Genomic DNA, 72089 nt, shown 5'->3' on the forward strand with positions numbered 1-72089 from the left:
TTCCGTTTGGTTGAAAATTCAAGTATAGTGGTTAGCTATATCCGTTTGTATAAAATTTCACTTATTATAACCGACTATTAAAATCAAGAAGTGTCAATAAAACTCTCAATAGAAACTAACTATATGCCTAAAATTATATATTTTTATAACTATTTATAATATAAGACTATTTGTTTGTCGAGTTTTAAAATAATATATAAGGTACAACATGTTTTTTTTTTTGGGTGAAATGAATCGAAAAATCAAATGTGACCAATTATCTGTCTGTTAACGTTTACCATCTGTTTGCTTGCAGGGTTTTTATTCAAAAAATAATATTTTATTTTAAAATCAACCAACTTTTACTAAATGTGTTGGTATAGTACACTTCGTACGGTTATGTATCCTAAGTACGAAATTTCACGATATTACCTTATACGAAGTTTTATTTATAATTTGCTCCATTGTGTCATGATACAACAGATGAGGTGAAGTATGTCTCAGCGTTCTGATTCAATATCCAATTCTACATATTGGAACAATAAAGTAGTCATCTCGCTTAACTAATGTCAAATTTGTATAAAATTTACAGGAACTTTCAGACAGGTACAGCATTTTCAAAGTGTTGAGCTTTTAAAAGTATACCTTTGACTTGAAAAAATAAAATGATACATCAAACTAGAAGAATGTATTTTCAGACAAACTTTTAAGTTGATAATACTGTGTAATAGATAACAGGAGAAGAAAAGCGACGATAAGCTACGATTAGTTTAATACAATAAAATTCAAAGATGTATCATAAAAAGTTGTTGAGAAACTTTCAGTTAGGGACAAACTCGGGACTTGCAGAGGGTTGAAAGGAAACTAAAACTCTTAAAGTAATTGATGCGACGAGACGTGAAGGGAAAATGAAGTTACTCTCAGCCCCAATCAGAGTTGTCGATAGTGAGACAGTTGTTGTGGTGCTTCTGTTAGAGACAAAACTCGGGACTTGCAGAGGGTTGAAAGGAAACTAAAACTCTTAAAGTAATTGATGCGACGAGACGTGAAGGGAAAATGAAGTTACTCGCAGCCCCAATCAGAGTTGTCGATAGTGAGACAGTTGTTGTGGTGCTTCTGTTAGGGACAAAACTCGGGACTTGCAGAGGGTTGAAAGGAAACTAAAACTCTTAAAGTAATTGATGCGACGAGACGTGAAGGGAAAATGAAGTTACTCTCAGCCCCAATCAGAGTTGTCGATAGTGAGACAGTTGTTGTGGTGCTTCTGTTAGGGACAAAACTCGGGACTTGCAGAGGGTTGAAAGGAAACTAAAACTCTTAAAGTAATTGATGCGACGAGACGTGAAGGGAAAATGAAGTTACTCGCAGCCCCAATCAGAGTTGTCGATAGTGAGACAGTTGTTGTGGTGCTTCTGTTAGGGACAAAACTCGGGACTTGCAGAGGGTTGAAAGGAAACTAAAACTCTTAAAGTAATTGATGCGACGAGACGTGAAGGGAAAATGAAGTTACTCTCAGCCCCAATCAGAGTTGTCGATAGTGAGACAGTTGTTGTGGTGCTTCTGTTAGGGACAAAACTCGGGACTTGCAGAGGGTTGAAAGGAAACTAAAACTCTTAAAGTAATTGATGCGACGAGACGTGAAGGGAAAATGAAGTTACTCTCAGCCCCAATCAGAGTTGTCGATAGTGAGACAGTTGTTGTGGTGCTTCTGTTAGGGACAAAACTCGGGACTTGCAGAGGGTTGAAAGGAAACTAAAACTCTTAAAGTAATTGATGCGACGAGACGTGAAGGGAAAATGAAGTTACTCTCAGCCCCAATCAGAGTTGTCGATAGTGAGACAGTTGTTGTGGTGCTTCTGTTAGGGACAAAACTCGGGACTTGCAGAGGGTTGAAAGGAAACTAAAACTCTTAAAGTAATTGATGCGACGAGACGTGAAGGGAAAATGAAGTTACTCTCAGCCCCAATCAGAGTTGTCGATAGTGAGACAGTTGTTGTGGTGCTTCTGTTAGGGACAAAACTCGGGACTTGCAGAGGGTTGAAAGGAAACTAAAACTCTTAAAGTAATTGATGCGACGAGACGTGAAGGGAAAATGAAGTTACTCTCAGCCCCAATCAGAGTTGTCGATAGTGAGACAGTTGTTGTGGTGCTTCTGTTAGGGACAAAACTCGGGACTTGCAGAGGGTTGAAAGGAAACTAAAACTCTTAAAGTAATTGATGCGACGAGACGTGAAGGGAAAATGAAGTTACTCTCAGCCCCAATCAGAGTTGTCGATAGTGAGACAGTTGTTGTGGTGCTTCTGTTAGGGACAAAACTCGGGACTTGCAGAGGGTTAAAAGGAAACTAAAACTCTTAAAGTAATTGATGCGACGAGACGTGAAGGGAAAATGAAGTTACTCTCAGCCCCAATCAGAGTTGTCGATAGTGAGACAGTTGTTGTGGTGCTTCTGTTAGGGACAAAACTCGGGACTTGCAGAGGGTTGAAAGGAAACTAAAACTCTTAAAGTAATTGATGCGACGAGACGTGAAGGGAAAATGAAGTTACTCTCAGCCCCAATCAGAGTTGTCGATAGTGAGACAGTTGTTGTGGTGCTTCTGTTAGGGACAAAACTCGGGACTTGCAGAGGGTTGAAAGGAAACTAAAACTCTTAAAGTAATTGATGCGACGAGACGTGAAGGGAAAATGAAGTTACTCTCAGCCCCAATCAGAGTTGTCGATAGTGAGACAGTTGTTGTGGTGCTTCTGTTAGGGACAAAACTCGGGACTTGCAGAGGGTTGAAAGGAAACTAAAACTCTTAAAGTAATTGATGCGACGAGACGTGAAGGGAAAATGAAGTTACTCTCAGCCCCAATCAGAGTTGTCGATAGTGAGACAGTTGTTGTGGTGCTTCTGTTAGGGACAAAACTCGGGACTTGCAGAGGGTTGAAAGGAAACTAAAACTCTTAAAGTAATTGATGCGACGAGACGTGAAGGGAAAATGAAGTTACTCTCAGCCCCAATCAGAGTTGTCGATAGTGAGACAGTTGTTGTGGTGCTTCTGTTAGGGACAAAACTCGGGACTTGCAGAGGGTTGAAAGGAAACTAAAACTCTTAAAGTAATTGATGCGACGAGACGTGAAGGGAAAATGAAGTTACTCTCAGCCCCAATCAGAGTTGTCGATAGTGAGACAGTTGTTGTGGTGCTTCTGTTAGGGACAAAACTCGGGACTTGCAGAGGGTTGAAAGGAAACTAAAACTCTTAAAGTAATTGATGCGACGAGACGTGAAGGGAAAATGAAGTTACTCTCAGCCCCAATCAGAGTTGTCGATAGTGAGACAGTTGTTGTGGTGCTTCTGTTAGGGACAAAACTCGGGACTTGCAGAGGGTTAAAAGGAAACTAAAACTCTTAAAGTAATTGATGCGACGAGACGTGAAGGGAAAATGAAGTTACTCGCAGCCCCAATCAGAGTTGTCGATAGTGAGACAGTTGTTGTGGTGCTTCTGTTAGGGACAAAACTCGGGACTTGCAGAGGGTTAAAAGGAAACTAAAACTCTTAAAGTAATTGATGCGACGAGACGTGAAGGGAAAATGAAGTTACTCTCAGCCCCAATCAGAGTTGTCGATAGTGAGACAGTTGTTGTGGTGCTTCTGTTAGGGACAAAACTCGGGACTTGCAGAGGGTTAAAAGGAAACTAAAACTCTTAAAGTAATTGATGCGACGAGACGTGAAGGGAAAATGAAGTTACTCGCAGCCCCAATCAGAGTTGTCGATAGTGAGACAGTTGTTGTGGTGCTTCTGTTAGGGACAAAACTCGGGACTTGCAGAGGGTTGAAAGGAAACTAAAACTCTTAAAGTAATTGATGCGACGAGACGTGAAGGGAAAATGAAGTTACTCTCAGCCCCAATCAGAGTTTTCGATAGTGAGACAGTTGTTGTGGTGCTTCTGTTAGGGACAAAACTCGGGACTTGCAGAGGGTTGAAAGGAAACTAAAACTCTTAAAGTAATTGATGCGACGAGACGTGAAGGGAAAATGAAGTTACTCTCAGCCCCAATCAGAGTTGTCGATAGTGAGACAGTTGTTGTGGTGCTTCTGTTAGGTACAAAACTCGGGACTTGCAGAGGGTTGAAAGGAAACTAAAACTCTTAAAGTAATTGATGCGACGAGACGTGAAGGGAAAATGAAGTTACTCTCAGCCCCAATCAGAGTTGTCGATAGTGAGACAGTTGTTGTGGTGCTTCTGTTAGGGACAAAACTCGGGACTTGCAGAGGGCTGAAAGGAAACTAAAACTCTTAAAGTAATTGATGCGACGAGACGTGAAGGGAAAATGAAGTTACTCGCAGCCCCAATCAGAGTTGTCGATAGTGAGACAGTTGTTGTGGTGCTTCTGTTAGGGACAAAACTCGGGACTTGCAGAGGGCTGAAAGGAAACTAAAACTCTTAAAGTAATTGATGCGACGAGACGTGAAGGGAAAATGAAGTTACTCTCAGCCCCAATCAGAGTTGTCGATAGTGAGACAGTTGTTGTGGTGCTTCTGTTAGGGACAAAACTCGGGACTTGCAGAGGGCTGAAAGGAAACTAAAACTCTTAAAGTAATTGATGCGACGAGACGTGAAGGGAAAATGAAGTTACTCTCAGCCCCAATCAGAGTTGTCGATAGTGAGACAGTTGTTGTGGTGCTTCTGTTAGGGACAAAACTCGGGACTTGCAGAGGGCTGAAAGGAAACTAAAACTCTTAAAGTAATTGATGCGACGAGACGTGAAGGGAAAATGAAGTTACTCTCAGCCCCAATCAGAGTTGTCGATAGTGAGACAGTTGTTGTGGTGCTTCTGTTAGGGACAAAACTCGGGACTTTCAGAGGGCTGAAAGGAAACTAAAACTCTTAAAGTAATTGATGCGACGAGACGTGAAGGGAAAATGAAGTTACTCTCAGCCCCAATCAGAGTTGTCGATAGTGAGACAGTTGGCCAACTCTAGACGTCTCCATTACAGTTGCTAACTTCCCTAATGTTTTATGTCGCTCGACACGGTCACTTGTTTTGGTTTAGGTAAAACAATATAAGTGCAATTGATGTAGTTTAATAATATAAAATATAATTAGTTCATAAAGTGGGTGAATTCAATTTCTTACCTTACACCAACCTTATTTTATTGTAATTATTACAATATTGAATTGTAAAAGACGTAAATACTAAATTGTAAATGGATTAGCATGAACCATATAACATATAATTTGATATACCAAAATGTTATTTAACATTAACTACATTATAACATATTATACTATTTAGCCCGCGGGAATTTTATATATTCTTGGTAGTGCATTTTTAGGTATTATAATTCGACAACGTTAAAAATTTATCGTATATGTAGAGTAGGCGATTTGAAAATATGTATCATATTTAAAAAGACGTAATACAACTTTTTACATATTTATGTGAAAGCCATTAGCTTGACTATGGTATATGAGTACCAAACATTATGTCCTATATCTTATGTTTTTTTTTTTTTTTTACTTTTTGAAGGAAAAAGATCTGAAGAAAATTTTTTAAAGTTGCATTTTTGGTAGAATGTTATTTCGTTTACATGTTACGAAGCCTTAATGCACTCTTTTACAGCGATTACTCATATTTTGTGTGTAATTTTACTCCTTAAATAAAAATTTACTATTACATCGTTAATTTTTTTCTAGCCACATATATTTATTTGTACTAAATACAAGCAGTTTATGTTTAATTGTTGCATATAAAACACAAGGTCATTGAAATATCTACCGCCATTATACACATGGTAAGTTTTTTAATATACTTTGGTTTATTTTGTTTTCTTACATAAGTAACTTTTTAAGTACGTATATCCCTATGGAATTAGATCTCTCAACAAACGGGTAAGAAGGTAAGACGGTGCGGGGTTTTTAACGCAAAATTTAATTTTTTGTCGGACAAAAGCAATTAAAAACTCTTTAACAGCGAAACGTTTTATTTATGCAATTCTTACATCTCATGCACACAAGCCCAAATGAGATGTTAAAATTTAAGTTTGGTGAAAAATTAATTCAAGAACAAATTGGTTTAATTAGTTGCACACTACCTCGTTCAGCTTCACCCGTGCTGAATTGCCAAAAGTCACATACAAGAACAATTTCATCTTTTTCACTGTCCACACCTTCACAAGAATTATAAACCCAATCTATAAGTGTGCACAGGTCACTCAACCTTCGTGAAGATTTAGATTTAAATTAAAACTCGTTACAAACACTACGCATCGTCTTCACATCTTTTTCATTTATTTCCATGTATCTATACAGTTTTTCCTTTCTTCTTTTCTTTTTTTCTTTTTCTTCCTGGAGTACACCTTTATAGAGAGATTCTGTAATTATTGCAGTTTTACTTTCTTGCTGGCTTGTTCATTTTGTGCATTGGAAATCGTTGGAACTAGTAACAACAGTTCAGGTTATGCTGTTCGAAATGCACTGTTTGTTGAACTTAAGACAACTGGTTGATCTGGCACCCAGGAGCATCCTGGCTGTGGCACAACTTTAGGTACATGAGTATGTTTAACTCTTTGGTTTTAGCTGACAGAAAATGTATGTCGTTTTCTGTTGTTTTGATTGTGGATCTGATGTACTTTTGCGTTTACGTTCACTGTGGCAGTTACTGTTTTAACTTGCTGATCTGAATCTTTTGTAACATAATATGTTGTTTCGGTAGGCAAAAAGTCACCATAACTGAATATATTTCTATTTGGAGGCCAAATATCAGTCGTCTCAAACCCATGCATTGCAGTCCTCATTGTGGTGCTGATGCAGATCCGAAAATAGAGGATCTGATAAAGCCTTACAACTTTACCCGGGTTACAGGGCAGCCACTTTTTCAATTCTTCTCCGTAGTGCAAACTAAATGATCTGAAAAAGTAACATCAAGTGGTTGCAACCTGTTGGAAGTATGAGATGGTTGACATAGGGTAAAGATCGGAAGGGATATGTATAGGGATAGATGCAAAACTAATTATATCCAGGCTTTTGGTGTGTGTTCAGTGGCCATCTAGTATGAACAATACAGCTGAATCCTTTCTTGGTTTTGAATAATGAGCGAATTTCTTAAGCCACACCAAAAACAGTGCAGTAATAATCCATCAAGTCTCAGATACCTCTGTCCATCGACCTAGTTAGATAAGCCTTAATTCAAACTCTCGTTGTTGGGGAAAATCAACATTACTGGGGTAAAAGTGCCCGCTGTTGACGTACACATAACGTCTGGCATGTCTCTCCTCTATCAGCCGAAGTTAAAGAGTTAACTTGAGGTTTACCCTTCAAAGCAATAATATTTTATTGTGATTTCAGAGTTGACTTTGACTCCTGTCTCATCACAACCAAAGATTTTTACTCTTTCAAGTGATATTTTTCGATGAATTTTTCCAAGAAATAAAAAAACTTGTCTGATACTGATACCTTATTAACCCTATGACTTCTGAACTGAGTTGTCTCGCTCTCGAATCGTTAAATTAGGATCTATAGCCAGAAAGGTCTTCACCGAGTCTATTCCAGCCATATTCAGATCACTATTAATTCTATGACGCAGATTATTGCGTTCCGCTAACTGAAAAGTATGGCTACGAAGCTCTTTCATCGTAAGTCAAAATACCTACTCCCATAGTTAATAAAAATTTCAATACTTCGTGCTCTTGCTTTTTTTCAAAACCGCATTAAAATTTAATTTCTTTCTTATCTTTTTATTTCATGGCTTAGGTGTTCTTGCACTTTTGTGTGCCTTTCCAGCTTATTGAAATTTTCTACCAAACGGTATAACCCTAAGTACATTCTAGTTGTAACTACAATAGTACGATTAGAAATATTAATGATCATATCTATAAAAAACCAAATTAAAATTATTTTATTAACTTTAAATCATTTTATGTCCAACATTCTGGTTGAATTTAACTGTCAATTTAGTGTATTTGTAATTGGTACAGTTTACGCTAAGAATACGTAAATAAATACGTATTACATACACAAAGAAAATTAGTATCCTTAATATAATGTACTAGAAACGGAAAATAAAATATGTCAAGTAATAGTTATATATTTTATTTAAATACGTACATTATAATTATGTTACATAGTAATTAGCACTAGATCTTAATACTAATGATTTGTATGCTCCTAGCATTTAGTTAACACAAACTAGATACTAGATAGTGTACGTAGGTAGTATGTAGCGGTAAAGAAGTACACAACACAAACTTGATTTCCGAAATCAATCTCTATTGATGGTTTGAGTGTCGGAGTTTGGACTAAGTTTCCGGTCAGCTGATTCAATCCATTGTAATGTATTCGTGGAGTGATTGATTATGTGCTGAGTTAATTATAACTTGCCTTGAATAATCTATCTAGTTAACCAAAGTAACACAAACTAGATACTGTGTTTGTAGGTACTGTGTAGTTTATACATGCGGTAGTATAGTAGTCCTACACAACACAACTTAGTGGAGAGTAGAGTCCCGTAATAACCCCCCATTGATGGTTTGTGTGTCGGAGTTTTGGCTGAGTTTCCGGTCAGCTGATTCAATTTATTGCATTGTATACGTGGAGTGATTGATTCTGTTTTGAGTTAATTATAACTTGCCTTGAATAATCTATCTAGTTAACCTAAGTAACACAAACTAGATACTGTAGTATGTAGGTACTGTGTAGTTTATGCATGCTGTAGTCTAGTACACAACACAACTTAAAAGCTCAATAACCTCAAAGCTTGGTGAATATTGGTTTTAAAGTAGCTTTCATTTATAACACATTTTCTTAGCTAAAACTAAAAGTAAAGAAAAGAAAAGGTTTCCAAATTTTTTTACTGTAAAATGAGACGCCAATAAATGTTGATGAATTTAATTGCACAGGCGTTATTGTGGAAAAGATTATGTACAGTTTTTGTACATCATATTGTTCACTATTGACATGTTTTTATACATCAAGTCGGGAAATTATTACTAGAGCAGCCCGGACCAAAATAATCCGATGTTGGTTGTTGTGTTTTAATCCCCCTTCTACATCCCTCGCCTGGCACTGTTGCCAGTTTTACGTGTATGAAAAATTACTGATCCGTCTCAACTCATGTAATCTGGTGGTCAGCTGCAATATGGCAATACTGCCTCAAACGTCTTTTGACTATTTTGGTGCGAGCTGCTCTAAGTATTTGTTCTTAGAGAAGTGTATAAGTTGAGGAAACTATGATATTCTATTTAAATTAGGGAATTCTACGAGTTGTTTCATAACGAACATGTTTCAGTAAAAGTTTTTTGGGCCAAGAACTAATTTATTTTTAAGGGTAGTTTATTTTTCTGTTTGTCTATATGTCTACGCTTTTTTCTCATAAATTTCATATTCGTTTAAAAAGACGTGATTTGCTTGTATATTTATTATTTTATTACATTTAGTGATCTCAATAACAAGGAATACTGACAAAATATTTAGAATAATTAGAGCATATTTATAAATACTACTAGATTCATTGCATTGTTTTCTTAAATTATTTGGTGTTTATCTTTTAGTTTCTGGTGCATTGCACATAATCATGTTTCCTCTTTGAGACTTGACATATTCCTGGTAAATACTTCACTTTCCATGTATCTTTTTTAAACATTTAAATGCAATTCTTAAGGACACTTTTTTAATTCTCGACAGCGGTTTTATAACACGTTATATTATAACACATCTAATTAAATAAAGAAATATATATTGAATGCTTGAAGAGTTGTCGAGTAAAAGCACCAAGAAGAAAACAATATAATACAAAACTCAGAAATAAGCTATGTGTCGTTACATTTTTCATTTAATTTAAAAACGATAATGTAATAGAATTTGCAAGACAATATTAGTGTGTAATCACAAATTAAAATCGCATAACTATCATTAAAATAACATTTAATAATTGTTTATATCTCTCTTGATGTTGGTTTGTTGTTAAATAAATTATTGTAGAAGAAATAACACTCGTATATACAGCTCGACGGTAAGAAAGGGTATAGCACCACTCATAGTGTATAACAATAACATGGAGTTATTTGTGTAGTATCTCGGGCTGACAGGAAGCTTCTACTGTGTTCTTCCTCCTCCATTTACTCCATTCTGGGATAACTCTGTGGCTTGTGGTTTGGCCTCACCTCCAGCTGAAACGTAATACAATGCACATTAAGCGGGAATTGTACAGGTGAGGTGTTCGGACATTTGGTTCCATTAACACAGTATGTCAAGCTAAATGTTACCGAGATCTTGGCACCTGACGTGGAATGTTAATGGGGTATTTGGGCTCAAAGTTAAGGTTGACTGCAGTACGACATATTTGTAATTTGTGTGTCCAAACATAAGGTATTCACTTTAGACTCAGTATATTATTAAAATATGAATATTTATAGAAACAGTATAATTTTAATACCAAAATATAATAATTTGCCGAGTTGGCAAACTGCATCACTAAAGGGGATAGGAAATTCCGTTTCCGACTGTTCCTTTGTCCTCGCGATATCTCGAGATTTACCTATAGACTAAGGAACATCGACTTCAATGATGGTACAAGTCACGCCTAGGGTTTGGCTGAGCGTTAGCGAACATTTTTACATTGGTCTTATGAGTGACCATGATGGTAACAAGAAAATCGTAGAATAAATTAATTAAAATATTTACAAACTCATTTTATACTTAAAATGTAACATGATATCATACGTGAAGACGTTACTTTATTTGAATGGTTGTTAAGACTTGTGACGTTTTGTCTACCTCTTTTACACCCTGTTGCATGGGTTTATTTTTATATAGAGATAATAATTGTCTCTTCGATCTGTCTATCTATTGGGCAGAGTGTCTCTTCCACTGGACAATTGAGTTGTGGACTTGAAATTGTGCATGAAATTTTTGAAGCCCAGATCTCTCAGTCTGCCCGGTGGATGTATTGAGAATGAAATGAGCTATATTGTGTATTTGAAATTTGGCTTGGAACCTAAGGGAAGCCAGTTGACGTGACATGTGGTCCAACATTATTATTTCTATATATAAAACAACAAACTTTACACTTTCTACGCTCCCAGGCATGTATATTAAGTAAAATTTGGGGGATTATCGTAACTTTTATACTTTTTTAACACTAATCGCATACTAATTAACATTCATACAGATGCAATTAATATTATTCTGAACTAACATAAAGAGCAAACGTGATATACATTTAATCTCCTGAGACTTTACAATACGATTTTGTTAATAACAAATATGTTTTCTGATAAAAGACACGAATAATTGTATGCAATTATTATACTGACAGTTAAAAGGTAATAATAAATACGTAAAACCGCTTCTTGTACATAATTATGAGGAGCCTTTCAAGACAAAGTTCATAAAAATTACAGTATTAAATGCAATTGCACGTCACTATTGCATTTCCACTAATGTACTATTGTATTTTCCTCGCATTCATTCATAACTTTAATGAAAGGTTGTATTCAGAGATTTGCAGTTTCTGTTCGCTATGCAAACGTAACGGATCTGGCAACAGTAAGCCCTTTCGTTGCCGCGGGTGATGCCATAACGCTCCCTTAACGGATAAGAATAACAGGATTTCGGACATTTGTCGTTGTTATAATACACAAATGCAAACACCGGTGTTATATTTGTAACCTGTAACTGTGGCAATGTCTGAAATCCTTTTAACATTTCAATTCATCCATAATCAGTTGTAAATTTGAAACACAATTGATTCACTCATTAAAATTTTATTACATGGTGTCCATAAAGTATTTGAAGCGAATATATGTCGTTAACTGAACAGACTGACCTCCCCATCCACCAATCGTACTAGCGAATTCATTTTATTAAATTGTAATGTTTTGGAGTACGTTAAAATTATCTCTGTCTGTTTAAATAAAAATAAGTTTGTGTTAAATGGCCGATCAACAAATGAAAAGAATCATCTTACGTCGGTATTACAATAGGAACCAATTTCGTACCAGATACTTTACATAAGTAAAGTAATTAAACATATATAGTAAGTAAGTAAATATATTTAGTGAAATGCTGGCATTACAGTGTGAAGCGTCCGGTCGAATCCTGAAGTATTAATAGGAAACTGACTCTGATGTGTGTTCCTACTGTGTCGCTTCTAACACTATAGATAAACTGATATAACTGTAGGAAAGCACTGTTGCACAATATTATTTATGTACTCTCCTGATATACTTGTATGACCTATGTATACCTAATTTACTCTCTCGTAACGTTGTTCAATTCTGATTTCGAACTAGCCTCATTATTACTTCCTCACAAACAATTTTTTTACATATGAATTAATACTTTATTTTTAGCATAAATCGAACACACACAATTGATTAGATCATAATAAATCTCCGAAAAACGTAATTTAAGTGTTTTTGTCCTACAATCAGCTCCATGAATTGCATAATTGACCAGACGATAGTCAATGTAAATTCTTAGAATTAGTCAACCTCTTTTATGTTCGTGTTAATTCGCTACATATTTTATGTAAAATTTTATATATGTGACGACGTCCATATAAATTGCTTATATTACTGTATGCGGCGGAGAGATATTAAAACAGCTGTTTAGCTGAACGATTGTCCTGCGCTCGGCTTTGTGAACCCCGTTGGTGGGGATATACCAGCACAGGAGCTGCAGCAATGGCTAGTGAGTCGTCGTATCGAGGCAAGGAATCGTTCAGAGGAGGATCGGCTTACCAGTTTGGTCTAAGTAACCCTTATCACCTAAGTTTAGAGAGATACAGCTCAAGCCGATACCCAGATGAGCCATGCTAGAAGGACCTTTCACTTTAATAGTACTTTGGCTGATTATTCTTTACAGTAAAAATGTTATCTGTTCCAAGAGTAAGAGTCTGCTTTAGTATTAATTCAAATCCAAAATTCCGGATGTACCTTCAAGTCAATCGCAGTTTAAGACTTCTTATTAAAGTAAAAAGTAAAGTAAAGATGCCTTATTTTACCAGGCGAATTTAGCGATAAGAAGCCCTCTCTAACACAACCTGGGGACCACCGGGTTAAAGGTGTCTTACGAACCACCACCAACGTCCGGGCAGGCGGGCTGCTTACAAGGACAGGATCGCTCAGAGGTCACCCATCCAAGCAGCAGCCACGCTAGACGTTGCTTGATCCAGTTATCTTGCGATAACCGTTGTACCCGCTACACTGCGCCATTAGCTCATATTCGTTACCCTTTTAGGATCGTTCTTCATGTTAAAAGGGTCTTTAATGTTTGTTCATAGAATAACCAGATGACATGTTCCCACCAATTGGCCCACCACCATCACAATTATTGGATATTAAATATATATTATTAATATCTACCTATTCGTGGCAATAATGAAATCACTCATAACCAACTACATATATATAATACATAGATACATAACAATTATTCTTTATGCATTCTTAATTACAAAAACAAGGTATTTTTCCAATCTCAACAACAACAAAATTTAACCGTTTATAATTATATAAAACGTATATTTGCCGTTGAATTGTAATGAAGAAATGAATAAATGCTCAAAAAACAATATGTAACAAAAGCATTTCATTCTCTTGTTGTAAATGTACTCAATCATTGTCTGACATTGAATGTTAATAAAAAGTAAATATAACTTATTGTATGTTACGTTTTAATAGTCGCTTTATAGTTTTCTTCTGCAGCCTGTCCAGAGGAGCCTCGAAGAATAGGTTCAGGTAGAGAGCCAAGATGTAGGCAGACGCAGCGTCTCCCGTCACTACCCAGAACTGAACAAGTTTTATTAAATTAGGCCGGAATGGTTTGAATGCATGCTAGTGACTAAGCTTTACAAGCATAATTGATCCATTAATGTTGTAACAAACATAGATCTAATACATTGTATATTTTAATGAATGTATAGTATTATACATCTTACAAAATATGTGGCTAAGTTTTAAAGTACCGGTGTAATGTATCAATTACTTTCAGTGTGCTGTTTATACGAGTCATGTATATCATTATTATTATCATTTTTAAATATACAGCCATTAACCTTCCAACTGATTAAGTGTTATAATATTATATTACAGTCGAAAATATACTGTTGAAACAAACATAGTACACGTTTCTTAGTAGCACACTCATAATATATAGGGCCAAAGCAAGATATGTTGAGGCTATGTGGGGTACGTATATTCAATAATAAATATTGGTTATGATGGATACAGTAAAATATTATCGGATTCTGGCTCTTCCTTCTAGGTATATTTACGAGATCTATTAATCGATTTTAGAAGAGTAAAATGGTTGGTAAGAGATTGCTAACGACACTAGATTAAGTATATACTCATCAGTTTTAACTCAAAGTTGCAATAATGGGGGACCAGCGAACTCTAGGAAGTTTAGATAAAGTGATCTAGTCTCGTACTCTAGACCGTTATATATGTATCTGCAGATTCACTTACCAGTTTGGGTACAGTGAGATATTCTGGCACCCTGGTTGACGACGTGAGATATATCTGCGGGATCGTGTGCACAAGGAACACGCAATACGTCAGACGCCCAAACGGTGTGAAAAACCTATGCTTTACCACTTTGTAGAAGGTTCCTGCACACAAAAATGTCAAAAATAGCTTGATATTTTTACCTTTTTTAAAATAATATCCAGAACCCTAATTATTTATCATAACTCTTCTACTATGTTCACAAAGTCATGACATTCAAACTAGGTGACCCCCCCACCCGCAAGGAAAACCCTCCAACCCTCCAAGGACAAGCCCCTCTCAAGTCCCAACCAAGGAAACCCCCCTGGTGGTTGGGGGGTGGGTTAGCCTTTTTGAACCAAGGAAATATCAGTGACTGTATACCGAGAGAGAGAGAGAGAGAGAGAGAGAGAGAGAGAGAGAGAGAGAGAGAGAGAGAGAGAGAGAGAGAGAGAGAGAGAGAGAGAGAGAGAGAGAGAGAGAGAGAGAGAGAGAGAGAGAGGAGAGAGAGAGAGAGAGAGAGAGAGAGAGAGAGAGAGAGAGAGAGAGAGACAGAGAGAGAGAGAGAAGATCACTTACCGAAGCCAGTGGTGCCCTCTGCGACGATGAACCACGACATTCCCAGAGCCCAGACGGATCGGTGAATGCCCGCATACAGCGTGTTCTCCCAGAGACTGTAGGGTCGGGCCCTGTCATAGCAGATCCAGCCTGTGAGGCAGCTGCCGAGTAGCAGAGTGCCAGCAACCACCGACCCCACTGCCAAGGTCACCTTGCACAGACATCGAGAGGAATAAGAAAGAGACAGAATGAACTGTATGGAGCAATATATAGGGTCTTTCAAAAGTCAGTGGTCACCCCTGATATTTGAAGACCGTTTTATAGTAAAAATGTGTGGATCTTTTTGTATTTTAATGACTTACTTTTTGGCGTATTAATATATGTTAATATATTAATACGCGGCCCTCCTGGGGAGCATGGCAAAAATAAACGTATTCAAATAGTAACTCCATCGATTACAAATTAATGTAAACTTCTCGATCCAAAAAAACTCCCGATTTCGATTTTCATTCAAATACACCTAAAAATGACCGGGGGACTAAGGATAAGCCCCCTTTTCCCGTATTTCATGATGCTATCATGTACATGAGTGGTTAATTTGTAAAACTGATATCAGGTATGCGTTTTTTGAGCTGAGAACCTACCCAAAAACCAAGCGTCGTGCCAATCCGTATGTAAATATCTGAAAACTTCATTTCGCACAATTTAGCTACCGTCATCTTGAAAGAGTTATTAATTTTTTATTTACACAAAAACATTTCTTAGTTTTTCCCTTCCCACGATATCTTAAATTTAAGGGGTTACCTTTTGAAAATATTTTGTGCTAGGGTTTGGGCCCCCAAATTTTTTTGTTTCACCAAAAAGTAGATATCATTAACCTACAAAGATCTTAAAATTTGCATTTCAATTGTTGAAACCGTATAGAAAGCACAGGGGTGGCCACTGACTATTGGATTTTTAGATTTAAGTTTCAGGTATATGGAAATGAATGGAACAATGCATTAGGACAAGCAGGGAAATTTAAACGGAGCACTGAGGAGAATACAATAGTTTAAGATCCTTGTAATAATGAATCAAAACATACTGATGAAGATAATGTGAAACGTCATTTCTATATTTCTCTAGAAAACTAGAAAATATAGAAAACTATATGATTATATAACTATATGTAGTTATGAAGAGAAAACTGGAAATTAGGGAAAACTGTAACGGCTGTTAAATAAAGCGAAAGAGAGTATCTTAATAGAAAAGTAATTGAAATAAACCTAAGACTGCGGAAACGAAAGTTGATGACAAAGAGGAAAATGGTTGATAATATTTGACATGTTGTAAAGGAATATAAGAACTAAGAGGGTAAAGTTAGTAGGAAACAAATTTAATAAGGAAACTTGGCTGCCACATGTAGTAAGTAGTTTAAGAGCTGAAACGATACTACCTTGAGATTTTCGTCATGAGAACAGTGTTAGACGTCATGTACTCTTACACTCTTTCTTTTGCTGTATCATTTAAGATATAACAAATGTGCATCTAAATGCGTATTATTTTTAATTCAGTGTATTATTTTTAATGATGGATGAGCAATTTTAGGATGTGTTTCTGAATAATCTTTAAAAATATACAGGGTGTCACGTAACTCTCTGGACAAAGGTATACCACGTTATTGGTCAGGTCAAGATAAACATATTACACCATAATATGAACACGATGCTTAGTTTCCCATGTGTCTGTCTGTATGTGTTTTTATAAAAGAATTAATATCTAAAAACTAATAAATCAAATTATACAAAATTTGACACAAATGTTTATGATAACAAGACCAGTTACTGAAAATAATATAATACAATTATCTTTAGTATTTTAAAAATGGCGGTCATTAAAACTTTAAAAAAATAATAGCTTAAAACTAGCATTTTTCTCAAGCATTACAGGAAATACAGTATTGAGAGGGTTTTATCACAATCTAATGACATCAAAATCATTTAAATCGAACAATAAATAACTTATTTAGAGCAGATTTACTGTGACAAGACATGGATCACATTGAGAACTGCCGTTTATTTAGTTTTTGTTGGCTACTCGCTGAGAACCTTAATGTGGGCCATGTCTTGTCACAGTAAATCTGCTCTCAATAGGTTATTTATTATTAGATTTAAATAATTTTGGTGTCATTAGATATTTGATGAAATTCTCTAAAAAAGCTGTTATCCTTGCAATGCAAGATATTCAAAGTATAAACGTTTTAAAGGCCGATATTTTGAAAGTATGAAAGATGATTTAATTATATTTTTCACACATACAGACAGATAGATGGGAAACTAAGCATCGGAGACCCATGTTCTTATGGTGAAATATGTTTTTCTTAACTTAAGCAATAACGTGGTATACCTTTGTCCAGAGAGTTACGGGACACCCTGTATTACCCTGTTATACCTTTGCGTGGAAAGCGCACTATATTTAAAGTTCTGTATTACATACCGGAGTGAACTTGAAGTTGTGCAGTTTCAGCTGCAAGTAGAAGGATGCAGTGATGATGCCCACAAGGTAAGGTCCGATCCTGTTGTGACCCGGGATGTACATATCCCGATAGTGTTGTACAGACATTGGGTCTTTCATTAGGCTGCAAAGTGCAAATTATTGCAAATTTTAAAAAGACTACTTAATCATCAGCATAACTTAAATATTAGACACTTCCTTAATAAAATTCAGCTTTTAATTTCTCTAATTAGGTACTTTGTAATGTTTTTAGGACTAAAACCACATTTTAAGACTTGTTTAATTCTTGCTGTAATTAATATTTACCGTCTTAAAGTTACAACCTATCAAAAGCTATGTCTTTCGCATATTTAAAACACATAATTTTTTATTTCAATAACTGTAAATTATTATTACCTGTACTCAAATTCGTCAAATTGTAGGGAAATGATATAACTTGTGTGAGGATAAACGTATATTGTCCTTAATTAGTGTATACAAAAAGTATAGCTGAGATTCTTGCTGATGCTATTGTTCCTTTGATCTTGTATTGTTAAGATGTATTTTCATAAACACACTACAGTATATTTAATTTAACTTTTGAATTCTTTGAGAGTTAAAAGTGAAATCCTTTTGTGATTGGTATTTTTTTCTTATGGCTTAAAGTAATAACTAGAAGATATTCCTCTTTGTCTGCATCTACGTGTGAAATATGATATCCACATCAGTAAGTTTTTAACAGCATTATTCAAGGCCATTATGTAACCAACTGTGGATTCAGAAAACGGCAGCGTCCAAAAGTACTACAAAATGTAAATGTGATCTTAATCGCTGTTTTTTTCTTCCTTGGACTAGTCTAGAGTCCTGTTCTTTCAAAGAAACAGAATTATTAGTATTTCAAATATTTTTTTGAATTGTTCAATATTTTTCCTGGATTTGGATCAAATAGGTTAGACTTCTGTAGTTTGATTGTAAAACTAGCTGAATAACACTCCTGCCCATTGTCCATAACAGGAAATCCCATTTGTCCATGAAAGTTCAGTTCTCGGTATTTCATTCAATTCTGGATGAGTGATAGTGATAATAGGGTATTATCACTAAACCTTCATGGTGCTTCCTTGATAATATAATATTACTTTCACACCTCCATAATGGATTCTTACAACAGAATATTATCTCCGTCCTTCCATGATACATCCTTGATACGTTGACTTATTATTCCAATCCTGAATAATATATTGCTTACAGCAGTTGATAACGATCCGATGAACCCAAGGATAAACAAAGTCGATATACCACCTCATATCAATAACAAATTGAGTAACTATTTATTTAGATGTTCATTTAAATTACAAATGGTTCTCTATTTTCGGACCTGTTGAATGATCCAGACCTGAACCTTTGGCAATACTTTATTTGAGATGATCTAAAAAATAAACATGAGAAACTCATTACTGGCTGAGCGTAAGAGAAGCCTATCTCTAGATTTTCATTTATGTCTGTCGGTCTGACTGTCCGCACGATGTCTTGAACACGGAATAACGTGTACACTTGAAAGTTTGCACGAAGCTTCATTTCTATATGACACTGAGTCCGATGTCGGTGCATAGTAATCTGAAGTTTCTGGTTGAGATCTAGCAACTGTAAATGTACAGTTGTTACAGAAAAGTCGATTAATCTTGATCAGTTTCTCTTCATATTTTACTGTACTCAAATCATATCCAATAACTAGGTGATTTTGTACGTGATAAATTAATTCAAGTCACGATAACAACATATTTCACTTTATGTGTTTCTAAGTTATTAATGGTCAATACGTGGACAAACAGACCCAGCGCTATTTTAAACTGTATGGAAAGATTAAGAGAAATTCAATTGTCATTACTGGTGGTAATGGTTACTAAAATATACGATATTACAATAGTGGCATAATACATTATATATATTACAATAGTGGCAAGAATTTTTTTCATGTATAAGTAAAACTATGATTACGCTGAACGATAGCTCTAAATCTAAACTGCTCAATATCTTCCGTTTTTATTGTTATTGTTAATTATGGTTACCAGGGCAACACTGACCTCATGTAGTGGAGGACGGTGCCGTAGTATCTGTTCTGGTAAGTTATGATGGCTGGGGTAGCGATGGAGGCTACAAGGGTGGTCCACAGCAGAGTCTGACCCAGGCGTGGCCACCTCCACAACACGTACACCAGCACGGAGCCCACCATGAAGAACTGCATATCACACGCTAGGTACCACGACTGTACCATACACTGCAACATGAAAACATTGTATAACAGTTATTATTACTAGGGCAACATTGAACTCATATAGTGGAGGACGGTGCCGTAGTATCTGTTCTGGTAAGTTAATGATGGCTGGGGTAGCGATGGAGGCTACAAGGTGGTCCACAGGAGAGTCTGACCCAGGCGTGGCCACCTCCACAACACGTACACCAAGCACGGACCCCACCATGAAGAACTGCATATCACACGCTAGGTACCACGACTGTACGATACACTGAAACATGGATACACCGTATAACAATAACTGTTATCAGGGCAACATTGACCTCATATAGTGGAGGACGGTGCCGTAGTATCTGTTGTGGTAAGTTATGATGGCTGGGGTAGCGATGGAGGCTACAAGGGTGGTCCACAGGAGAGTCTGACCCAGGCGTGGCCACCTCCACAACACGTACACCAGCACGGCCCACCATGAAGAACTGCATATCACACGCTAGGTACCACGACTGTACCATACACTGCAACATGGATACATCGTACAATAACTGTTGTACCAGGGCAACATTGACCTCATATAGTGGAGGACGGTGCCGTAAGTATCTGTTCTGGTAAGTTATGATGGCTGGGGTAGCGATGGAGGCTACAAGGGTGGTCCACAGGAGAGTCTGACCCAGGCGTGGCCACCTACACGTACACCAACACGGACCCCACCATGAAGAACTGCACATCACACGCTAGGTACCACGACTGTACCATACACTGAAACATGGATACACCGTATAACAATAACTGTTATCAGGGCAACATTGACCTCATATATGGAGGACGGTGCCGTAGTATCTGTTCTGGTAAGTTATGATGGCTGGGGTAGCGATGGAGGCTACAATGAGTCTGATGGATATGAAGAACTGCATATCACACGCTAGGTACGACTGTACCATACACTGCAACATGGATACCGTATAACAATAATACCAGGGCAACATTGACCTCATATAGTGGAGGATGTAGTATCTGGTAATATGATGGCTGGGGTAGCGATATATATATACCTCCACAACACGTACACATGAAGAACTGCATATCACACGCTAGGTACCACGACTGTACCATACACTGCAACATGGATGTATAACAATAACTGTTACCAGGCCAACATTGACCTCATAGTGGAGGACGGTGCCGTAGTATCTGGTAAGTTATGATAACGATGGATACAATCCACAATAGTTATTATACTAGGTACCACGACTGTACCATACACTGCAACATGGATACACCGTATAACAATAACTGTTACCAGGCCAACATTGACCTCATGTAGTTATGACTGGGTAGCGATGGAGGCTACAATCCACAGGAGAGTCTAGGCGTGTACACCAACACGGACCCCACCATGAAGAACGAGTACTGTACCATACACTGCAACATGGATACATCGTAAATATTTGTAAAAAAATATATTTAGATAATAACGCGTACTGGTAGCTGTGAGTGGTTTTAGGTTATGAGTATGTTTTTAACACATTACCGTTTCTATGTGAAAGTTGAGTTTCGCTCCAGTTCACTTTCCTCTTATTGAACCGTTTTCTAAGCGACGTTATTATATGTATAAACTTGGTTGCTCCACCATGGTTTGGGATCGTGTCTAAAACATAGTAATGCACTCAATTGTCAAGGAATCAAAGTGAATAAATATATGAAACGAGAATTTTTTCGCAGATTATATATTTTCTAGCTTGATACACTTGAAACTTAAATAATCATTTATTTCCATTTAAAAATCGTACAATTTTTTACAATTTGCAATTATGGAAAATATATTAGCCTTCCTTAACCAGCTATGAAGGCTATGAATACAGAACAAATATTTAAAATATCAGAATCCACCTTATAAAAATTTCACACAAATATCGTGACTTTTGTGGTCTTACATTTTTTTATATAAACAGTACTATAATTAGAATAAATTATGACGAAAGCTATACTAACAACATAAATCATTAATGAAATTACATAAATACACATAGAAGACCACAAACAATTTAAAAATTGTAATTGGATCCGAAATAACAATAATAAATACAAACATATGACAATAATAAATAGCAAGACGAATTCTTAATGGATCTAAAATTAAATAATTAAAAACAAATATTACTATTTTTGGGGTCAAAATTCATTTCACGCTATTTTATATTACTGAAATAAATTATAAGCAAAAACACTTAAAACCTAAATAGTGCTTTCAAAAATTTGCAAGTATTTTTCGTTTATTGCAAGATAACTCGTATTTGATAATTACATTATGTATTCGTGTTCAAGTCACAAACTTTTTGTAAAAATTTTAAATATTTCAAATGATTTGCTTTGTTAATGCGTTTTGGTAACACATTTCAAAAGTTTTTCTAAAGAAAAAAACCATTGATCTTTTTCAAATACTTTTTAACACTTTTGGTTTTCTAACCATATTTTCTGATCTAACTCTCGCACAATAGTGGTGACGTAATAATTCTGTATCATTGTTACCACTTCTAATGTAAAAAATTTTAAAACAAACTTTGAACACAAAAATATGCTGAACCGTTAAGGTGTTTACTTCCAGATACAATGGAAAATATGGCTCCCGCTTATTTTTGTTGAACTAACTACATCGTCACACAACTAGATAAAAGTCTAAAAGCCGCCCTATAAGGATTTGTATACATTTAACTGATGCTGATTTAATTTGCCTTTTGGTTTTGTATGTTTAAAGAAAAAATACTCCATTTCATTTTTTTAATCCTTTTGATACCCTACCAATCTGACCTCCACCAAAGCTGGCTCGGCTGATGATCAATGTCTTTTTTTAGGAGAAGTATCTCCATCGATTACAAGAAACATCATTTTGTGTGCTTATACAGTGTAAATTCCCTCTATAAGAATTGTATTTCACATTTAATATTCTCAGTAACATAGAAATCCAAATATCTGTTTAAATTTTCCTGTTATAAGATGAAGCCTGAAATTAAGATCATGCATAATTTCAACGGGTACAAATGAGTGGGTACAACGGTTATCGCAAGATAACCGGATCAAGCAACGTCTCCCGTGGCTGCTGCTAGAATGGGTGACTGCTGAGCGATCCTGTCCTTGCAAGCAGCCCGCCTGCCCGGCATTGGTGGTGGTTCGTAAGTCACCTTTAAGCCATTGGTCTCCAGGTTAAGTATTAGAGAGGGCTTCTTAACCCTAACTTTGCGTGGTGAAATAAGATATTTTTACTTTAATTTAATTTACTTTAATACGAACACATTTTTTATGATAATTTTACTTTTGAACTTCTGTAAAAAAATGCATACCTATGATAGACACAACATAGCTTGTTTAATTGTACAAGTAACAATTTTAAATAACAGTTAAATGAGATTAAGTTTTAGCTCATATATGGACGAACTCTGTCTCCATAGAGATAATCTCATAATGTGCGAAATGTGCGGGAAGAAGCATATATTAAGGTTATCGGCCGAAAATCGGACATTACATGGCGCGATAACAAAAACGGTCGGCTGAATTGAGCCTCTCAGTACCCCATTACTTTTATCTATATGTCTTCACATATAGATAATGATCCTTAGCCCAGCGTTTTGGAGCTGATAAACTTTATTGTGACATCAGTATATAACAGACTGACTGACTCCTTGGATCTGCCATCTCGGAACTTTTTCTAATATGATTGTGATGTTACATATATTACCATATAATAATTACATGTAATTAAAGTGATACCATGTTTGAAATATACACTCAGAATATTTCTTATACTATTAATTACGGTATAAATTCAAAATTCGGTGAATGTTTAGATGTTTGACGTACAGTCACACAAAACCTAGGGAACAGATGTAGACAGAATTGGGAATGCACATTGCTTATATACAACAATAAAACATACTCATATTTTAAATCCAAAGTTCCACCCACAAATGTTCTAAAAACAGTAGTTTTAAGAGATTTTATTTATTATAAATAATGGCAAAATAGTGATAGGCAACTGTTCAATGTTATTTTATTGAATATTAAAACACAGCCGGAAGATGGAAAATTGTCGTGCAAAGCTAAGGGTTACTGCTAGTAAATTCATAGGCAGTTAGTTATTCATTGTCGAGTTTTTTCGTAGTTTTTTAAATTTCCAATATTTCTGTAACGTTTTGCAGCTCGGTGTTCAGCATATAACTGGTTCAAATCATATATCTTAAATGGATGAAAACATTGCGGTTAAATACCATTATACTGTTATATGTTACAAAAATACATGACCCTACGTTTTGAGAGTTTAGATTTGTCTTCTTCCTCAAGTATCAAGTATACAAGGACGTAAAGTTGAGCATAAACCTTTTTTATTAATTTTATGTGTATACTCAACTTTATGAGAATTTTGACAACTGAGAAAGAGAATGGATTTGAACCCTCGAAACGTACTATATATATTTTTAACATATAACGATGGAAAGTTTCCACAACCCTAATATCTTACATCTTTATCAACAAACATTATATCAAGAAACTATTTTAGCTATATAATTCCATATGATGACGTCAATTCCAGTTTTATAGATCGAAGATAGTGGTCGAAAATGTAAACTATGCCATTGTAAAATATTTACTTACTTAACAATGATTTTGCCGTGTTTCGGTAAAGATATAATTAAGAAAGGTGTAAAATAGTAATTAAGGGCGTCTCAAATCATCCTCCACTATTTATTCCGTTTAAAACTATAGACAGTGATAAATTGTTTTATTTGGGACTTAAAATATATTATTTTCAATTATTCACGAACTACTATACGTTATGAAAAGAAGCAAAGTTGTATAGATTACTCGAAGATAACTAAAGCTTTGTGTAGCAATCCTATTCAAGAGCATTACGGTACAGACAACTTTATTATTTGTGGAAGGTTTTTTTACTGGAAGGTATGAAAATTCTTTGATCTGTGGTCTTTGTATAGACTCTGATAGTTGATAGATAGATGCTGTAGATCACAGTTGTACAGTATACATAAATTTTATCAAAGGTTTTTTTAATTTCTGTCAATGACAGTTATGTTTATGTGGTGCAGAACAACACGTTTTACCAGTGTAAATTGCAGCGCGAATGATCGTACATTTTAAACCAATATAGGACGACAGCAGCAGACTGACAATGAATGAACAGCAGCGGCGTGTTTGAATGAATAACATTCAAATATAATATAAAATAAATAAATCCTACTACTTTTAAACCCTTTATTTTTACTACCACCTGAAATCTGGCAGTATATATTCCATAGTTTAAAACTCTTTCTCAATAAAAGATTAAAATTATGATACTATTTATTACTGTATAAAATGTTATCATCATAATGAATAGATGACGTTTCTTAAATAAATAGCACTATAAGTAGTATTTAGACGTAAACTATGATAAATTTAGTGATATGTGAGTTTTTATTAAATAAGGATTAGGAGAGATGAAACTTCATACTAAAAATCTATAAAATCATGTTTAGAGCAGAAATAATGTTTTTATTTTCAACAACTGCTTATTTTTATTTTATGTTTAGGATTTTATAATCTGAAATGCTCTTGCACATAAATACTGGAGGCAGAACTGATATATTTTCTCTCAAAATTCACGGTCACGTTTCTATAATCTATAAAATATGGTACGATCGTGGACGGAATGGTCACGACACAATTCATCCACTAACTCAAACAATATTGAACGTGCTTCGACTAAAACTCACACGAATTGTGAACCGAATTGAATAAACTTTGTTGTCATAGTTTTAAGTAGAACATAAACACTTGAGGCAGAAACGATATATTTTCTCTCACAGTTCACGGTCACGTTTCTATAATCTATTAAACATGGAAAGATCGTGGATGGAATAGTCACGACACAATTCCTCCACTAACTCAAACAATATTGAACGTGCTTCGACTAAACTCACAAGAATTGTGAACCGAATTGAATAAACTTTGTTGTCATAGTTTTAAGTAGAACATAAACACTTGATGCAGAAACGATATATTTTCTCTCACAATTCACGGTCACGTTTCTATAATCTATTAAACATGGAAAGATCGTGGATGGAATAATCACGACACAATTCCTCCACTAACTCAAACAATATTGAACGCGCTTTGGCTAAAATTCACACGAATTGTGAACCGAATTAAATAGACTTTATTGCCACAGCGTGAAGTAGATGTAGAGAAAGAGTGTGAGGTAAAAGTAATTATGGCTAATAATTAAGAATTAAAATAAATAATTAACTGAGGGTAAGTCATCCTTATTTGATGAGGAATAGTTTATTAGTAACATGAGTAAGAAAAGTAAACAATGGCGAAGAAACAAAAAAAAGGTGTCACTCATAATCCGAACCCTTCTAAATCTTTTTCCCAGATGTGTGTAAGGAGTTTTGGCTATCGTCAAAAGAGTGCAAAAGTGACAGAAACGGTTCCTCAAAAGAGATTTTTCTATTATAACTTACACACGGCATGTTTTAAAGGCATGTGAGTCCTACGGTCTTCGATACTTGCAAAACAAATAGACAGCTCTAACCATAAAAATGTGTCAAAGAAGAAGTGGCCTATTCGTTTTTTGATAGAGCAAAGCTTATGCTCGGTCAAAGATGGATTACAAGAGAAATTTAAGAACTCAATAGAATTTCAGGGTATAACGACTTGGATTGTTGATCTTAATATTCCAGAGTATTAATATATAAATTAATATTAGTAAATTTTTTTGATTAGTAAAGATCCTAATGAATATTAAGTACAATGTATTACTAAAATTGTTAACTATTAAATATTATCTGGTTTATCTAAAATAAAAATCACAGTTCTAAATGAAAACAATGGATTTATTTTTAACTGGCAAATTAATAAGTTCAACGTTTCAGAATTTTTATCACTCCATTTTCCACAAAGAATTGACAAACCTTTTAGTAAATTTAAAAATTCCTTTGGCAAGAAATAAAAATATTAATCAAATTATCAAACTAAAAATCACAGCTCTCTTCTAAAATAAAATAATAAAAGTTTTAAAATAAAATGAAATACCACTTGGAAATAATTAAAATAAAAATGTTCACTTCTAAGTTCACTCAAAATACAAAATAAAATTTCAACTTCTCTTTACACTATTTGAACCTTAACTTTCAAGTCTCTGCAATTCAGATTACAACTCTCTCTCTAACAATTATAAAGTTCAATTAATTTTCAATTAATAATTCACAATAAACAGTTCCAGTTAAATATTAATAAATTACTACGTTTTCAAATCTCAATTAAAGTTATTAACAAAGTTCAATTTTAATTCACTTCTCTTGCAAGCATGAACCAAATGTAACTTGTATGATTCTATTATGCTCTATTGTTTCTTCGAGAATAAGTTATTCAGATTGCTCTGTAGTTTCTATGAATTTAATTTTTTCCTATAAAAAAAGACAACGAAATTAATTTTAATATCAGATCAAGATGACTTTTTCAATAAAACGTACAATAAATTTGGTGCTTACCTCAAAATCACTCGCGGAAAAAAATTTAAGAAATACGGCGCACTGCAATTAACTTTACTCACGAAAATAACCAAAAGAAGGGCGAAAATTATGAGCGGGCGCTTAAATACTTCCCTTTCCAAGACATCCGTGGAGCTCTCTCATTGGTCCAGCTGTATCAAACCAGGAGAACAATACTCACAATAAGACAAGTTCTAATCAATTCAAGGCAGTCAACCTGCCTTCCTAACAATTTAAAACTACCAGTGCTAACTTGCCAAAGGATTACATGTTCGATTTTACCCTGACATTTCACAATCTAATCTAAAATTAAGTCCCAATATTTCGATCCCAAAATTTTTATTTAATTTAAGTTTTAATTAAAAAAAATAAATCAATGTAGCTTTAACAACGCTACACAGGGGCAATAGGTACTCTTAATCAGTGTGGATGTTCTGGTACTCACAGCTCCGATATAAATATTCAGATGTTTTAAAAGACTTCTATGAGAATTAACAGTTACACTTGTAATATTATGCCAAAGACTGTATCTGCTGATAATAGCCAAGCTGCACTAATACAACTATCGGTACAAAAAAGGAAATTATTAATAAAAGAATAGGAAAAATAAGATAAGGCACGTACTATATAAGCTGGATCATTGGCAACTTGTGCCAAATCCATTCTTTCCATATGTTCAAGCCTCGTACATTATATGAACGTGACTGCGATCTGAGAGAGAGAGAGAGAGAGAGATTCATATTAGATGCACGTTCAATATTGGTTGAGTAAAAGCAGAAACTTGCGCCGAGTCTATTTTACAAAGATTTTTCAGCTTCATACTTAATAGAAAACTGACAGCGATCTGTGAAAGCGATTCGTATTAGATGCATGTTCCATATTGGTTGATTTTCTGCAGAACTTGTGCCGAGTCTAATGTACCCAGATTCTAGAGCTTTATTCGTAATAGAAAACTGACAGCGATCTGTGGAAGCGATTCGTATTAGATGCATGTTCAATATTGGTTGATTTTCTGCAGAACTTGTTGCGAGTCTATTGTACCTATATTTTAATAATTAATACGTAATAGAAAACTGACAGCGATTCGTATTAGATGCATGTTCCATATTGGTTGATTCTCTGCAGAACTTGTTGCGAGTCTATTGTACCTATATTTTAATAATTAATACTAATAGAAAACTGACTGCGATCTGTGAAAGCGATTCGTATTAGATGCATGTTCCATATTGGTTGATTTACTGCAGAACTTGTGCCGAGTCTAATGTACCCAGATTCTAGAACATTTTTCGTAATAGAAAACTGACAGCGATCTGTGAAAGCTATTCGTATTAGATGCATGTTCCATATTGGTTGATTTTCTGCAGAACTTGTGCCGAGTATAATGTACCCAGATTCTAGAGCTTTATTCGTAATAGAAAACTGACAGCGATCTGTGAAAGCGATTCGTATTAGATGCATGTTCCATATTGGTTGATTCTCTGCAGAACTTGTTCCTAGTCTAATGTACCCAGATTCTAGAGATTTATACGTAATAGAAAACTGACAGCGATCTGTGAAAGCGATTCGTATTAGATGCATGTTCCATATTGGTTGATTCTCTGCAGAACTTGTGCCGAGTCTAATGTACCCAGATTCTAGAGATTTATACGCAATAGAAAATTGACAGCGATCTGTGAAAGCGATTCGTATTAGATGCATTTTCCACATTGGTTGATTTTCTGCAGAACTTGTGCCGAGTCTATATTGGAGAGGTAATGTCCGCTGCTGCCGACCTGACATTATGTCTCTGGAGCTTCTGTATCGTGCAAAGTTTTGTAATGGGTCACTCCGATCTCTTTATCGAAGTTAGTGTTTTATTTCCTCTCGCCAACACCGCAATTCTTTAGCTTTATATGTAACGGAACGTGACTGGAATCCATTACAGCGATTCATTGCTGTGTATTAGAAGTCTTTTTCACTTCTTCAGAAACTTGACGTACTGTCTTCTTGAAGTAAGTTACCACCCTTTTCTTCACCCGAACAAAACGTATAATTATGGTCTAATGTGCACACAATGCCATATATGTGGCACGAATTGCTTCATAGTATAACAGAACTAATTTGTGTAGTAATTCAGAAATGATTTCATAATGTGAAAGAAGTCAAAAAAATTGTTTAAATTAAATAAAATTACTACAAAATCATTGATAGAAGAAGCTGAATTTATATTGTATATCACATTGCAAAATATCTTACTTATTGTGAAAATAATTAATTACTAATTATTTTCCATAAAACTAAACTAATTAAATAATAAATAAGCTTATTATAATATATTATAGAAATTAATTAGATACTTTATCAATCAAAAACAAACGAAAATTAACTAAGAAAACTTGATTTATTAATCACCTGGTTGTCACTATTGACATAATTGTTGATAAACAGAAGGTTTGTCCACCAGTTGTGCTTGCACCGGTCCACCTCCTGCGTCAGTCGCTCTGTCCACAGAGGCCCGTCCCCCAGGTGAGGGAACACGTAGCTGTAGAATCCCACTACGGCCATGTACACTGGAGCTATCCTGTCACATTACTGACATTAACACCTGTATATCATTTGTGATAAAGAGAATGTTTGTCCACCAATTGTTCCTGCACAGGTTTCTGCACTTGACCGAGACTTACTCTTCTACACTGTACATTAACATTAAATTTCTATTTTAACAAAATGACAAGCTATGAACGATAACTCCCTCTAAGCAGGTATGAAGATTGATTTATATACTAGCAAATATCATATTTAGATGCCACAAGATTTAATAAATACGTGTAACTTAAAAATGTATTCTTCAGTATATTACTTAACCCTATTTACATAGTGTATCATAATTCTAAAAATATGGCTATTTTAGAAAATATGTCTCTGGTTAAATGTCATTTTTTCATAAAATCTGTGATTTACAACCCAATAACAATTTCAGCAATAAGAAATATCTTGACTTACAATCTATCTTTATAGGTCTGGTGTAGGTGTAATGTTACCCAACCTGCCTCTGGCGCACAGCCAAACCGTTTACGTCTCTCTGGAAATTGTCATGATATTGCATGTTCTCATATTACAAATAATTGAACTCTTTAAAATTTTGGACTGAAACTATGCAATAATATCGGATGGCATTATTAATTATAGTAACTGGGCATAGCTTTTTATTTGATTTGCAATGACCACGAAGAAAATACGATTTTTTGTTTCCTTAAATGGCAATCACAATGGAAATGGTTAGTTGAATCATATCAGTGCCTATTTTCCACGTTTATGTTCCACTATAATTATGCCGCCCCACAACGGCAATGAATACTAATTTCCAATATCCAGACGGTTTGAATTCGTTACTGCTCCCAGTGAAAGTAAAATTCATCTACTGTAATACTACTATTACAAATATTTGCAGCACTATATATGTTAATTACGCGTGCCTATAATTATCATATCTAAAAAATGAAAATGCTAACATTTTGTCTAAATCTGCCAGATAAATTATGTGTAAATGAGTTTAAAGAATACAAATATCTGATCAAAAAATAACATTCTCCATATTTTCGCATTTATTATATTATTAACATTGTCTTAATTTATTTAGAGGCCGTCTAAAATTAAGGTGGCTGAAATATGTGAAATTTGTTTAATTAATTTTTGATAAGACACAATAAAAAAGAACCATTTTAATCTAAGAGTCAACAAAATACTAATAATTAAACTACAATCTATTATTATATTGATGAATGTTTTGTAATGAATGAGAAGATTGCTGAGGTAGATCAATATTTACGATGTTGTCGCTACTGTAATTCAATACTAAAACGTAGCTTGTAGATTGTCAAAGCAGCACAATATATGTCCTCCTCCCCATGTCACTTTACTTCACTCTTAGACTTCAATAACATTTTACAAGCAGTTTTACGTAATAAGATTTTATATTGAAAGAGAATGTGAGAAGTGTTGAGGATCAACATTCACTATGTTTTCGCTACTCTAAGACATCACCAAAACGTGGCTTGTTGATGGCTGTAAAAGCGGGACAATATATGTCCTCCTCCCCTTTCTCTTTCTTCACTCTTAGAGTTTATTGTATACAATTTTACGACCTATTTATGTAATCAGATTTTATGTTGAAAGAGAAGGTGAAAAGTGTTGATGTAACGTTGTCGCTACTCTAAGACGCTAACAAAACGTGGCATGTTGGAGGCTGTCAAAGCAGCACAATAAGTGTCCTCCTCCCCTTTTCTTTGCTTCAATCTTACAGTTTGATGTATAACATTTTACGAGTAGTTTTACGTAATCAGATTTTATGTTGGAAGAGAAGATGAAAAGTGTAGAGGTGGATCAATATTCACGATGTTGTCGCTACTTTAAGACGCTATCAAAACGTGACTAGTTCACCCCCTCTCCCCAGGCTTTCCAAGCAGTACAATATTGTCTTCCTCCCCTTTGTCTTTGCTTCAATCTTAGAGTTTGATGTATAACATTTTACGAGAAGTTTTACGTAATCAGACTTTATGTAGAAATAGCATGTGAGAAGTGTTGAGGTGGATTAATATACACGATGTTGTCGCTACTCTAAGACGCTAACAAAACGTGGCGTGATGTAGGCTTTCAAAGCTGCAAAATATTTGTCCTCCTTCTCTTTCTCTTTGCTTCAATCTTAGAGTTTGATGTATAACATTTTACGAGAAGTTTTACGTAATCAGACTTTATGTAGAAATAGCATGTGAGAAGAGTTGAGGTGTATATACACGATGTTGTCGCTACTCTAAGACGCTAACAAAACGTGGCGTGATGTAGGCTTTCAAAGCTGCAAAATATTTGTCCTCCTTCTCTTTCTCTTTGCTTCAATCTTAGAGTTTGATGTATACAATTTTACGAGCAGTTTTACGTAATCAGATTTTATGTTGAAAGAGAAGTTGAGAAGTTTGAGGTGGTTGAATATTCACAGTATGGCGCTACTCTAAGACATTAACAAAACGTGGCTTATTGCGAACTGTTAAAACAGATCAATATATGTCCTCCTCCCCTTTCTCTTTGCATCAGTCTTATAGTTTGATGTATACAATTTTAAGAGCTATTTATATAATCAGATTTTATGTTGGAAGAGAAGATGAAAAGTGTAGAGGTGGATCAATATTCACGACGTTGTCGCTACTCTAAGACGCTAACAAAACGTGGCTTGTTGCAAGGTTTAAAGCAGCACAATATATATCCTCTTCCCTTTCTCTTTGCTTCAATCTTAGATTTCGATGTATAATATTATCTGAGCAATATTACGTAGTAATAGAAATGCTGAAAGAGAAGGTGAAAAGTGTTGAGGCGTATCTGCAGTTAGAGGGAGGTAAAATTGAGATAAAGATTTACATTCGAAATGCATGGACTCTCTCTACCATAGCTACGTTGTGTGTATCCTCATATATTTTACATCTAATTGGATATTTTGTTTCTTAAGTTGGTAACCTAGTTGATTCAACTTTCAGTAACCGTAAAAAGGAATTTTATTATTGTTGCGATAATTAAACTTTGGCTACATAATAATTTGGCTAACTATACCATGTTATAAATTCCTTATATAATTGTTTTAAACACTCTGGCCATTTATTTTTCTGGACTCCCTAGTTTATCTTTATATCAGTATAATGAAAAATCAAGTAAAACCCTTTCTTAATGTTTTTATCACCATACACGTGTTTCGGTATTCAACCATCAACTGTGTACATTAACCTCTAAGTAAATAATAAACAACTAAATATAAACATGTGGACCATTTAAACAGATATGAAATGTATATGACACAGTTGTAATTTTAATTAGTAATCAGTATTTAATATCTTAATCTTTTTTATTGGGTTTGTCTCATTTTTCCGATTCCTATTTAAAATGTTATGAGGATCTTTATTATAATTTAGATATATATATATATATATATATATATATATATATATATATATATATATATATATGCAATTGTTCTTTCGTTTTTAAGTTTTTTTCCTTTCATTTCGATATCTAAACTTTCCATTTTCTTTTTCAACAATTGTGTAGGTGTTCAGTAAAATTTGATTTTTTTAGACATGTAATTTTTTCAAAGCTTGTACATGTTCATTAAACATTTCATTAAAATTCCTGCCAGTTACTAACAATACTATAAATATATAATAATAAACTAAAAAATATCCTGTAATTAACCAAAAACACAATGAAAGTTTTGAACAATCAATAAATAGAGCTTAAATAAAGTATATTTTGTAAACTATAACGCAATTCACCCTAATAATGATCTTAAAATATTAAAATTAAAATTACCGGAATAATATTCAATTATCAGTACATTCCCTGGATAATCTGGAACAGATCTATGTAAAGTAAACTACAGAAACCCTCGTCTAGAAATCCAGTTGGCAAATATTATCTTTGAAAGCTTGCAATCAAACGTCATCCGTATGATACGTACTAAGTCAATACGATCTCCCTGATCTCCTCAGTCTGGTTGTAAGTTTTATACTTGAAATCATCCAGTCAACATTATCAGTACCAGATACACTAATCACAACGATCAGGCTTATCGCTACAGAGATATCAAAATAATCATATAAACTATCTTCGTGAGATTCAGTTAGCTGATATCATCTTTGAAAGCTTGCAATCAAACGTATGATAAGTACTAAGTCAATACGATCTACCTGATCTCCTCACTCTGGTTGTAAGTTTTATACTTGAAATCATTCAGTCAACATTGTCAGTACCAGATGCACTAATCACAACAACCCGGCTTATCGCTATAGAGATATAAAAATACTCATATAAACTCTCCTCGTGAGATTCAGTTAGCTAATATCATCTTTGAAAGCTTGCTATCAAACGTAATCCGTATGATACATAATAAATCGATAAGATGTCTCCGATCTCCCCACTCTGGTTGTAAGTTTTAAGCTTGAAATCATCCAGTCAACATTGTCAGTACCAGATACACTAATCACAACGATCAGGCTTATCGCTATAGAGATATAAAAAATACTTATATAAACTCTCCTTCGTGAGATTCACGGTTATCTAATATCATCTTTGAAAGCTTGATATCAAACGTAATCCGTATGATACATAATAAATCGATAATATCTCTCCGATCTCCCCACTCTGGTTGTAAGTTTTAAGCTTGAAATCATTCAGTCAACATTGTCAGTACCAGATGCACTAATCACAACAACCCGGCTTATCGCTATAGAGATATAAAAATACTCATATAAACTATCTTCGTGAGATTCGGTTAGCTGATATCATCTTTGAAAGCTTGCAATCAAACGTCATTCGTATGATACATAATAAATCGATAAGATCTCTCCGATCTCCCCACTCTGGTTGTAAGTTTTAAGCTTGAAATCATCCAGTTAACATTGTCAGTACCAGATGCACTAATCACAACGATCAGGCTTATCGCTACAGAGATATCAAAATAATCATATAAACTATCTTCGTGAGATTCAGTTAGCTGATATCATCTTTGAAAACTTGCAATCAAACGTATGATAAGTACTAAGTCAATACGATCTCCCTGATCTCCTCAGTCTGGTTGTAAGTTTTATACTTGAAATCATTCAGTCAACATTGTCAGTACCAGATGCACTAATCACAACAACCCGGCTTATCGTTATAGAGATATAAAAATACTCATATAAACTCTCCTCGTGAGATACGGTTATCTAATATCATCTTTGAAAGCTTGCTATCAAACGTAATCCGTATGATACATAATAAATCGATAAGATGTCTCCGATCTCCCCCACTCTGGTTGTATGTTTTAAGCTTGAAATCATCCAGTCAACATTGTCATTACCAGATACACTAATCACAACGATCAGGCTTATCGTTATAGAGATATAAAAATACTCATATAAACTCTCCTCGTGATATACGGTTATCTAATATCATATTTGAAAGCTTGCTATCAAACGACATCCGTATGATACATAATAAATCAATAAGATCTCTCCGATCTCCCCACTCTGGTTGTATGTTTTAAGCTTGAAATCATTCCAGTCAACATTGTCAGTACCAGATACACTAATCACAACGATCAGGCTTATCGCTATAGAGATATAAAAATACTCATATAAACTATCTTCGTGATATTCAGTTATCTAATATCATCTTTGAAAGCTTGCTATCAAACGACACGTATGATACATACTAAATCAATAAGATCTCTCCGATCTCCCCACTCTGGTTGTATGTTTTAAGCTTGAAATCATCCAGTCAACATTGTCAGTACCAGATGCACTAATCACAACGATCAGTGATTGTGGCTACAGAGATCTCACAATAACCATATAAACCCTCCTCGTGAGATTCAGTTAGCTGATATCATCTTTGAAAGCTTATGATCAACATAATCAGTATCGAATGTGCGAGTCAACACGATCACAGAGCAAACAAAAGAAACTGCGACGGTTGAATTTGTACAGTAAACTTGCCTGATCCATCTGTTGAGGAAAACGACTAGGAAATTGAACCGCTTGTATTTGTCGAGCTCTTGCAGGATATAATGGCAGGTGAGAAATCCGCTGAGGACGAAAAACGTGTCAACTACGATACCTCCGTTCAGGATCACCACGTCGATGAAGTACGAATTTAACTGAAACAATAGATTATGAAATGTTATTTATCATTTTATTACAAATTCCTTTAAATATATATTATAAATACGAAAGTTTTTGAACTCAATTACACCAGATATAGTGGGCTTAGTTATCAACTTTTAAATTAGATCCCAGTGATAAATTCAAAAGAATTAGTTTATTCTGGATTTTTATTAGTAAAATAATTGTTGATGTGTACCCAAAACCCTAGCAAGTTAAACCACAAAGCAATACACCTAAATTCAATTATTACTACAGAAAGTCATCGAGAGGAAATCACGTCCGTTTTTCAATGATGAGGCACGAGATAATAATTACGTGTATAAATATTAATCAAATGCATATACTAAACAAGGGGAACACGTGATTCAACATTTCGAAAATCGCTTCATTGAAAAGAATTCATCGTATAGAACCAAACCTTGAACTTAATTTAAATTTAATAAATTTAAGGAATCCAGAATCGCACATCAGTAAAATTTAAAATATAGGCAACGAAACGATCTCAATATAAGATCAACCTTAATTTCTCCTTTTCATTTTATGCCTTTGTCGAAATTTGCAAATATTCTACGTAGCAGTTGAATATTAAGACTAATTTTTGTGTTACGTATTGAATTTAAACTCATTGCAAAGTTATACATGGGTTTTATATATTGTTTATCAGGATAAGAAATCAAAATTGACATCAGAAATATAATTATTTCGAATCAAAAGATCCCCTACAAGTGCAAACCTGCAATTAGAGTCACTCGCAATTTCAACTAATCTACGATCTCTTGACCAAAAAACTGGATAATAAGTACGATAGGAGCTATTTTATATTTTAAATTAATTATAATTTTATATTATATTTTGAATTTCTAAAAGAATGTACTACAGTATGTGTTATATTATTAAATAGGCTATTATTACATTTGGTAATTTAGTTTACAAAAGTCCCTCATTTAGTTTAAGTAAATAGGTGATTTCAGCATGTAAAAGTAGTCCAAAGAAAGTATTCCCAAAATTTCCTATTCTTCGGTTTTCAACTGCCAACCTCGGATTTAGACCAAAAACCTAATCTTTTTCTTAATTGGAAAAAAACATAAATTAAACACAGAACAAAGTAAACCAATAGTAAGCTATAGCGTTACACAAGTGGCTGTAATCACAAGTTGTGACGATATCACAAACACCGCCATCTGGGCGTACACAAGACAACATCTAGTTACACAAACAAGATCTACACAAACTGTGTCGTAGACGAGCGCAGGGTCTGGTTACACAAATATATCTTAGCTCTGTAAATTACACAAGACATTACCTGGTTATACGTACTTAGATTACGGAACTGTATGTATACGTAGACAGTGCCTATTTTCACTAAGATGTTCTACATGTATACAAGACAGTGTCTATTTTCACTAAGATGTTCTACATGTATACAAGACAGTGTCTATTTTCACTAAGATGTTCTACATGTATACAAGACAGTGTCTATTTTCACTAAGATGTTCTACATGTATACAAGACAGGTCTATTTTCACTAAGATGTTCTACATGTATACAAGACAGGTCTACTTTCACTAAGATGTTCTAATCTTAAACAAATATATCTTAGCTCGGTAAATTACACAAGACATTACCTGGTTATACGTACTTAGATTATGGAACTATATGTATGCAAGACAGTGTCTATTTTCACTAAGATGTTCTACATGTATACAAGACAGTGTCTATTTTCACTAAGATGTTCTACATGTATACAAGACAGGTCTATTTTCACTAAGATGTTCTACATGTATACAGGACCGTGTCTATTTTCACTAAGATGTTCTACATGTATACAAGACAGTGTCTATTTTCACTAAGATGTTCTACATGTATACAAGACAGGTCTATTTTCACTAAGATGTTCTACATCTTAAACAAATATATCTTAGCTCGAATATATTACACAAGACATTACCTGGTTATACGTACTTAGATTATGGAACTATATGTATGCAAGAGAGTGTCTATTTTCACTAAGATGTTCTACATCTTAAACAAATATATCTTAGCTCGAATATATTACACAAGACATTACCTGGTTATACGTACTTAGATTATGGAACTATATGTATGCAAGACAGTGTCTATTTTTACTAAGATGTTCTACATGTATACAAGGCAGTGTCTATTTTCACTAAGATGTTCTACATCTATACAAGACAGTGTCTATTTTCACTAAGATGTTCTACATGTATACAAGACCGTGTCTATTTTCACTAAGATGTTCTACATGTATACAAGACCGTGTCTATTTTCACTAAGATTTTCTACATGTATACAAGACAGTGTCTATTTTCACTAAGATGTTCTACATGTATACAAGACCGTGTCTATTTTCACTAAGATGTTCTACATGTATACAAGACAGTGTCTATTTTCACTAAGACGTTCTACATGTATACAAGACCGTGTCTATTTTCACTAAGATGTTCTACATGTATACAAGACAGTGTCTATTTTCACTAAGATGTTCTACATGTATACAAGACAGTGTCTATTTTCACTAAGATGTTCTACTTGTATACAAGACAGTGTATATTTTCACTAAGATGTTCTACATGTATACAAGACAGTGTCTATTTTCACTAAGATGTTCTACATGTATAAAAGATATCTGTTGGTCACACAAACACGGTCTGGACGTACTGTGATATATAAAATATATTATAATATGGTCTACATTAGTCTATGTACAATATACAAAATATGAGTACATGTGTTGTCATATATACAATTCACGAAAATATGGTCTACACTTATTGCGATGAATACAAGACAATATGGGCAAAAACATCGGACTACTGTATACCATATAATATATACAGAACAACATTTGGTCAAATACATATTGTTCAGTACATTCTGATGTATATACCTGTATGTTCACTCAAATGTTGGTATACACGCAACATTCATTTGAGTGTCTATATGTCAGATATAAGAGGAAGACGCACACGACATTTTAAAATATATATTGTACTCGCTGTTTCCCGCAGCTTCGCACGTTTTTCGTAAGCTTTGCCCGTGTATGAGCTCTTCTGGTTCTGATGAATTATATTTCCAACGCCGATTTAGAGTTTGCCTTATTGGCACGATCAAGAAAATCTGTCAGAATTGTATGTTTATAGCCATTAGATAGTCAAAAGACAATTATTTTGGTTAGTATATGAAAAAAAACAATTATTTTGGGAGACACGTACGGAACATATGAATAAATCAAGACACAATTTAATGCAGGGATGTTGGTTTTCTGAAAATTACTAAAATTATGTCTCAAATGCTAGAAAAGAACACTTTCCTTGTTTAGCTTCGGAATAAAGGTCATATTGGAGGCAATATGAGGAATCCGTGCTGAAGAAACGGAACAGGGGAAAGTGTAAAGTTTGGAATTTTCAGATAACCATAAAGTGCCTCAGAGTTGCTAGGGAACCTCCCTAGGGGTACAAAGGTTCTATTACTACGTCATGCGGAGCAATGTAGATGCAATAAATTGCAGTAATCGAAGTAATTGTTTAGGTTTCTAGTTTAAATGTTTCGAAATGTATGAAAATAGACTGTCGATATTGCTATTTCTTTGCATGACCGAAAACCTGAGATATGGTACGGAAAGTGTGTCTAGTTCAGATTCAACTTCATATTTTTAGTTCAAGTTAATTAGTCATCCTGTTTCATTAGGAAGGGACCTGCAGTACGCAAGTCAGGTCAAGATTTATTGCCTTGATTCATAGATTTTAATTAAAACACGTATAATTGAAATGTTCTTCCATAAAGTATGATAGTCTGTGAATATTTTCATCTGGATTCCCAATTAAATGATTAAAAACATGTATTAAAATTAATGCAAATTTTAGAATAAATGCTTAAGTTGAAAATATAAAAATTATGTTTATGCCTAGTTCAAATTTTATGCCACCTTAATAATTGCGTAGGCCTAGTATTAGATTTCAAAAAACTTTTGTTTTATTACATAAAATAATTATTTTTTACTTCATTATTATTTATGATCATTAAGCTATTATTATTACTTTATAGTTTCCAGTTTATAGACGTACATGCACTTTATTATCTTTATAGTTCAACTAGAAATTTATTTTATTGTTATTTAAGACAAATATACATTATAACTTAGCGTCTTGAAATACTATTTGGATATTTTGTATTTTGTAACAGTCTCGTATTTGCAGTTTATTCCACTCAAATATGCAGGCGTTTTCAACACTTTTATCTTTTGTAGCGCCACGTGGTAGCGAGTTACATCAATGGGCATACCATATAAACCTTCTCTTTAGAAAAAATATAAATATACACACAAACTGTCATAGTTATCGGTCAAATAGTTTCTGAGTATCAATGTCATTTATATACAAATATCCTCTCATACTCGTACATATACTCTCATCTTAAATTGTCTAATCCTAAAGGATTCCGTAACAAGGCGATTATAACACGCGAATTTCAAAATTGACAACAGCAAGTCAAAATCACGAATGCTTGTGTACGTCTAAACGAATGTACGAGTATAGTTGATTAAAATACAAAATATATAACTTTGTACAATATTTACGTGTTGAACTTTGATTTTTTGTGTTTTAAAACCCCAAATTTTGGTATCTCTTTACTTTTTTCATATTCCATGTCATATTTTATTTGACAATGAAATAATTGGAAAGATAGAAGATATCGAAACTTCGTTTTTTTGTAACACGAATTGTTGGCAAATACTGGTAATCTGTTTTAATCTTGTCAGATGTGTTCCTCGTTATCAGTCATGACTGCAGCAAGCGATTAAATAGTCTGTCGTTATCTGAACGATTACAGTCTGTATTTACCCATTTATCTCAATTTATCTCCTTCAGTTGTTTTTTTTGTGTATAATATTGGAATTGAAACAGTCCAATTCGTTCTGTCGAACTTTCGTTGCATTAAAAAAATGAATAAATAATAATAACAGCTTAATAGTCATAAATAATAATGAAGTAAAAAAATAATCTGTTTTATATAATAAAACAAAAATTTTTGAAATATAATAATACGCAATTGTTATAGTGGCATAAAATACGAACTAGGCATTAAAATAACTTTTATATTTTCAACTTAAGCATTTATTTTAAAATTTCCATTAATTTTAATACATGGTTTTTAATACATGAATGTTTAGATATATGACATTGATATTTCGAAATTATTTGACCGATCATTATGCCAGTTTTGTGTGTATATTTATATTTTTTTAAAGAGAAGGTTTATATGGTATGCCCATTGATGTAACTCGCCACCAGGTGGCGCTACAAAAGATAAAAGTGTTGAAAAAGCCTGCATATTATAAACTGCAAATACATGACAGTTACGTATACCAAATATCCAAATACTATTTCAAGACGCTAAGTTATAATGTTTATTTTGTCTTAAATAACAATAAAATAAAATTTCTAATTGAGCTATAAAGATAATAAAGTACATCTACGTCTATAAACTGGAAACTATAAAAGTAATAATAATAGTTTAATAATTATAAATAATAATAATGAAGTAAAAAATAATTGTTTTATGTAATAAAACAAAAGTTTTTGAAATCTAATACTACGCAATTATTAAGGTGGCATAAAATTTGAACTAGGCATAAACATAATTTTTATATTTTCAACTTAAGCATTTATTCTAAAATTTGCATTAATTTTAATACATGTTTTTAATCATTTAATTGGGAATCCAGATGAAAATATTCACAGACTATCATACTTTATGGAAGAACATTTCAATTATACGTGTTTTATTAAAATCTATGAATCAAGGCAATAAATCTTGACCTGACTTGCGTACTGCAGGTCCCTTCCTAATGAAACAGGATGACTAATTAACTTGAACTAAAAATATGAAGTTGAATCTGAACTAGACACACTTTCCGTACCATATCTCAGGTTTTCGGTCATGCAAAGAAATAGCAATATTGACAGTCTATTATCATACATTTTAACTAGAAACCTAAACAATTACTTCGATTACTGCAATTTATTGCATCTACATTGCTCCGCATGACGTAGTAATAGAATCTTTGTACCCCTGGGGAGGTTCCCTAGCAACTCTGAGGCACTTTATGGTTATCTGAAAATTCCAAACTTTACACTTTCCCCTGTTCCGTTTCTTCAGCACGGATTCCTCATATTGCCTCCAATATGACCATTATTCCGAAGCTAAACAAGGAAAGTGTTCTTTTTCTAGCATTTGCGACATAAATTTAGTAATTTTCAGAAAACCAACATATATGCTTTAAATTTTTTCTCAATTTACTTATATGTTCCGTAGGTGTGACTTACAAAATAATTGTTTTTTCATATACTAACTAGGAGCAATGAGGGGCCGCTTAAAAAATTACTAAAAAATTATGTGAAAAAATAAAAAATAAATAGAAGTATATCGAAATTGTATAAGCAAGGGAATACATTTGGAAATATTCAGATACATAAAACAGATAATATCTGAAATTTTATTTTAATTTCCCCAATGTTTATTTAATATAAATGGTATAATGATGTTAAGTGATAAGGGTATTTATGTTATTTACGAGCGTGGTAAACTTCAGTAACGTAATATTTAAGGTTAAAAATAGAACCTTCTAAACAGGCTTAGCCTTCTGAGGTCCTAAAGTTTCTCGCCAATAATTAAGAAGAAGTAGAATTAAGAAGTAAATTGTATTTAAATGTCCTGTATTTTATTTGAAAAATGTAATATGTTTTGTTTCAATGATACTCGCTCATAGTACTAAGTATTATTTTATTTTAATTTCATTAGGTAATCGTTATTTTTGTATCAATAAGTTTTACATATCATTTTTTCTTCTGTTAGTTTGAAAATATGAATTTTTGTGTTCAAAACAAACTACAAACAAAGAATTAATTAAAAGGTTCGAAGGTTATGATCATTAAGTACGGGTAGCAATAAATTGATTTTGTTTTGTGAATTAAATAATGGCCATTAGCGCAGGTTGACCACCTCAGAATTGATATAGAGAGTATAACGAATATGGTGATGTGTTATAATTAAAACAAAAGTTTTATTACTGAAGTTTATCAGTTAATTTGAGCTATGTAAAGAGACTTAAACCTGTAGATGAAAATAATGTTTCATTCCTGAACTATTTGTAGAATTACCTACTCATTGCGATAGATTGGATAGAAAGTATCAAGCTTTGTTTTCCATTCATTAATTGATTTTCAAAATAAGGAAATATGTTTATTGCTATTAGTCCAGAATTTAGTTTGAAAATTTTAAAAGGGAAGGATCCAAAATTTTCATATAAATATTTCTAATGCACGACTTTTGAACTGGTAACTTTAAACACATGTAGTAACAAAGGTTAAAGTAGCTTTGTGAGTTGTCACCAACATAAACCATTGTGTCGCTCTGCAGTCAAAGAGTTAACATTGCCTACACTGTAGTTATCGTAGTGCTTGCAAACAGCGGTCAGGTCAGTATTACCCATTGTGTCGTCGATAGTCAAATAGTTAACATTGCCTACACTGTAGTTATCGTAGTGTTTTGCAAACAGTGGTCAGGTCAGTATTACCCATTGTGTCGTCGATAGTCAAATAGTTAACATTGCCTACACTGTAGTTATCGTAGTGCTTGCAAACAGCGGTCAGGTCAGTATTACCCATTGTGTCGTCGATAGTCAAATAGTTAACATCGCCTACACTGTAGTTATCGTAGTGTTTGCAAACAGTGGTCAGGTCAGTATTACCCATTGTGTCGTCGGTAGTCAAATAGTTAACATTGCCTACACTACAGTTATCGTTGTGTTTGCAAACAGCGGTCAGGTCAGTATTACCCATTGTGTCGTCGGTAGTCAAACAGTGAACATCGGCTACACCACAGTTATCGTTGTGTTTGCAAACAGCGATCAGGTTAGTATAGCCCATTAAATTAAAATTAATACACAATTTTATTATTATAAAGCAATTATACATAAACATAGAGTAAATAGAATAATTAATGTTGAACTAAACCCTTTTTTGAAAATTAATTTTATTTCAAAAAAGGGTTTTAGTTCACCATTAATGATTCTAACATAAAGATAACCATATAATGTGGAGTAATAACATATTAGAGTAAATAATATAACAAAAAGTAAAAAAGTACCTCTTCTAACCCAGTCGACGTTATACAACGGAGTCTGACCGATGGCGTACATCTGCCGATGGCCAGAGATAACAAACAAGATGGCGATCAGCTTGTACACGTGAAACTCTGCAAACTCTAAGTTAGCGTTGGGGGTCACGAGTTTGCTCATGTTCTTGTACATGGAGAAAGGCCTAAGCCACCTTCCTGTAAAGTTTAAAGAAGTTGGTTGTCAGTACTGCATTGACAGATGTTTGTAGTGGATTTTGTCTAATAGCGTATATCTATGCGTAGTTCTAGCCTAATAAAAATTGTTAGGTAATAACGATTCTAGAACTTTAAAAACCTCTACTATAATTGTTTCAGTACAAAATAAATATCATATATCATTTCGTTTCTTTTAATTTAAGTTATTATATGCTCTGAAACTAACTGTCGATGTGTTTTAAATGCTTAAAAATATTTAATTTTCACAATTGTTTCAACAATCAATTGTCGTTTTTGAAGTTTACCTCCTTCACTTAAATAATAACTGTTTTGAAAATTAGTCATTTAATTATATACACAAAATCACTTCAGTCTTAATAAACGTGAAAATAACTAGCATAAATAACATAAATGTTGTCAAGCCATAATAATTTCTGTGTCCTATATTATATAGTATACATAATGTATTTTGATATGTTTATACAGTGGAAAAATAAATACAATTGAACCAATTTGTAATGAGTTAGCTGAGGTAAATTGTTAATTTATTTCCATATTAGTTTGTTACAATCACTCCACATAAACATGTTTGTAAACCTACATGAATAAGAAATATAAATCCATGTATTAATCTTACTATTTGTAAAAATTAGTAACTAATCATTGTGTCTAAAGCGAACAGAATCACACAGTCAAAATTTATTATGGAGACATTATTTGATAAAATATTTTACACTCTTCAAATTAACAATTTACAATGGACATATTAAAACACACAAAACGAAGGTATGTACATATTTTAGATATAAAGTCTGTCCGTTCGCTTTTTAAATTATAAATCTTAACATTTTTATATTTTAAATCTGTTGTGTGAAAAAAACAACAGTTTTTTTTAAACATTTATCACTTACATAATTTAATTATTCCTAGTGTTCTTTTATAATTAAAGGCTAAAAGGTAAATGTGAGGTTATGCTTCAAGTACAATTGAGCACGTGTTAACGACAGGGGCATAATAGGAAGTTACTTTGTGTTTAAAGTTGTTTGAGGAACGGTAACACTGCAGTTAAGTATGCCTTGTTTGTTATTTATTTATTTCTTCCAACGGTACATAACCATTTAGCCTATGACTAAAAAAATGACATTTATCTAGATATAAGAACAACTTAAAACTATGTTTACATACAACATGCAATAAAAACTTCCAGTTTACCAAGACAATCTTAACAAGACTACATTGCAATAAATTGTAAAAATGAAAATATTATATTCTGAAAGTATTAACAGAACAATCGAATATCAACATGCATAATATCAACAAAACAATAAGATAACAATACAGTAACAAACATAACAAAGACTAGTAACAAAATAAATAATTTTAACAAGACAAGAGAATGACAATAACAAGTTACATCACAACAAAGTTAATGAGTATTAGGACCTATAATTAGTTAACAATTTGATTTATTTTTTAAATCCACCTGCCTGGACCACACGTCACCATGCCTCAGAATTCTTGCAACGCCACTGTTGCACTATTGTTATTATTATTATCATACGGAATAATAGAATATGTTACTAAATAACACTAGCATATAATTGGGAGGAAATGAGATTAACAATAATTAATTCAGAATTAAACACATACATTGCTACTCTTAACCACGACTATTTTCTAATTATTCCGTCTGATTAAAGGTCCCCGTTAATTACGTCATCTGAAAATATGAAAAGGGATGATAAAGAAAGAAATAACTGAACACCGTATAAGAATGTTTAGTAAATTAAGATGTTTAAATAGAATATCATAATGTCGTAAAAGGTTTAAATGCTATATTCTGCTTTGTGATATTTCATTAGTCGAGTCACGAGTTGTATGAGTTTATGGCTGGATACACGATAACAGAACGTCACTTAACTAAATGAGAACGTAACAGAATTACGAATTGGCTGGTTACACGAATGAGGAACGTCATGAAACTTCACGTCACATAATGGCATATAATGATGGCTGGTTACATGATAGAGTAACGTTATGGGACTTCATGTCACGTAGAGGAATAGAATGTTGGCTGGTTGCACTACACAGCATTTTCATGAAACTTCACGTCACATAATGATATATAATGGTAGTTGGTTACATGATAGAGTAACGTTATGGCACTGCAGATCACGTAGAGGTATATAATGTTGGCTGGTTGCACTACACAGCATTTTCATGAAACTTCACGTCACATAATGATATATAATGATGGCTGGTCACAAGATAAACGTTATGGCACTTCATGTCACGTAAAGGAATAGAATGTTGGCTGGTCGCACGACACAGCAACGTTATGAAACTTTACGACACATAATGATATATAGGGATGGCCAGTCACATAATAGATTAACGTAATGGGTTTTTATGTCACGTAAAGGGATAGACTGTTATACTTACAGTCTAATAAAATCCGGTGCCGTAGATTAATTTGGAGCTTACTTCGGTTAGGAAGCTTCTTTAGGTCTTTTTAACCTACTTCCGGTGTAAGGGTGAAAGTTAAAAACGCCAACTTCTGGCAGTTTACTAATTGTGGAATTAAATTTGATTGAAAATTATGTATTTATTATGTGTTTCACTCAGCTAAATAAATTATCATAAAAGTATATCCTAATCCAAGGTCAGACGAAACTGGCCAAGTACACGCGATGGCCGGGCAACTTCTCGGAACTTGTTCTAGTTCACCAAAGCCGGTGGTGACAGTTTTGAAAGAAACAGAAAGGTTTCTTTGTGTCTGATGTCACTATAATAATTAATCCAGCGACGAAAACTAGAGAGACTGGAATGTCTGGCTATGAATCATGTTTGATCTAGATGCCTTTGTTCTAGATTACCTAAGCTGGTGGAGACATCATTGTTAATAATTTTTTTGTCTCTGATGACGCACTAAATAACTTATCCCACGACTTGGAAACTAGAGAGACTGGAATGTCTGGCTTTGAGTCATGTTTGATCTAGATGGCTTTGTTCTAGATTACCAAAGGTGGTGGTGACACCATTGTTAATGATTTTTTGTGTCTCTGATGACACACTAAATAACTTATCCCACGACTTGGAAACTAAAGAGACTGGAGTGTCTGGCTTTGAGTCATGTTTGATCTAGATGGCTTTGTTCTAGATTACCAAAGGTGGTGGTGACACCATTGTTAATGATTTTTTGTGTCTCTGATGACGCACTAAATAACTTATCCCACGACTTGGAAACTAGAGAGACTGGAATGTCTGGCTTTGAGTCATGTTTGATCTAGATGGCTTTGTTCTAGATTACCAAAGGTGGTGGTGACACCATTGTTAATGATTTTTTGTGTCTCTGATGACGCACTAAATAACTTATCCCACGACTTGGAAACTAGAGAGACTGGAATGTCTGGCTTTGAGTCATGTTTGATCTAGATGGCTTTGTTCTAGATTACCAAAGGTGGTGGTGACACCATTGTTAATGATTTTTTTGTGTCTCTGATGACGCACTAAATAACTTATCCCACGACTTGGAAACTAGAGAGACTGGAATGTCTGGCTTTGAGTCATGTTTGATCTAGATGGCTTTGTTCTAGATTACCAAAGGTGGTGGTGACACCATTGTTAATGATTTTTTGTGTCTCTGATGACACACTAAATAACTTATCCCACGACTTGGAAACTAAAGAGACTGGAGTGTATGGTTTGGAGTCGTTTTTGATCCAGGTAGCTTTGTTTTAGTTTATGAAAGTCGGTGGTAACAGTTTTGTGAAAGGTTTCGTTGTTTCTCTGATGTCACGCTACATAATTAATCCAGCTACTTGGAAACTAGACAGAGTGGAATATGTGACTCGGTGTCATGTTTGATCTAGATGGCTTTGTTCTACATTACCAAAGTTGGTTATGACAGCTTTGTCAAAGTTTTCTTTGTATCTGATAACGTGCTAAATCTTGCTTAAACTTACAGAAGTAATCAGGTACAACTTTCTTTAGTAACTAAGTACAATAAACTGTTTTTAGTGAAACCTACAAGTTTAAATTAGTTTCTTACTAGTTTAAAAGCCATATCACACTGGATAGAGATTAAACTAAAACATTTTGTTTAGTATTGATCGTTTGCGCTGGTAGGTGTTTAGTGACTACGGGAAGTGAATTATTGTAAAAAATAAGTTATTGCCTAAAACAATTCAGAAAACTCTTATTTTTTATACTTACACGTCTTATAGTTCACAGCGCGTTGAAACATTGCTCACACAATAAAACTCTTGATGAATTTTGGTTTCACCGAGGAGAGCCCTACTCAGTCAACAGATGTAAAACCGAAAACTGCCAATAATAAACAGTCGTCTGTATAGCCGATTTGAGGGAGAGTCGATATTTCGTGATTGGCTAAATTTTTTTTAACCAACCACCGACCAGTTGTGTTCAGTATATAGTACATCAGAGTCCTTCTCAGAGCGAAGTCAACTGGATGTCATCTATTTCGATTTGGCCTTCAACAAATTTCATCATTCCATTCTGAATTTTATGCTTAAAACCTATGGTGGGGCACTACTGTTATGGATCCTATCTGGCTGATAGAAGACTTTTACTAGAAGAAACCAGAAGACTTTTATAGAATCTTTCTGTTTTGTTATAAAATGACTTCATAGCATCTTCAGGGGTACTTCAGGGTTCCAACTTTAGCCCTTTGTTGTTAAATCTGTTCATAAATGACATCAAAGCAAAGCTTATAATACGTTGCTTTAAGTATAATATAATTAATTAAGTCCTGATACGTCTGGATATATTCAAAACGGATTGAGATATAGATGTTCGATTTTCACCATCTATTAAAATACTTTTTTAGAATTTTTTGAGGGTAAAACACCCCCCCCCCCTTCAAATTGGGGTAGAGAGGGCCCACTGTACATTTTCAATTTGCAATCACTAACTTCTGAATTTTCATTTGAAAGGTAAATTGTAAAGAAACACAATGGCATGAACAAAACATATCTACGATGATCCTAGCAAATATTATGGGCAAATAAAATAACCTCTTATATAAATGGCTTTCAGTTAAGTCCTGATATGCAAATAAACTGAGGTTGCCTAGTTGTATTTTCTTGGTTAGAGCTTAACCATACCACTACTAATATGACTAAAAATATATCGTTATGAGCTTCCTTTTTTATAATTTGATGCTGTAAATGTAGCTAGTATTAATGCACGCAATCTGATGGTTGTAGACTGGGTTTCCTCACATTGTACATTAATACAGGGAAATTAATGTTATGACCTGCTGGGACACGTAAAGCGTTCAATGTTCAGGTTCGATAGTCACGGCCACAAGCAAGCAGGTGATACTTTATATGTTGGAAATTTAACTCCTTATGTACAATAATCTATTCTCAATAATGGAGATACATAACCAGCATAAGCTTGTATTTATTACTTGATATCAGATGTAAGATGCGGAATGGGCACTATGTGTTATGCAAGATGAAAGTGTATCACATAGGTATTACATTTTTTTTTTTTCATTTCTTCTCCATATATTATGGTTTTGCCAATTTCAGGAAATAAAAAAAGGAGAAATAAAGATTTTAACGTGAAAGTTATACACTTTTGATTACAATAGGTACACAAAACAATTCTTAGCTACATTAACATTGCAACGTAATTGTAACTACAAATCTAACGAGATTTGTGACAGTTCCGCAGTTAGCAGTTCAGGATTATTACAGTTCAGACTAAAGCCAATACTTTATGATAATGTTAGGTCAGAACAGAGACCAAAAGTACCAGTAACTAACGCGATGGTTACGTTTGTAACAGTAAGATTTCTGCAGTTACCAGGTAAATCTGGTTACGGGAGAGACTAAATCTGCTACTATGTGGTAATTTTAGGTCAAAACAGAGACCACAACGTACTTGTAAGTAAGGATGTGTTCATGTTTGTGACGCTGACATTAATGCAGTTTACCAAGTATAGTTGATAACGGTTCAGGCTAAAGCTGATAATTTATTGAAATGTTATGTAACTAACGCGGTGGTTACATTTGTAACACTGCCAGTTCTGCAGTTAGCAGTTGAGGCGGATTACATTACGTCAAAATCTGATACTCTGCGGTAATGTTAGGTCAAAATAGAGACCACAAGTACTAGTAACTAACGTTGTGGTTACGTTTGTAACACTGACATTTCTGAAGTTAGCTGTTGAGGCGGATTACAGTTCCACTAAATCTGATACTTTGTGGTAATGGTAGGTCAAAATAGAGACCACAAGCACTAGTATCTAACGTTGTGGTTACGTTTGTAACACCGATAATTTTGCTGTTAGCAGTTGAAAACTGATTACGGTTCAGACTATAGCCAATACTTTGTGGCAATATTAGGTCAGAAAATTAACCACAAGTACTAGTAACTAACGTTTCGGTTACGTTTGTAACACTGACAGTTCTGCTGTTAGCAATTGAGGCTGATTACGGTTCAGACTAAATCCAATACTTATTGGTAATTTTAGGTCAGAAAAGTAACCACAGGTACTAGTAAGTAACGTTGTGGTTATGTTTGTAACACTGGTAGTTCTGCAGTTAGCAGTTGAGGCTGATTACTGTTCAGACTAAATCTGATACTTTGTGGTAATGTTAGATCAGAGCAATTACCACAAGTACTAGCAACTAACGTTGTGGTTATGTTTGTAACACTGGTAGTTCTGCAGTTAGCAGTTGAGGCTGATTACTGTTCAGACTAAATCTGATACTTTGTGGTAATGTTAGATCAGAGCAGAGACCACAACATACTTGTACGTGTGACGGTATAGAATCTTTTGAATGTTACAACAATCATCATCCCTTTAATTGAAACAACGCCAGCACGTTGAATTGGTGAACTTTACTGCACAAAGTGCCTGAATATTTCACATTAACCAGAAATGCAACTGAATTTAAAATCTTATTTACCTGCTAATTCAACTAGTCTTAAAAGGCACAAGTTTATTCATTGAAATGCCAACTATTATAAATAAAGATTGACATATTTTTCATTTCTTTCCTCTTTGCAACAATTCTTTATAATTTTCGAATTACTCTTGAATATAAATAAAATTTTATTTCTAAAAAAAGATCACTACAACTTTGATACATTTTGCAATCTTAAAAACTACAATGCTTTAAATAAATCAGTAAATTACCCACCACTTATCATATTAAATGATACTGACACTGTGGGTTTTATAATAACCATACAAAATACAATTGATTTAATAACTCATAGGATTAATTTAATTTAATTCGCACCATGTCAAAAGTATTCCTAGAATTGTTGCGCAAGCAATGTGACGTAACTAAATTCAGTGATCTGCGTCGAAACTCAATTATCGGTGTTTCAGGGAAAGAGAAGAGCGTCAGACTTTGCTTTGTCCTGCTCCAAGTTTAGTCAGTAGGACCGGATATTTGCTAACAAGGTGTTGGGTTGGTCAGAAGGCAACTATCAGTTTTGCTTTGAATGCTCTCAACACGTGGAATCTTTGCTTGTAGTTTTCAATGTCTTGAAAATAGATATAACTACTTTTAGTGCCAAAAACTATCATCATTTGACAATTTAAACTTGTACACATTACTCATGCTTTTTAAGTTACTCTTGCTACATACTTAATGCATTTTGAAGTTGGAGACAAAGTCCTTAAATTTAAAGGACTTTCTATAAGGCTACTTAACGCTAAACCAATTTCATGTATTATCTCACATTATTAACGACTACCGAGAATAACTTTTACGCGTTATCTTTTCGGTCAAACGTCTTATCGCTAAAAAGATAAAGAACTTGCAACTGATCATCTGCTTTTGGAACTCCAACTTTGTTCTAAAGAAATACATGTACGCAATTGAGTTCATAGTATTTGATATCTCTATCAGACATTCGTAATCAGACCCTCTAGAACATAATTCTGTTACGTGATAGCCTCTGGTCTCATGGGATGATTTTCATTCGTATTATCTGGACTGATAAACACAGCTTGGCAATTTCCTTTATTTACATTATTATTTTAGTTCTTTCCCCCTCTACATCAGTCCTTTACCCACGTACGAACCAATTATCTCAAAACGAGAATCCGTACCCCATTGAAGACCGTGGCATTCAATGTCATGTCAGCATTCATGAACGGGATACTTCTTTCCATGGTTAACACAGAACATGTGGCAGTTAGAATAAATATCGATATGTGTGCCATTTTCACTCATAGCGTTAGTAGGCTACAAAACAACACAAACCACAAGGTTGAAATGGCCTTTTGAAAATAATTCATTTCAATTTGTGTGAAGTTGGAACCGTTTCATTTTTAACCTTCCGGAGAAAATCAAATAGCGCCTACCTAAACTTATAACTTTCAAAGGCTTATGCTATCACATTAAATAATGTTTATATAAGACATTTTTTAATGTTTCTTTTCATTAAATTTGACGTAAAATTTTTAAAACGACCGTAATTTAAAATTCTGTAATAAAACTCGGGAAGCTATTTCATTTTTAGTACTAAGCTTTGTTCTCCTATGATTAAACGGCTATATAGTAAAACAAAGTGTAATTTGACTCGTTAAGGAGCTTTCAATTTTAAAATTAAAAGCAACCCGGTAGACAACAAAGAAAATAGTTATAAACGCTCATAGTAACTAATTTAACTAATATTTTATAGATATACGGTATATTATAATAAAGATTAACTGCAAAGAGAAGTTGCAACATCAATTCTTTCGGTCAAAGAAATTAAGTTACAATGCAATAAATTCCTAGTAAAGGAAAAGTCATCACAGCAGAGAGAGTCCTGGCCTGTTATGAATAGTTGTGATAATTTTCGAACACAAATTAACAATAACCTTACTTGGGTTTACTTGGAAACTTTTACGTCTAAGAAAGGACACTTCTTGAAAATTAATTATCACACGAGAAAGACAGGTGTATTAATATTAAACTACATATGCAATAAAAAAACTTTTAAAATTCTGATAAGCATAAAAATCCCTAAATACTTTCATCGAAATTTCCTGCAGCATGGCGTCTTATAATGAACCAAGCTATAATATTAATTATCAACATATGTTTTCCTGAAAGCAAAGTGATAAATGAAGTCTCTGAGCGAACTTGCAATGATGGATTCAATTCAGTTTTCAAACACCCAACTTTAAATAACTTTCAACTTAACTAATTATAAGTTCACACTCTATCTACTTCATTATGTTTGATGGAAATAAGTCTGACATTTTGAGATAATGTGCCATCATAATACAACGCAGTTTCGTTTGAAAGGGCCAGACTTTATTAAAATTTTGTTGTTCGCGCAAACGGTATTTCTATATATTTTTCCTCTATCACAAAATCTTGACTTGTTATTTTCTAAAAAGTTTGACAATATCGGCAGGTATTTGATTTAAAATTAAAGTTTTTATTGAATACGACCCATTCTTTATGAGTATGGTATTTCATTTCGAGAAGAAATATCTTGCTTATCTGTCTCGCAAGAGATTACAGTCCAAAACAAAATAAATAGATACACCCAATTGTTTAAAGAGATAACAATCAAGGCAACAATTGTAGTATTATTAATACATGAATAGTATACTAGTTACTTATACAAGGTTCATGGTTATTCCAATGTTTGGATTAAAATTCCATCATATGCCGGAAAATGTTAATCCTTTTTTCTAAAAACAAGATTTGTGTTGTTTTTATCCATTGTATAAAAGCTCCAATGTAAAATGAATGGATAGAGACTAGTTTTACTATGTTTTGGAATGTCTGGGAAATTAAATATTGGTACAATTTTAAACTCTTTTCTTTGATGATTTACTAGTAGTAACCCAGGGCTTCACACGTAATTTCATAGGTTTTGCAAATGTATGATCAGTGCTGGTTTGAGTGAATTATATTTCCGACACCAATTTTCAGTTTGCCTTGTTGCCACGATCAAGAAAATACTTTAAAAGTGTATATTTATAACCATTGCAGTTTACTCTGAGTTTTGTTCCATAATTGAGTTTGCCTTGTTTGCCGATCAGGAAAATACATATCACATATCAGAGAGAAACCTACTTCTGTGAAAAGTGAACAGAGAGTTTTATATCAGTTTTTAAATTTATAGAAAGAGTTAGATAGTAACATTTTATTTTAGGTCTAATACTTAATATTTGGTAAAAATGTACTGTTTAAAAGTACATTAACAATGTTACTACGCGTTATTTTCTTTATAAATTGAAAAGTAATTGTTAGTATTTTTTTACATTTCGAGCTAACATTTATAAAATAGTTCAAAAGCCAGTACAGAGAATTTTCATCTAGTACAGTTCTTGCCAACTGCTTCAAAGGCTGTCTTGGGGGTCAAATTCTGACCATGTTATGTTTTAGGACTTTTCTTAGGTAGATAAGTACTTACATAATCGCTGAAATCTAAAACTATGTAAAAAATAATGGTTATTTCTTAGAGAATGTACTCACTATAAATATTAGTATTATTCATTATTGACGAAGTATATCTGAATTCGCAAGTTTTTTAATATTAGTTTTATTCAATATTGACGCAGTCTATCCGGCTTCGCAAGTTTGTAAATAACATAGTCGCAAGTTTGAGCGTTAATATAGTCAATCATGAATTAATTATTATTATTAAAGTATATAATTTATGGGTTACTTTTAGTATTTAAATACATTTAATACACTATGAGATATTGTAAAGGAATGCAACATTTTCCAATATAATTTATTATTTTGTGCAAGGCCTTTCTGAATAAAAGATTCCATCATCAGGCACTTCACAAATTAAGTCTGTTTAGCTCACTGGGCTTGAGTGCCATGTTCAATGTAGAATCGTGGAGCATTGGAAAAAAGGTTTATTGTAAATGAATACAACATTTTCCAATATAATATTTTAATTTGTGCAAGGCCTTTCTGAATCAAAGATTCCATATCAATCTCCTACACTGAAAAACGATAGATAATTAAACTGTTTTGGGCAGATTTATGAAAGTGAACATTGTATTGTTGGTATGAGACTGCTTTATAAAATGTTCTGGTATAAGATACTGGTGAACACAATCTTCTAGATACATAGCAAATGTAGAACATTTGACCTATGCCGTTTTATCCTACAACTCTATGAGTGTCCTTTTATAGTCTATAACGTGTAGGTATTAGTATTATTACACACAGCCATTATTAACATACTTTGTACTTTATGTCTACATTCAGTATTATGTTTGGTTTTAACCTCGACAAAAATAAGCGACGATTGCAATATACATGACGGTATTCATTGACGAAGTTGCCGTACGTTTCAGGCGACCTTGACCTTATTATATTTAAGAAGTAAAAGCAAAATCGTCGCTTGAAATCCAAAACAAAACCCAAGCCTTCACATTGGCTCGAAGCTAAAAATGACGCAAAGGTAAACTACATAGAGTATTAAACTACGAATGTAAAACAAGATTATTAGCTAAGTAAACATAATTCCGAAATTTAGTAATACGTTATTTTTTACGAAACTAACTGTCTAACTGTATCATATAGTTCCTTAATTTAAATTAAAAACTTACATCACACAATGCACAAAGTGTGAGGATAAATCAAATAGCTATTGTTCATATGGCCTACCATCTGGGGCTATATGCGATTTCTACTTGTTGGTGTCTTAGTGTTAACAATGTCTTTGTACTTTATAAAATTAGTGCGAAAAGTCTTTATTATTGACACGTTTGACTCGCATTAGATTATCTAGCCACATGTATGTATTACAAAACCTCCATTGAAGCTAGTGATCATCAAGGTTTTTCATAGAGTCCCACATAACAATTATTAAATTTATGCAAATTTCAATGTTATGCATTTTCCAATTCCACCCACGTTATTGGGTGGAATTCCACCCATCTTGCAGTTTGTAGAAACAATTAATTTCATCGACTGACAGTTACGATGTCATAAGACGTTTAGAAACTCACAGATATGAATTCTTCATGACCACATAAGAACTAACCATGGATACAATTAATTGTTTTTTTTTATATACTGTAATAAAATTAAATATAAAAGAATTATATAATAGGACTAAAAATAATATCAATAATACTTTTCTAACTAAAAATTGGAAACAAAAAGAACCTCCAGCCCGCATCAGTTCCCACAAAGAGGTTGTTGCTGAAATAATGGTCTGTACCTCATTACGATTACAGTTTCGTTTAAAGAATAAAATAGAGTTTTCTGCTGCTGAGGCGAAATTAGCCTGCAGCTGACTGTTGCCATTTATAATCTGGAATATATGTTTGATTTTGAATAATAGTAGGATAGTTATTTTCTTTCATTAAATAACAATAAGGATATATTTAAAACAATCCTTTCAGCAAATTAGAATATAAAAACTAGATATTTTTTCATTTGATAACACTTTTATAGTAATTTTACCTTGGAACATTAGTACGTACAACAATTTAGTTTCGTGATCGAACTATAGTGATACTATTTTAATGGTGGAAAGATATTTTGTTACGAGATCAAACGTTATAGTGACACTCTCTTACTGGACGCCAGTGATTTTGTTACGTAATAGAGTGTATAGTGATACTCTCTTACTGGACAACAGTTTATTTTGTTACTTAATGGAACGTATAGTGATACTCTCTTACTGGACGATAGTTGGTTTGTTACGTGATCGAACATATAGTGACACTCTTACTGGACGACAGTTGTTTTGTTACGTGATCGAACATATAGTGACACTCTTACTGGATGATAGTAGTTTTGTTACGTGATCGAACATATAGTGACTCTCTTACTGGACGACAGTTGTTTTTTTTACGCGATCGAACATATAGTGGACACTCTCTTACATGGCGACAGTTGTTTTGTTACGTGATTGAACATATAGTGACACTCTCTTACATGGCGACAGTTCAGTTATTTTGTTACGTGATCTAACGTAGAGTGGCACTATGTTACTAAATGACAGTTATTTATTTAAACCGGATTTGGAAAACTCTTCATGCTTGTCCAGTAATTCATTGCATCTCCTTGAATAAAAAATTGACCCTCGATAATGTCCCACTCGTATAACTGTCAATCTTCTTGATGTCCACTTACACACAGGCCTAATTTTTCCTGGTTATATGAGTAAGACGTGTCAAAGAGCTGTGGTGTAATTGAAAATGCTGTATAGAAGAGGCATTTGTTTCCCCAGCTACCAAGTTTTGTTAAGGCTTTGGTTCTCTCTTTATTTGTGTAGGTATTTTATCTATGTGAGTACTTCGCTCTTCTTGCATCCATAGAGTTCTAAGGCTCAGTACACACAAGGAAATTTACCGCTCGTTGTTACTTTAAGGAAATAAGAAACAATAAAGCTTCTCCTATTAACTTCTCAATTTTCCTTGTAACACAAAACTCTTTTGAGGTCGAATTTCCGAGAAATTTTCGAATGAAAAAGGGTATTTAATTTGATGTATATCTCGACCTACGGTGACAACTTGCCGTTTCTATGGTTGGTAACCACGATGGCGGAGAAATAATTATTTTTTAAGTACGAGTACAAGGCGAAGAGGAAGTTTCTCTTGGCCTGATACGGATCTTGCGATTTATAGTTATTTTTTCTAAAGAAGAGCGCTGACGGACCTGGTCATGGCGATCTCTCTAACCCGCTAAAAATCTCACTTCAAACGTCTACCATATTAAAATATACACCTATATTACATCGGAAACATCTTTTAATATTTGAGGAGTATTTTCCCATGCATTAGAGCGAAATAATATATTTGTATCTTATAGATAACTAAAAATGGAGAAAAACAGTTTTCTGTTTTAAAAACCTAAGCTTTCTCCACTTTAACTCATCATTATTCAAAAAGTAATTGCCGTAAAATATTCTTATATAGCATTTCTGTTGTGTCTCTTAAAGAACGACATAGTAAAAATTGAGTGTTCTTAGTTAATAATTACAGGCGTGATAGATTGTTATGTAAACCTTTACGAACCCGGTTGTTAGCTATCTTTTTGAGTTTTTGAAAATACTGTATGGTATTATAAGTACTAGATGTGAATACTAATATATAGGTGAATATTTCCCAAATAGTAAAAAATGTTACCTATGTAATATGGGTGTGGTGGACGTTTGAAGTGACATTTAAAGTGTTTGAGAGGTCGCCGGGACTCGGCTCCGTCAGGGACCTTCTTTAGAAAAACAAACTGTAGTGTAGACAGACAGGCCAGGACACAGATAGACAAACTGCGCCAGGCAGGTTAGGGACACGACATCTGACTCGGATATCTACACGTAGTTGAAACACTGTCACTTCCACTTCCACCTTTCTTCTGTCTCCCGGATGTGTTCTACCCACCTCTCTCCCTCTTCCTACATCCTCCCCTCTTAGTAATTTCACGTGGAAATGAGTTTAGTGGGAAAAATATTCGTTATAGTCTCTGCAACCGTAAGTTTATCACATCTCCCTCGATTTTTGATTTTAATAAGGGATTATTAGTATTTTAGGGCTTTTATAGTATTATAAAATTTTTAAATACAAATTGGTATCCCCTAATAAAATAATCTGGTTCCAAATAAACTTTATTTTTTTACTTCAGATTTGGAGCCTCCTTTGGCAGTGTGTAAATAAATTTGCAAAGATTAAATGAGAGAACAAAAATGTAATATACGTGTTTTGAAATAAATTTAAACTGAGAAAAGAAGTAAACGGTGAGACAATTTGAATTATTACGTATGAAAGGGATGAATTATATACACAGGGACAGTCAATCTTGAATGCAGTTAAAGTGTGGTGCCTTGATCTTCTGTATGAAGGCGTTTCATGAAAGTAATACTAAGATGATGTATAGAAAAAGAACTTATGAACAGATTTTTATAATTAATGTGAGTTCGAAGAGTGAATAAAGATTTCGTTTTGATGTCAAGAGTATTTCGTATTCTAGTTAAAAATTTGTTTTATTGAGCGTTTTCTACAATTTTAATTTTTATCGGGCGATTTCAGTTTAGAAATTATGATTTCTATGATCCTTATTATTTCACAATATATCCAATTTATTTAAAGATTTCAAGTGCGTGGTTATGGACGTCCGATTGACTGAAAAACTAATTTATATGATTAACAATATTATTAACAATTTAAGTTAACTGCAAGTATGCAAGTTAGAGTACGGTAACCCATTTTACAACATTTTGCGAGCTCTAGCGCTCAGTTCCCCATAAATCACAATTTAATAGCAAAAAATTAAATAATAATTTAATATGGCCAAAGACGGTTACAACAATTTCTTCTATTGTAATTCATTAAAATTTTATTTCTCCAACCCGGGGGATTTCAGTATCCCGTAAAGCGTTACAAACAAAAACTATACGTTTCCAAACTGATATAGGGTCTCTAAAAAAACAAATCTGTTTAAGTAAACAGTTTTACTGTACAAATGATAACAAAACGCTGTAGTGAGAAAGTAAAGTAAGTTTTACAAACAAAAACGGTACGTTTCCAAACTGATATGTTCTCTAAGACAACAAATTTGTTTTTGTAAACAGTTTTACTGTATTAAATGATAACAAAACGGTGTGGAACTAATGTAGAATTAGATTAAAAATCTCATCTCGGTGGTAAACTTACTCGACCTCTATGTCACGTAGCGGGTGTTAGTGGTTTTAATACAAGTTACTATGTGGCATATATTTTTTATGTTCGGACTCTAACATATACTTCACTATAATTGTTCATCAATCTAGTTGTCTTCTTAGGATTTACGTTTTTTATTTAATTGGACACGGAGCGCTGGTTTTTAATAAGTTACAGTAAATATCCTTTGTTACCCTCTAAGTCAAAAACAAAACTTAAAAAAGTGTATACTGATAAGTTTGGGGAACATTTTCGCATCGATTGAATTCGATTATAGGTCTCGACACATTAGAAATTTTCAAATTTAATATAAAACATAGTGTACATTCTTGTAGGACCACTGAATTATACTAAGCTACTGTTTGTTTAATTTACAAATCTTCGTAAAACATATAGTCTTGATTTGTCACATCAATAATACAAGTCACCATGGTTTGTATTAAAACACTGCTGTGAAATGATAAAACATTTTAGAGTTTCACCAACTCCCCATTAGTACCCTGGGTACCAGGTTTTTATCCCAGTCCTGTTAAATCGATCATCAACTCAACTCGTTACAATGGCATAATCCCACAGGACTCAGATGCGCTAACATTGCAGGTCTCTTGAGATGAATTAATGTAAGCTTTTAATTTATTGCAACATTTATCCTGTAAATATATTTTACATCACAATACCGAGTGTAGTCTTTATGTTCAAATGTAAAATGTTCTACTGCCCAGAACGCGGTCGATTACTAATTGTCACACTCTTGTCAAAAGTAGTGGTCTAGGAGACAGATATATAGGGTGGGCGCAGTTTATTGACAGCTGGATCACCAGCGCTGTGGCGCGTTTATTAGCTCACCATGGCTTTTAAAATTATACTGTATCGACTTCCAGTGCATTCCTGAAACTATATTACTATAGTGAAGTTCTTTTTTTGTATGTAATAATACCGTATTGTATACTATTCTGTGTAAGCCTCTACTAAAGTATTTAATGTTTACAATTTATGAACTACTTTACCATAATTTACTAAGGATATAAACTTTGTAAGCTCACAACACTGGCAAATCTTAATTGCTCTCATATTTTAATTTCTTGAATGCAGTGAATCCTACTCTTGACATATAGGGTCTGTCAGTCTCAAAAGATTTTATATTGTAAATGCTAAAATTAATTAAGTTACGTAGAGGAATTACGTTATAAAATCCAATATTATCCAATAGCCACATGTGTCGCCTTGAAATCCAACCGATCTTAATTGTATTAGGTTATATGATGTTATAATGATAATTACGCCTGATTTCAGTCAACCATGTTAGGGGGGGTGGAATCATAAGATTGAAGCAGTGACTAAAGTAACTGGTCTGCAATCTCTCAGTATGGGACAATTTGATCCAAATTTGTATTCTATACATTGTGTGTTAACCAAGATCTGTAAAATTTTCAGAGCTAAGAAGACGAGATTTTATTCACTCCAATTGAACAATTGACATCTCAATTCGTCCAACTGAGCCTTCACCGAGATCCCCGTAATTCCAAGCACATTTGACTGAAACCCAATCTAGTAACTTCTACATAAACTTGGATAGAAGTATCGAATCTAATAACTCGTACCTAAAATGATTGCTCAAACGGGTCATCGTCTCGTTTCCTTTTAAATGTTGGTAGAATTTAAGAAACTTATTTTTTTCTTGGAAGTTCGTTAAAAAGTTTCCAGAGAATTTAATATCGTTATGACACATTCAAATAAATCATAAAATTTATCATTCTATAAACTGTATTACTAAATTGATGTAATTATCGACAGCCAAACATATCAAGAAAAGATTGAAACATTCATTGACAGCAACAATCTTAAAAAATTAAAAAAGGATCCAACCCAAGAATACACAAAACTTATAAATTCCACAATAACTAAATGCAAAAGTTTAACAAAAGCAGAGCAATACCAGCTCAAAATGACAAATCCAAAAGCTCCTACACTAAAAGGTCAACCAAAGACTCATAAACCGGATATTCCAATTAGACCAGTAGTCAACTTTCGTAACGCTCCTACTTACAAGGTATGTAAATTTTTAAATAACAAAATAAAAACCAACATGCAATTTGAAGACAATTACAGTATATTAAATTCAAGAAATCTGGCAAATCAAATTAAAGACATTCAAATTCCATTAAACTCGTTCTTCATTTCCTTTGATGTTAACAACATGTACTCGAACATTCCAAAACAAGAAACAATGCAAATTCTAAAAGATAATCTAATAAAAATACAGTCAACTTGAAATGAATGAAATTGAAGATATTTTATTGACAAAGTCTACTGTTAATCAAAATTATTTTCAATACAAAAAGGACTTTTACAAACAAGAAGATGGGTTGGCAATGGGATCTCCTCTTTCAGGCCTTCTTGCAAATATATATATGCAACATTTAGAAAACAACAAAATAATGAGTGTTACTAATCCATTTAAAGATAAAATAATTTACTGGTTTAGATATGTTGATGATATCTTATGTCTTTTCAAAGGAGATGAGAAGCAAGCAGACCAGTTTTTAACATTCCTCAATTCTATATCCCCAACAATTAAGTTTTCAAAAGAAATCCAAAAAGTCAAAATTAACTTTCTTGATATAAGCATTTCTAATCTTAATGGAAACCACTCATTTGAAATTTATAGAAAAACAACCCAAACAGATCTTCTAATACCATCAACCTCTAACCATCCATGGAAACACAAATTAGCAGCATTTCACTCAATGATAAACAGAATATTAAATATACCAATGAGTGATGAAAATAAAACTAAGGAAATGGAAATCATAAAATATCTAGCTGTCAAAAATGGATATCAACCTTCATATTGTAGACAAAATGATTCAGAAAAAAACAAGAAAAATCAATAAAAACCAATACAATACGGCCTAATCCTAATAATAATGAAATTCAGAAATATATATGTGTACCTTTCAATACCAAAATAAACAAAGCTGTTCGAAAAACCTTTCAAAATTCAAAATTTTCCATCAGTTTACCAAACAAGAAATAATACGTTTAAACTAATTGAAAACAAAATAAGCCAAAAAGATGACAAACAAGATTTATACAAACAATGTGGAGTATACAAAATTAACTGTAGTGACTGTGAAAGCTACTATATTGGACAAACTGGCAGAAATTTTAATAAAAGGTTTAAAGAACATATACAAGCTTTGAAAACAAAACAACATGTCTACAATAAAATCAAATTTCGCTGAACATTTATTAGAAACTGGACATAACTACAAAAATATTGAAAAGAACATGAAAATTTTGGATATCGAAAGGAAAGGAGAAAAATTAAACACTAAAGAAGAATTACACATTTATCTAAATTATAAAAAAGATCCTCACAACATATTAAATAGCAATTTAAAAAATAAAACAAATCCTATCTTTGAAAAAATATCAAACACAGAATCTTAATCAAAATTACAACTGTGTCATATAAGTTTAACATCTGTTTAAATAGTCGACAGGTGTATATTTATTTGTTTTGTTTATAATTTAATTAGAGGTTAATGTTCACACTGAGGATGGTTTTATACCGAAACACGTGTCTGAAATAAAAGAATTTAAAAGGGTTTTAGTTTACGATTTATTATTCTGAAATATATCGATATCACAGTCCAGTGAACTTATGTTACATTTTTATTTATATTTTAATTGTGCCACCGGCAGTGTTAAGCTTAAGAACCAAAACTAAATACTCTCCAAAACATAAAATTCCGCATCTCACAGACTTTAAGAAAAGCGAAGTCAGTAAGTCGGTTTGTGCTAACAAGAAAAAAGAGAAACAATGTCTTAGGTATAAGGTACACAAAACATCACTTTTTTACAAATTGAACATCCTTAAACCAGTAAATTGTATTAAATTAGTGATTAAATAAGTATAAACTTGAATGTTGTGCCGTCAATAACTAAATACCAATCTATATGCAGACTTCGGAGTTCCGGTTACGTACCTCCGAAAACTGTTGCAATTATTTGAAAATATTCTGTAGTTTTAATGTGATATAACTTTTATAACATTTGTCATAAAATACTTCTACTACAGCATTATATACACGCCGCACATTAGTTAATAACCAGTTAACATCGTTTACATTTTTATAGTTGGTAGGAACATACTATTAAAACAGTAGGAAACCAAAACTAATGTTTTTCTATTTATCAAATTTATCTTGATATTAAATCTACAAACCCATTAAAGCAATATCAAAAGTGATAAAAATAACAAAAAACTATAAATAATTTCTAATTTAACTTACTTTGTTTTATACTACCTTATCAGCAACGTCAAAGTTGCTAAACAATATAATAATTTAAAAATTGCAAAATTTCATAGTAACTTACTATACTAATATCTGTATTATTAATTACACACCAAGTAATCTACAAGATAATCCGACTGTACAGTACGAGGATCTCATTATCTTCAGACGGTGAAATTACTCATGCAACTCGGCCTTGTGGCCACTTTATTCTCAGAAGTAATCAACAAGGTAGATCAATTGGACAGTACGAGGATCTCATTACCTTCAGACGGTGTAATTACTCATGCAACTAGGCCTTGTCACCACTTTATTCTCAGAAGTAATCAACAAGGTAGATCCAATTGGACAGTACGAGGATCTCATTACCTTCAGACGGTGTAATTACTCATGCAATTCGGCCTTGTGGCCACTTTATTCTCAGAAGTAATCAACAAGGTAGATGAATTGGACAGTACGAGGATGTATTACCTTCAGTCGGTGTAATTACTCATGCAACTAGGCCTTGTCACCACTTTATTCTCAGAAGTAATCAACAAGGTAGATCCAATTGGACAGTACGAGGATCTCATTACCTTCAGACGGTGTAATTACTCATGCAATTCGGCCTTGTGGCCACTTTATTCTCAGAAGTAATCAACAAGGTAGATCCAATTGGACAGTACGAGAATCTCATTACCTTTAAACAGTGTGATTACTCGTCCAAATCGACCTTGTCGCCACTTTTATCTCTGGGGCAATCAACAAGGTAGATCCAATTGTACAGTACGAGGCTCTCGGTGCCAATTGACAATGCAATAATTGCCCCACCTCGTCTTGTCGCTACTTTTATCTCTTGCAATCAACAAGGTACATCCAATTGAACAGTACAGTTACGCCATTAGATTGTATGGGTTTTAATCCAAATTAATATAGAGCCTAACTTTCCCTATTAAGCCCCACAGCTTTTATTGTCAACTACCAAACTTTAAGAAAACCAATATTGACTAAGTTATATAGTGAGATGAAGATGCCCTAGGATTGTGTTTTAGGAGCCTAAGAAGCATAGTTTCTAGGCCATAACCGTGTTTCATATAACTAAATGGGTTGAGCTGCAGTGTTAAAACGTTACTCCGTAATTTTCTATCCGTGTTTCTACACTTTTGAGTACTTATTTTTTTGTTTCTAGTAGGATTGTAGATTCCCTCTGTATTAGATGCCATGCATAAATAACAGGACGCTTTTCGACTAATCGATAACCTCCCTTGTATCATTCTCATGTAAGGCAAGGATAATAAAGTTTTCATTATCAATAGTTTTATTCTTAGATTAATATCTTGACAATTAGAGTTAACGAGTTACTTCTTTAAAAGTTATTAAAATAAATAACCAAATAATTACGCTGTTAATATATCACATTTAGAAGCAAAAGGTAATTATTTTGTGATGTGTGGGGCAACTTAAAAATATTTAGTTTAGTAATTTTACTGCTACTTAACTAAATATTTATTTACGGATTGTTCATAGGTTCATTACGTGTATAAAGTACTCGTTAATTAATTTATATATTTACAATCAATATAAGAAGTCTTGTGATAATGTTGTGAGAATTAATTTTTCCTGTAGGATATTCGGTCGTCTGGCATGTCTGTCAAAGGAAAGTGAAGGGTCCAATTAGATTACACAATTACTGAAGAGTTTTTGATGGGATGTGGCGCTCTGACGCCAGTACCAATTAAAGCACAGTTGTCAGCTGTAGAGTACAATTACCAAAGTCGTATACTGTCATTGTCACTGTCAAATAATACCACCGGGAAATAAATCGTTGATCTGTTAATGAATATTATACATGTTTTTACAACAGTTATATAAATTAAGTACGAATAAATTTTAGATAACTAACGACGTTTCGCAAAATTAATTGCACAGGTAAAACTATACTTCCTCTATACATACCACAAATACAGTGAGTGGAAGATTACATAATTGGGGTAATTAGAGATAATGAGACCTTCCAGACTTGTGTGGACACAAATGTGGATATCGTGACGTTACCCTGTTAGTTAGGGAACATGTATTGGAAATCAAATCACTTTGAGAGACAATTTTCATAGTTTGCAGATTTTGAATGTAAAAGAACAGAAAATGTTAGCTAGAATGACGTTTGGCATCATGAACTCCTTTTGTACCGTATTATCAGGATGTTTGGTTAAACTGTCTCTAGCATAATAAATAGTATAGTTACTTGCCTCGCTATCTCCAGGGATGTATTTATTTCTTCGCTAGAAGTGCGGGTTGGACAAACTGGCACGTGATCTGAGAATGGGAAAGTAATGATCGGAAATGCACCTGGCCATCAGTGCGGGCTTTGGTGGCGTCTTCGGCAAAATTATCACTCAAGATGGTACGTAAATTCAAGCTCAGATCGCGTGAGTACTGTTGTTTCTAAAAATTTAGTTTTTAAGATCTCAGGTAAGAAAAGCTCTTCCAAAAATATTGGCCTCCGGATTATAACAAAGTACGAACAATGTACTGTATCACTTTATTTTGAAAGTGACAGAGTGTCTATGAAATCATTTTAGTTTTCATTGTTTAGTCAATGAATACAAACAAAACATTAGCACCATAGGAACCGGTTATAAAGTTTAATATTGAAAGTACTGTAACTTGAGAATTACAAAAGCTTACTTTACTCTGAGCTTTGTTGTCAAGTAGTTGAACACACTTAGTATGTAAAACCACATCACGCTTTGTGCACCTTATTTATAATATTACTCTTAACTTACGCTGCCAAAACTGGCCTGTTTATTTTATTACAGTGATATGATTAAACCCATAAAAGTGAGCCTACATTACCATCCAACGGCTTAAATTTGTAGCGATGATTTACTCGCAAAACTCTTGCCTCATGAGTACGTATGGAAGTAAGTTAAGCTTATTATCTTTGTAAACTGTAAGCGGTCAATCAGCTGAGGCTTGCTACTTGGGGTAGCGCGTTGTTGACCGAAATGTTTTCTCCGTAATATTTATTCTCATTTTAAATGCATATTGTCACAAATATATTACCTATCACCAATATTCGTCATATTGTAATCATGTAGAGGCGTCACAGATCACAACCTATCATTCATATTCGTCAATTGTAATTTTGTGAAATTACCACAGTTATACTACGTGTCACCCATATTCGTCATATTTTAATCACGTAGAATCCCCACAAATTACAACTTGTCATCCACATACGTCATACTGTAACAATGTAGAGTTACCACATATTAATGCCGGGAAACTAAGGTACGGAACATGTGTTTTTAAGTTAAACGTCATCAAATAAACTTTCAACAAAATATTACAGTTAACCATTGAGCAATTGGCAATTGGCTGCTATAAAAATCAGCTGTCATGTATTTCAAGTCGAATCAACTAATCGTTTTAACAATCAGCAATATTGTAACTTAGTAAAACACTGTAGCATAAAAATATAAAACAGGCGAATGGGCTAAAAACCAATCTTATTAAGACATGCATTCTTACAAACTGATTTTTACTATACTTCTTGGAAGTTTGCAACAAATTTAGGACCACTTTGTCTATGGGGTTTTATTTTACCTAGAAAAGTAGATACGAGTTAAATGTTCGACTTGTTTTCAAAGCTCATATAATGTCCAATATTCATGTTTTTACATACTACTTATTTTTTAATCAAATTGGTTCAGTTTAAATAGGTTTTGTACTGTTATTTTAAATACTGTTGAGTTTTATATCATGTATCTAAGTGCGTAAATATAAATTATTAACTAAATATATTACACAGACGAATTTGTAACTTGATTAATAAAATGTTGGGTATTTGGATTCTACGCGATTTAATCATTCGCGCCTGGTTTAGCAGAGTATCAATGTGATTCCGACGATGAAATAGGATCTGTGTGCAAGATCCACCGCGGCTGTGTGTGATGCCTCACCTAGTAACAGGATTGTCTCTACATGAACTTGCGCATGGTGTAGCAGAGTATCAATGTGATTCCGACGACGAAATTGGATCTGTGTGCAAGATCTACCGCGGCTGTGTGTGATGCCTCACCTAGTAACAGGATTGTGTCTACATGAACTTGCGCATGCTGTAGCAGAGTATCAATGTGATTCCGACGATGAAATTGGATCTGTGTGCACGATCCACCGCGGCTGTGTGTGATGCCTCACCTAGTCACAGGATTGTGTCTACATGAACTTGCGCATGCTGTAGCAGAGTATCAATGTGATTCCGACGATGAAATTGGATCTGTGTGCACGATCCACCGCGGCTGTGTGTGATGCCTCACCTAGTCACAGGATTGTGTCTACATGAACTTGCGCATGCTGTAGCAGAGTATCAATGTGATTCCGACGATGAAATTGGATCTGTGTGCACGATCCACCGCGGCTGTGTGTGATGCCTCACCTAGTAACAGGATTGTGTCTACATGAACTTGCGCATGCTGTAGCAGAGTATCAATGTGATTCCGACGATGAAATTGGATCTGTGTGCACGATCCACCGCGGCTGTGTGTGATGCCTCACCTAGTCACAGGATTGTGTCTACATGAACTTGCGCATGCTGTAGCAGAGTATCAATGTGATTCCGACGATGAAATTGGATCTGTGTGCACGATCCACCGCGGCTGTGTGTGATGCCTCACCTAGTCACAGGATTGTGTCTACATGAACTCGCGCATGCTGTAGCAGAGTATCAATGTGATTCCGACGATGAAATTGGATCTGTGTGCAAGATCCACCGCGGCTGTGTGTGATGCCTCAGCTAGTCACAGGATTGTATCTTCATGAACTTGCGCATGCTGTAGCAGAGTATCAATGTGATTCCGACGATGAAATTGGATCTGTGTGCACGATCCACCGCGGCTGTGTGTGATGCCTCACCTAGTCACAGGATTGTATCTTCATGAACTTGCGCATGCTGTAGCAGAGTATCAATGAGATTCCGACGATGAAATTGGATCTGTGTGCACGATCCACCGCGGCGGTGTGTGATGCCTCACCTAGTAACAGGATTGTGTCTACATGAACTCGCGCATGCTGTAGCAGAGTATCAATGTGATTCCGACGATGAAATTGGATCTGTGTGCACGATCCACCGCGGCTGTGTGTGATGCCTCACCTAGTCACAGGATTGTGTCTACATGAACTCGCGCATGCTGTAGCAGAGTATCAATGTGATTCCGACGATGAAATTGGATCTGTGTGCAAGATCCACCGCGGCTGTGTGTGATGCCTCACCTAGTCACAGGATTGTATCTTCATGAACTTGCGCATGCTGTAGCAGAGTATCAATGTGATTCCGACGATGAAATTGGATCTATGTGCACGATCCACCGCGGCTGTGTGTGATGCCTCACCTAGTCACAGGATTGTATCTACATGAACTTGCGCATGCTGTAGCAGAGTATCAATGTGATTCCGACGATGAAATTGGATCTATGTGCACGATCCACCGCGGCTGTGTGTGATGCCTCACCTAGTCACAGGATTGTATCTACATGAACTTGCGCATGCTGTAGCAGAGTATCAATGTGATTCCGACGATGAAATTGGATCTATGTGCACGATCCACCGCGGCTGTGTGTGATGCCTCACCTAGTCACAGGATTGTATCTTCATGAACTTGCGCATGCTGTAGCAGAGTATCAATGTGATTCCGACGATGAAATTGGATCTGTGTGCACGATCCACCGCGGCTGTGTGTGATGCCTCACCTAGTAACAGGATTGTGTCTTGTGAAACTCTGCCACGTCCCTCGCCTCTCACTCGCTTTAATTAAGTGAATCTCTTCCACTTATCCCTTGAGTCGCTCTAGTTTCCCACAAAAACAAACTTTGTAGTTCCGTTTACTTGTGCGACTTTACATTTTAAACTTTACTTATTTATAAAAACTAGAAAAATATTAATATAATACGTTTTTTATCAGTGTAAAATAAAACGTATTTTTTCTGGAAAGACTGCAATGATCATTTAACTTATACCGTATATGTTATATATACACGATTTTTATACTGGTATTCAATAATATTTACTATTGTAGAGACATTATTAAATCCAATTACATTTTTCTGTCGTGGTTAATTTTTTGAAACACAAAATCAACGAAACAAATTACTATAATGATTATCATTAACATTTTCCAGATGTGAATTTGGATACTTCATTATCCTCTGGTATATGCTACACATATTTTTTGTTAGAACTTGTTTGTTGATATCCTTGTTGGCTGAGTTAATCGCTATATATTCATTAGTTTTTATTTCTTGTTAATAATTTATCTTAAGCCTCGAGATTTATCGTCATCTGAAGAAGAGGATAGATTTCAATCCTTGAAACGTAGTATTTTATTTTTTTACAGATATTTGCGTTATTAATTTTTCCAATTTGAAGTTATTCGTGACTGTGGTTGGGTAATTGCTTGCAGTATTAGTGTCAGACGCAAGTAATACATCTTTACCTTATACATACAGGTGCCTGGATGGTTGGAAGTATTATATACAGCAATAAGTATTTCATTATCGTCATTATTCTCTGCAAAACCATGTTTGTATTTGCGACACGTTCAGTCTGGTTACTAAACGGTAACCAATAAGATATGACATAAAACCAGCTATTTGTATGCCCGGGACTTCCTAATGGGCTTTGGTCAGACAAAACAAAATTTAATAAATGCTATGTTATTCATGGTTGTTGATGTTTGTTGATTCTTGCAATAATCTGTTTTATACATAACACAGCTATGGTGGGAAGGGTTGATTCAATGCGAATGTTGAGTTCAGCTCCAGTTCACCTTCCTCTTACGTGCAGCATCTGAAATCTGGTGCTTTGGGATCGTCATCGTAGTGCATTCAATTGTGCATCTGATGAGACAATGAGAATACCACTTTACCTAGAAAGCATTACTTTTTTGTATATTGGTGTCTCTAATGTCGAAACGATGCGGGGGGTTTCGTTTTCAGCTTCTTCGTTCTTTATCTCCGAATGTTTTTGGATTCCTTCAGAGGAACAAGACTTCAGATATCAGGAGTCAAGTCTGCAACAGCACCAGATTTCAGATGCTGCTCGTAAGAGGAAGGTGAAAGCTAACCTCAACTGACTGGAGCTAAACTCAACATTCGCAACCTGTTTTATAATTTGGTGCAGTAAGTCCTTAAATAACTACAGAGTAAATGTTGTATCTGCCTCACAATAATTTTAAATCTAACTTAAACTGTGGGGGTTTTATAAAACAATGTGATAGAGTAACATTGGAGACGTCTAGTTTGCGCCATCCTAATCCTGTTTATAATGCCTTTAAAATGAGGTGTCACTTTTTAAGACAATCTGTATAAAAAGCTTAGTTGAATCGATTGTTGCAAACAAATAATTTGATAACTCTATGGAATAAAGTATTTCATTACTTGTATGCAACTCTTAATGCAAGCTTCACTTTAAAGTGCTGAAGACGTTTTCAACCAATATTTCCACGGACTGTCAATCACTTTTAAACCTTGTTATGATAAAAGCGTCGTTTTGTTTTTAAAGGATATTGAGTGCTTTCAAGTAAAACAGGGTTATAAAATGTAACATGACGTCAGTTACAAAGCAAATCTTTGTCAGTTAGTTCTGGCACTCGGTCTTTCGTTTTAAAAATTACACGATATACTTTAAACGATGCTGCTTTATTTGTAATTTCTATAAATTGTTAAACTACTGTTGATAATTATCTAACCATATAATTAATATCAGGTATGCATTAATGTCACAGTTACCAATAGTTGTTATTTTCTCTTCTCGATCAGTCAACACCCTAAGATACTTCTGGTGTAATTGCTAGTAAATCATCTTTTATTTCTAATGGCTCTAGATAAAAATACGCGTTTTT

At 34.0% G+C, this 72089-nt stretch overlaps 1 protein-coding gene across 1 annotated transcript; it reads right to left on the reverse strand.

Moving 5' to 3' along the window:
* Window positions 1-9273: 9273 nt before the first annotated feature.
* Window positions 9274-44261, reverse strand: LOC124358585 (nose resistant to fluoxetine protein 6-like). The gene is made up of 9 exons (XM_046810888.1): window positions 44109-44261; window positions 35762-35922; window positions 29658-29826; window positions 19559-19752; window positions 17481-17622; window positions 15027-15216; window positions 14430-14572; window positions 13634-13751; window positions 9274-10127 (listed from the first exon to the last, which is right to left on the reverse strand). Exons 1-9 carry the CDS (start codon window positions 44259-44261, stop codon window positions 10054-10056), a joined length of 1344 nt encoding a protein of 447 aa, XP_046666844.1. The 3' UTR covers window positions 9274-10053.
* Window positions 44262-72089: the final 27828 nt, after the last annotated feature.

The sequence above is a fragment of the Homalodisca vitripennis genome, chromosome 3 (genome assembly GCF_021130785.1).
Source record: "Homalodisca vitripennis isolate AUS2020 chromosome 3, UT_GWSS_2.1, whole genome shotgun sequence".
In the NCBI taxonomy this organism is placed as follows: domain Eukaryota; kingdom Metazoa; phylum Arthropoda; class Insecta; order Hemiptera; family Cicadellidae; genus Homalodisca; species Homalodisca vitripennis.

Bases quoted from the DNA above. Each gene is read 5' to 3' on its own strand.
- LOC124358585 (XM_046810888.1), bottom strand. From the start codon at position 44,261: ATGTACAAGAACATGAGCAAACTCGTGACCCCCAACGCTAACTTAGAG. The intron at 35,923-44,108 runs GTTAGAAGAGGT...CTATTGTTTCAG, and splicing joins CGTTGTATAACGTCGACTGG to TTAAATTCGTACTTCATCGA. The intron at 15,217-17,480 runs GTATGTAATACA...TGTCTGTGCAAG, and splicing joins ACAACTTCAAGTTCACTCCG to GTGACCTTGGCAGTGGGGTC.